Source organism: Magnolia sinica, chromosome 13 (assembly GCF_029962835.1).
Source record: "Magnolia sinica isolate HGM2019 chromosome 13, MsV1, whole genome shotgun sequence".
NCBI lineage: Eukaryota > Viridiplantae > Streptophyta > Magnoliopsida > Magnoliales > Magnoliaceae > Magnolia > Magnolia sinica.
In genome coordinates, this window is record NC_080585.1 from 40,145,160 (window position 1) to 40,217,248 (window position 72,089).

General features: G+C 38.3%; 1 protein-coding gene and 1 long non-coding RNA gene across 3 annotated transcripts; both read left to right on the forward strand.

Annotated features, from left to right (window-relative positions):
• The first annotated feature begins 15,902 nt into the window (after positions 1-15,902).
• LOC131223640 (MLO-like protein 6) lies at positions 15,903-55,140 on the forward strand. 2 transcript variants are annotated; one of them, XM_058219094.1, is made up of 15 exons: positions 15,903-16,149; positions 16,232-16,289; positions 16,718-16,983; positions 19,559-19,675; positions 19,774-19,834; positions 20,946-21,034; positions 25,526-25,600; positions 25,683-25,777; positions 26,308-26,357; positions 26,569-26,609; positions 26,966-27,139; positions 27,482-27,517; positions 27,632-27,699; positions 54,308-54,368; positions 54,474-55,140. In XM_058219094.1, exons 1-15 carry the CDS (start codon positions 16,024-16,026, stop codon positions 54,681-54,683), a joined length of 1,527 nt encoding a protein of 508 aa, XP_058075077.1. In that variant the 5' UTR covers positions 15,903-16,023; the 3' UTR covers positions 54,684-55,140. The 2 variants fall into 2 exon arrangements, with proteins under 2 accessions (XP_058075077.1, XP_058075076.1); XM_058219093.1 differs by lacking the exons at positions 54,308-54,368; positions 54,474-55,140 and adding exons at positions 29,098-29,158; positions 29,264-29,932.
• On the forward strand, positions 45,909-53,200 carry LOC131223642 (uncharacterized). Its single transcript, XR_009160591.1, has 6 exons — positions 45,909-46,022; positions 47,232-47,320; positions 51,724-51,976; positions 52,493-52,542; positions 52,748-52,788; positions 53,181-53,200. It is a non-coding gene; the product is annotated as an uncharacterized LOC131223642 (long non-coding RNA).
• Positions 55,141-72,089: the final 16,949 nt, after the last annotated feature.

Consider the following 72,089-nt stretch of genomic DNA (forward strand, 5'->3'; position numbering starts at 1 on the left):
TCAATATATTGAAGGGTAATTTTTACTTTTTTAAAAAAAATTTATTATTATTTTTTTATTTTTTAAGGTTAGCTTGTTAGTACACACCCATGTCAGTACACGCTCCATGTTATCCACCCCCACTACGGATCGATACGAAGACCTCAAATCGTGTAAATGAACATAAGTTCTTTAAAAACTTGTGGACCTTTTTCGATATATCTAATCCTACCTTGTCTTACTCTCTCGTCCATTAATATCTCCTGCACTCCCATCTGTATGTAAACCGGGCTCCTTGCTAGGCAGATGGTGGCCCACCTCCTCCACCTAGAATCCTTCACCAGAACATGATGGCGACCCTTTATCTTTGAATCAATGGAGTAACATACCCTCCACTACATTACCATTTCCTTCTGCCCCTTCACGAAAATCAAGACTCTTGATTGGTGGAATAACATACCCTCTAAATCACTATCGTCTCCTCCCCCTTCATGCGAATAGAGATTCTCAGTTGGAAGATGGTGGCCCACCTCCTCCACTTCAGATCCTCCACCGGATGATATTGAAAAATGACGATCGATGAATTCCATTGTGCTTTTAAGATATCGAACGGTCTCTGAATTAGGCAATTCTGGTCCCATTTGGAAACTTGACAAGTTACCATTCCATGACCTGCAATAGTCTAAATTGACCGTGAAGTGAAGGGAATTGACCGTAAAATGCATGGAAATGTCCGTGAATCAACACGGAATTGTTTGGGATGACTGTGAAATGCATGGAAATGACCGTGAATTAGAGCAAATTGACCGTGAAATGAATAGAAACGACCGTGAAGTGAAGGGAAATGACTGTGAAATGCATGGAAATGACCGTGAATCAACACGAAAATGTTTGGAATGACTGTGAAATGCATGAAAATGACCGTGAAGTAAAGAGATTGGACTGCGAAATGACCGTGAATCAACACGGAATAGGCAGGAATGACCGTGGTATGCATGGAAATGACCGTGAAGTGAGGCAAATGGACCTTGAAATGCACGGAAATGACCGTGAAGTGAAGGGGCATTACCGTGAAATTCACCGAAATGACCGTGAATGAACATGGAATAGGCGGGAATGACTATGATATGCATGAAAATGACTGTGAAGTGAAGCGAATGGACTGTGAAGTACGCAGAAATGACCGTGAAGTGAAGGGGCATGACCTTGAAATGCGCCGAAATGACCGCGAATCAACACGGAATAGGCGGGAATGACCGTGGTATGCATGGAAATGATCGTGAAGTGAGGCGATTGGACCGTGAAATGCGCAGAAATGTCCGTGAAGTGAAGGGACATGACCATGAAATGTGCTGAAATGATCGTGAATCAACATGGAATATGCGGAAATGACTGTGGTATGCATGGAAATTGTCACGCCCCAAACTCGAAAACCGGGCTCACAAAATTTTCGATCACCGAATCCGGCGCCGACAGCCTCCGTAGAATCCCATTCTTGGCTCTTAGCGCTCATTTGCCAGGTTCCGATCCTGGGATGCTACGAGGAGAATTTTCAACATCAATTTCATTCACAATAAGCATAACCAAAGGCATAACCCACAAACAACAACCAAAAATTCCATCACATTTCCACTATGATTAAAAACTTTACAAGTACAATGAGCATAAAGGGAAATACAATGATGATGAACAAAACTCCAAAATAATCAACCACGTGCATAAGCCTCAGCGCTGCTGCGATCCAACGTCACCTACATGCAACGGTCGTGCATAAGCTTTTAGAAAGCTTAGAGGGTGGTGAAAGTGTGTGCTCAAGGTGGTAATGCAGTATCAGAGTAATGCAAAACATGCTGATGAAAGCCAAGAATACCATTAGTCGTACCAAGGCCATGCGGTGCAAAGAATGATTTCGGTCATACCAAGGTCATGCAATGCGAAATACAACTCAAGCATATAAATCCTCATATAAGTCCACATATCAATACAGCTCAAAATCTGGAATATCACCGGGGTCTAGTACACTCCAAGCCAGATTGCAGCCTCATCGCGCGCAATAAGGTGAGTGAAAAAGACCTCACTATCAGCCTCGGCTCGTTAATAGCGGACCCATTCCTCGAGCTGGTCAAACTCAACCTAGCTTTGCCCCCTCCTCTCGGGCGGGTAAGGCCGCACCCCCTTCCAACCGACCACGACACAGTGGAAAGCGCAACCGTCTGGTAATCGGCACTCGGCGGTTATGCACCCACTCGGTCTAGACGTTGGAGTAACCTCTTGGTACCATAAGGGTTTAGGGACTTTCACTCAGGGATATCTATAGCACCCCATGTAGAATAATATTTTCGGTATCCAATCCTGCCAACCACGATACGTCTGTGGAGTCTACGGCCCTGATGTCGCTAGGGCGTAAAGTAACCATATCACACAATGCGAATGCATGAATCATACTATCCAGTCATACAGCAATCCTGCGCGTATTGTGCGCTCATGTAGGGCAACACCCCCTATTTGGGAGCCCCTAAACAATTTGCCCAAAGGCATATGATATGATCAGTCATTTCTCATATCAAGCATACGTATGATGCATATGATCATGAATTATGGAACTAAACATGTTATAAAGTAATGCACTATCCTTACCACGCAGATGGCCTAGACGGCTTACACACAACAAGTACGGGCCTATCAATGGGCCCTAGGGAGAGTTGTAATGTGGACATTTAACTAACATTATACTTGCAATGTGGACGTCAAACCACCATTGCTCCCAAGGCATAGCCCGTCATAAACATCATTACATAAACTATGTTGGGATCACACATTGCAATGGACCTTAGGTACATCCCATTAGGCCTTCAATATATCAAATGGGCCGTATCACATGGGCCTTACATTCGTCAAATGGGCCGCATTAATGGGCCTCACCAACGGGCCTTAAGTACATTGCAATGGGCCATAACCCATGGGCCTTAAAATACATCACAATGGGCCTAATCACATGGGCCTTATGTATATCAAATGGGCCGCACCAATTAGGCCACATGCACATCCAATGTGCCACAAATAAACTGAGATGGGCCTCATACATATGTCAAGGTGGGGTCTTAATGGGTGGCCACAATTAACTCAAGATGGGTCCCATACATATAACAAGGTGGGGTCCACTTGATCTATAGATTTGACTCAGTCCTTAGCTCATGTCATAAAATGAGCTTCTTAAGATGGTTGGACGAATTGAGTGCAACCCATGCATCATGATGGGGGGGTGTCCACATGAAGGCCCACCACCCAGTATATTATATATAATATAATGTATAATTTATATATAGTATATACAACATTATATATAATATAATATTATATATATATATACACACACACACATGCACACGCACACACACACGCACACTTACACACCCACTGTCCCCTGGACGGTGGGGACAGAACACATATATCACAGTGGGCTCCACCGTCCGCCTGGACGGTGGTAATAAAGCACATATATCACTGTGGGCTCCACGTGGGGCCCACCATAATGTTGATACGCCATCCAACCCGTTGATAAGGTCACGTAGACCTAGATGAAAGGTAAAAACAAATTTCACCCTGATCCAAAACTTTTGTGGACCCAAAAAGGGTTCCAAGGGCAAACGTTTAATCCCACTGTTCCCTACGGTGTGGGCCACCTGAGCTCTAGATCAGGATGATTTTTGGAGTAGGCCCACTTCAGGAAGTGGCCCACGGCAGGGGCCGTGGGTTCCTGCTTTCCGCCCGTCTGCTGGTGCGCAAGCAGCGCCTGCTGCCTTCTGACACAGCAGCAACGCTTGCTGCTGCTGATGTTATTATTATTATTTTTGTTTTCTGAATTTTCTACGGTTTTGCTCATGTGGGGCCCACATTAGGTGAATCTACCCCGTCCAATGGCCCTCCACGGCTCAAAACAAGCAAAACAAGCCCAATATTGGCCCTGTTTCGGTGTATAGAAACAACAGGGGATATTTCAAAGGTAAACCCACTGTTTGCTATGTTATGGCCCGCCTGAAAGTTTGATTGGTCCCATCTTTCGGCTCAATGCCTAAAGCGAGCTTGGGAAAGGAATGGACGGCGTGGATTGAATACATACATCAAGGTGGGGCCTACATAGATCACCCTCCCAAAAGTTTTGAAAACAAAGCTGAATTGTGCTTTCCATTGACGTCCAGCATCCCTGGACGCTGGACGGTCTGGGCAACCCATGTACATAAGGTGGGCCCGGCTAGGTGGGCCACCAAATGGAGTATGGTGTGGGTACAATACACACAAAGTGGGCCCCACTTGTAGATGGTTTGGATAGAATACATGCCTCATGGTGGGGTCCATTCAAGTGGGGCATATAACCATGTTATGATCACATAAGAAAAATATATGAAATAGAGAGGGAGAGAGAGAGAGATAGAGAGTGGGACACGCATGATGGAGGGACCCCGACACTATGGGCCCTCCCTTCAATGATCTACAACATAAATCAAGTGGGCCATTACATGTGGGCCCATTAAATCGAAATCCAACGGTGGAGATCCCTTCTCCACTAAAATAGACGGTCTAGATGATCCTAAGTATGCAAGTAAAATAAACATCATGATGGGGTCCATGGAAAATGGCCCCATTATGGAATGATCATGATGATCCAAGTGGGCCATCGGCCATAACTTAGGGTCCAAAGTGAGATCCAAACCATTGATCGGTTGGCCTCACTTAGCCCATCTTGAAAACATTAAAACTACTCTATTAAAGCACCCCACCGCTTGATCTTCTTGCTCCCTTAGCATCCTTAGCTCCTTAGCTTCGATTCCAACGGAGGAGATGCTGTTTGGATGATTGAGATGAGAGATGAAGGGGTAGGAAATGGGCCACACTTGAAGCTTGGGAGGAATGGGAGAGGCTTGGACGGATGGTGCTCTTGGGTTGCTTGGATTAGATTTAAAAATGAAGGAGAGAGAGAGTTGTAAAGAGAGATGGGTGAGGTGTGATGGAGTGATGGATGGGAGAGAGATGGATGGGTGTGTAAGGCTTCTTTTGACTTTTGTGGCAAATGGTGTAAGAAAAGTATGGGCTTTGTAAGAACTTTTTGACTTTTGTGGTTGCTTGGGAATGGGTGAAAGGTGATGTGTACTTGACATGATGGGATTGATGGGTTGATTGATTGATATGACATCTCGTAGAGATTCTCTCAAAATTCGCACGCGCGGCGTTTTCCTCGCACCGAACGCTGGCCCACATCTCCTAACCACGGTATCGCCTTGGCGCGTGAGTCGCGGCATCGGAACCGCGGCGACGACGCAGTCGCTAAGGTATCAATCTCGGGTTGAGTCGACTCGGGTTGACGGCATATGAATCAGGGTCGCGCACAAATACCGGTTAAGGGTCGAAGGTTACCGAAATTCGACTGGGAAGACCGCGGAAGTCTATGGAACGGTATGGTCTAGGATACGGGGCTTACAGAAATGACCGTAAAGTGAGGCGATTGGACCGTGAAATGCACGGAAATGTCCGTGAAGTGAAGGGGCATGACCGTGAAATGCGCCGAAATGACCATGAATCAACACGGAATAGGCGAGAATGACCGTGATATGCATGGAAATGACCATGAAGTGAGGCGATTGGATGTGAAATGTGCGGAAATGACCGTGAAGTGAAGGGTCATGACCGTAAAATGCATTGAAATGACAGTGAATCAACATGGAATAGGTGGGAATGACTATGGTATGCATGAAAATGACAGTGAAGTGAGACAATTGGACCGTGAAATGCGTGGAAATGACCGTGAAGTGAAGGGGCATGACCGCGAAATGTGTCGAAATGACCATGAATCAACACGGAATAGGCAGGAATGACCATGGTATGCATGAAAATGACCGTGAAGTGAGGCGATTAGATCATGAAATGCACGAAAATGTCCGTGAAGTGAAGGGGCATGACCGTGAAATGCGCCGAAATGACCGTGAATCAACATGGAATAGGCGGGAATGACTGTGATATGCATGGAAATGACGGTGAAGTGAAGTGATTGGACCGTAAAATGCGTGAAAATGACTGTGAAGTGAAGGGGCATGACCGTGAAATGCGCCGAAATGATTGTGAATTAACACGGAATAGGCGGGAATGACCGTGATATGCATGGAAATGACCATGAAGTGAGGCGATTGGACCGTGAAATGTGCGAAAATGACCATGAAGTGAAGGGGCATGACCGTGAAATGCGCTGAAATAACTGTGAGTTAACACGGAATAGATGGGAATGACCGTGATTTCCATGTATATCACGGTCATTCCCGCCTATTCCATGTTGATTCACGGTCATTTCGACGCATTTCACGGTCATGCCCCTTCACTTCACGGTCATTTCTGTGCATTTCATGGTCAATTCGCTTCACTTCACGATCATTTTCATGCTTTTCACGGTCATTCCTGCCTATTCCGTGTTGATTCACAGTCATTTCGACGCATTTCACAGTGAAGTGTAGCGATTAGACCGTGGAATGCGCGGAAATGACCGTGAAGTGAAGGGGCATGACCGTGAAATGCGCTGAAATGACCGTGAATCAACATGGAATAGGCGAGAATGACTATGATATGCATGAAAATGACCATGAAGTGAGGCGATTGGACCGTGAAATGTGTGGAAATGACCATGAAGTGAAGGGGCATGACCATGAAATGCACTGAAATGACCATGAATCAACACAGAATAGACGGGAATGACCGTGATTTCCATGTATATCATGGTCATTCCCACCTATTCCGTGTTGATTCACGGTCATTTCGACGCATTTCACGGTCATGCCCCTTCACTTCACGATCATTTCCGCGCATTTCATGGTCAATTCGCTTCACTTCACGGTCATTTCCATGTATTTCACGGTCATTCTCACCTATTCCGTGTTGATTCACGATCATTTCGACACATTTCATGGTGAAGTGTAGCGGTTGGACCGTGAAATACGCGGAACTGACCGTGAAGTGAAGGGGCATGACCGTGAAATGTGCCGAAATGACCGTGAATCAACACAGAATAGGCGGGAATGACTGTGATATACATAGAAATGACCGTGAAGTGAAGCGAATTGATCGTGAAATGCGTGGAAATGACCGTGAAGTAAATGAAATGAATGAAATTGACCGCGAACTAATTGAAATTGACCGCAAAGTGAATGAAATGGATTTTCGACCATCGACCTGATGGAATCTTGGAAAATAACTAGGTTAGTTGGCTAAAGTAGCTTCTCCTACCCCAAAATCATATAGGGTACATAAGTAACTAATTTTGGTTTAGAAGATATTCTTATTAAATGAATAAAGTAAGAAATGAAAAAAAGAGAGAAATTTTTTTTATATGCTTATATATACATATTTATATAAATATGTATTTGAGAAAATTATAGGTAGAATAAAGTTTTCCATGTAAAAAATAAAAAATAAAAAAATTGCATAGACTTTTACAGACTGCAGTTATGGCTACGACTATAATCCGTAGCTATATCTTCGATACATATCGAATACACTTCGATTAATCAAAAATTGCAGGATTTTTTATGCAAAGTTGTTTGCTAGTTCTGGACCTTTTTCGATTAATCAAAAGACATTCGATATATCGAAGTATATATCGAAAGACCTTCGATACACAGCAAAGGACACATTGAGAAAGCATGGGCTGCAGTTATGTGTACGGTTATAATCCGTAGCCATAGATTTCAGGCTTTTTTTTCCTTGTTGTAATCCCCACTGCCTTTGTGGGTCCTTTTATGAGGTATGTGTTATATCCAAACCGTCCATATATTTGGCGAACTCGTACTAAGTCTTGAGAATAAAAATAAGACAGATTTAGTTATCAAGTGGACCACACTGTAAAAGGCAGCGAAGGATTGAACGTCTACCATTGAAACCCTTTTAGGGGTCTCAGAAGTTTTGGATCATTACGAAATTTGTTTTCCCTCTTCATCCAGGTCTTTGTGACCTTACGAATAGATTGGATGGAAAATAAATGTTATGGTGGGCCCTACAAAAGTTTCAACGGTGAAAATCAATTTTCTGCTGCTCTTTGTGGTGGGGTCCAGTTGCTCTTTGGATATGAAATTTTTTTTTGGATGATGCTCCAAAATGATCTCGAAATATGGATGAACGTTGTGGATATAATAAATACATAACTGTAGGCCCATGTAACGTTGATCTCTTTTGAACAGTTCGTATAACTCGGAGTTCGAGGAGCGTCAGCGCTCGTCTTCGAGCAGCGGCCGATCGGCTTGAAGTAAAAAAGCAGGCGCATTTTCGACCTTTGGGAAGGCGTCCGTACAGCCGGGGCCTATTCTTGCAAGGTGAAATGAGGTGGGGTTGGTCTCGTAAATGGGCCATGAATGGGTCGTACAGTCATAAATTTCTCTAAAAGAAAGAAATGGACGTAATTGATTGATGCTCCAGCAGACTCTGGCACGTGATACGCAGTCACTCAAAATTTATACACGTGTCATATATCAATTCATATCAAACCGGTTAAATTGTGAAACTTCACTGTAGCTAACTCATCATCCAAAATTCAAATTGGTCAAAAAATCCTAACCAGTGGGACACTTGTTTGGGAAATGGGACCATTGGATATTTTCATTTTCAACCGCTCAAAAATACCTACAAATCCTATAGCTTTATTACGTGAAATAATTGTATTTGTTGATTCATATACATCTAAACTTAATAGGGGCTGTTTATTTCTAAGAAATTTCTAAGTGCATGTGTATTTTCTATCATAATCCGTCAGAGTATCAAAATTTTTCTATATTGAGAAATTTCTCAATATAGAATCCATGACCCGAGTCTGCAGCGTACACGTGTTTTCAATTTGACAACTTGAACTTATAGTTCGATAATCCGGACCATTGGTCTATTTTGGGACAGTGTGGATGAACAATGGTCAGAAAGGAACTCTGATTGAACAATCCTAATCTTTCGATATTTTCTTACAGATGGACCATTGAATATGTTGAATTTTAAAAAGGACGAAGATGTATGAGTATGATCTTCTTATCTGAGAGAGTTTTGGTTTGTTCACCACACACTGTGAGTTGAAGGTGATCAACGGTCTGGATTATTGAAACATGGGCTGCACGTGGCGGAACTAAAAACCAGATTATTTAGAAAACCTCAGGTTCCTATAATTCCTCTTTTGGTAAACATTAATTAGGGATGACATGGAACTTTTTGATTTTTCTACAGAATCCTATCGCGTATGAGAGTGGAACAAGTGAGAACCCGGTATCACCCAATATGGTGCCGACCTAATAGTAGGCCCACCTTGATGAATATATTGTATATCCATGCCGTCCATTAATTTTTAATTTTAGTTTATGGGATTAAAATAAACTTATGATTTAAATCATAGTTGGTCCACACCTTATGAAAGAGTGGTAATTGAATGGTCACCATTAAGAACCTCGGATTATCGGATTGATCCAATACCTTTGAGGTCCACAAAAATTTTTAATGTCAAAAACCACTGTTTCACATTCTATGGTCCAGAGACTTGGATCTGCAATATTTTTGTATCATTTCCATAAAATAAAATTTAAAGACTAATGGACGGTATGGATATAAAACATTATGTCAAGGGGGGACCAACATTCAGGGACGTACTGTGCTGGATTAGGCGCGGCGGCACCTAATCCGCCGCTCGGAAAAGGCAGCAAGCGCGTCGATGTAGCGATGAGAATACGAACACGAAACACGACTCGACACGGCGAGTTTTGAGGATTTTCTTCGCGGCAAGCGTGCTAAATACGCACGTGTGATTAGCATCCGACCCACTCATCATTCATGGCCCATCTTGATATGACCTAGAACAAAAATCAATAGTGTTCGTTTATCATGTGAGTGAAATACTTACGTTAGATACGAACCGTTGGTTATATTGTGGGCCACCTGTTGACTAGGTCGGCCTTATTATTTGGCAGTACATGTCTCACTGAGTAGACTCGTCCGAGTCATGAACTCCTGTTTGTCGGACTCATTTGTCCTTTCAATAACGGTATAACGATCCAGACACTTGTGTATGTTTACCACTATTTTGAAATTGGTGGTGACGCATCTCATCACATTTTGTGCTCCTGTAGGGATATCCAGACCATCCAAGTTGTAGGTAATGTTTCCAATGGGGACCGGTCAAGAAATTCTAACCATCCAATTTATGGTCACTAAATGGAGGGTTAAAGGTAAAAGGTTCAGTCGTCCAACAGACCAAGAGAAAGATCGCATTGTTATTATATTCTCATAGTTTTGTAATTGTTGTGTTATGCTCTATACATAATTGGGCAGAGATTTCGACGGTTTAGATTGTCTACAACTATACCATGTGCACGGTTGAGATGCTATCACCGTTGTTTAAATGGTGGTCAACTATCGTAGGAATCTAATAAAAAAAGATAAACGCGTTGGATGTTTGCTTAAAGGAGTTGACTCAATGATGAATGTGTGAAAAAGCAGACGCGTAGAGCGGAGGGGGAGGTTATTAATTGAAATAGTCCCCAATGATATCAGGGTCTACATCGACTCGAACAGAGTCGAGCTGAGGGACTAGCGAGGCACTAGCTGACCTCAGCTCTAACTTGGCTTGACTCAGTCCTTAAGCTTGATTGGCCAGCTCGACTCGGTCCGATCGGGCCAGTTTGAGCCGAGTTTAAGGCAAGTTCAAGCCAATTCACAATTGCAGCATTTTGACAAATACCTGAACTACACCTTCAAAATCTCATTGTATTTAAGACAGCAGCAATGGTTTTATGAGTATTTTATCAAACACCTTCTAAGCAACATAAAAATCAAGAAAAAAGGAAGTTATTGGTTTCATATACATACCTTCCTTGCCACTAGCCACACTTCTTTAAGTCACTTTATTAAACACTTAGTGAGCAACAACAATATCAAAGTAATCGAGTCACCGAACTGGTTCGATCTGAGTTCGATTCGAGCTGGGTTCAATCCAAGTCGAGTCGAGCTGGGGCTAGCTCGAACTCATTTTCGAGTTAAAAAATCAGCTCAACTAGGCTCGAATCGAATCAAGCTTTTTCGAGTCGAGTCGAGCAAGCTAACCGAGCTAGCTCAGTTCATGTACACCTCTAGTCACAAGGTGATTACCTTAGTATCTTCACTATTATTTTTAAGCACTATTTAGCTTCTTTAAAAAATAAATAAATAAATAAAAATCAAAATGTCCATTTGCTAACCATCTCCTGGTACGGTAGTAGCTTTTTCATAAAATTTGAAATGTTCTTTTGAGAATGGAGGCATAAACTTACTAAATCAATAATTGGGATCATCCCTTGTCCAATTTAATTAGTTCACTTTCATAGGACATCTGCAAATCCACATTAAGTCATTTGTATAAAAAAAAAACTATAGTTGTTTGTGGCCTTTAATTACATTAACGCTGATGAGTATTTTCCTCAAACTTCGACATATGACATATTAGAGCTTCAAGATAATCAAGTGGGCCCTACGTAAGGTCTCATATGGATTCAAAAGTTGGGGCCCTTGTGTAAGAAAGCATTTTGGCCTTTCCTTCTTTTTTCCTTCCTTTTTTTTTTTCATAGGAGGGGACCACATGAAGAATTGAAGCCTCTTCGATGATTAGTAGTTGTACGAACGGACACTACACTCCTTAACAGCAATAAAAAATTCTGGCTAACCTCTAGTGAAGCTTTGATAAAGCTCTGGACCTTTAAAAAAAAGGTGGCTTTTTTTAAGTTCTCTGAGCACAATCTCCATCGTAGAAATTATAGCGGTCAAATGTAAATTTTTTTGTATGTTGTGTTTGTTTTTTGTTGATAGGTATCAATGGTGGGAGTTTATGAAAGGGAGGAAAGAGTAATTCCTTTCGTAGTTTTTTTTTTTTTTTTGGTTAGGTATAAATGGTAAGAGTTTGTGAAAGAGGGGAGGGTGCGGAAGAATGTAATTGAAGAATATTATGATGAATGTTGGAATGGATGAATATTATAATGAAAAATGGTGTTCAAGTAATGTGATTCCAAAGCTATTTGAAAGTTCATCAAATGACCCTTCCAACAAGTACAAAATCACCCAAATCGACGAGCGAGTTATGATCGTTTTTGTCGGACCAGTGATCCACAGTGAGTATCAATGACCCACAATAACTTTGGGCCCACTTTTGGACAATCAAATACTGTTCAAATAAAGTGATTCCAAATTCATTTGAAATTTTATCAAATTACCTTTCCAACGAGTACACGATCGCCCAAATCGAACATATAATGAGGGAGTTATGACCGTTTTCATCGGATCGATGATATATAATACATATTGACAATCCACAGTGAGTATCGAAGATCAACAGTTAATATCGATGATCCTCATTGAATATCATTGATCCACAATAAATATATGCAATCCATAGCTAATATCGGCGATCCTCATTGTGGATCGCCGATACGCACTGTAAATCACAGATCTAACAAAAATTGTCATAACGCCCTCGTTACATGTTCAATTTTGATAATTTTATACTCATTGAGAAAGGTAATTTGATAAAATTTTAAATGACTTTGAAATCACTTCATTTAGACACCGTTTGATTTTCTGAAATTGGGCCTAAGTTCATCAGGGATTGTAGATCACTGGCATGCAGTATGAATCACCAATTCGACGAAAACAGTCATAACTCCTTTCTTATATGTCCAATTTAAGTGATCTTGTACTTGTTAGAAATATAATTTGATGAACTTTCAAATGGCTTTAGAATTACCTCATTTGGACACATTTTATTGCCCAAAATAGGCCCAAAGTTATTATAGGTTGTCGATACTCACTTTGGATCGTCGATCCCATGAAAATGGTCATAACTCTCTCATTACATGTTCGACTTGGGTAAACGTGTACTTGTTAGAATGACAATTTAATGAAATTTTAAATATCTTTAGCATTACCTTATTTAGACACCATGTTATTGCCCAAAAGTGAGCGTAAACTTTCTCTATTTTGATATCTCATTCAATGATAAATGTCATGATGAACTTTGAAAAACCGAATGGTGTTTAAATAAGTTGATTCCAATGCCATTTGAAATTTTATCAAATTACATTTCTAATGAATGCATGATCACCAAAATCGGACATGTAATGAGGGAGTTATAACCATTTTCATGGGATCTATGACCCATAGAGAGTTATAACAGCTATAATTGTTCATCAATTTCAACATTTTTCTATTACAACACTCATCCATTACAAAATTCATCCATTTCAACTTTCATCCGTTACAACATTCTTCCAATACAAAATTCATCCATTATAACAATTTTCTATTACAAAATTCATCCCTTCCACAAACTCATACTATATTGATACTGATAAAAAATAATAATTATAAACAAAACTACCATACCCTCCTCCATTTCATAAACTCCTATCATTGATATCCACCAACAAAAATAAAAATGATACACGAAAGTAACTATTATCCTAACTTACACTTACATTTGGACACCGTAGCTTTTACGTCAGAGAGTGTGACAAAAAAAAACTTTAAAAAACAATTAAAAGTTCATTAGAATGGAGGGAATGATGTTGGATGCGCACTAGAAGCTTGCCATAGTGGGTCCTACGAAGGTGGTAACTCCTCCCGTGAAAAAAAAAAATGAAGAAGAAAAGAAGGAAAATGTCAAATGGTCTTTCCCACACAAGGGACCCACCTATTGAACCCATCCCACATCTTATATGGGCCCTACTAGATCGTCATGGAGCAGATCCATGCCGTCTACATGAAAGGCTTTTAATCATATGCAGATGTTTGACGGAAAAACTCGTCATAGATGTACCACATTGAAGGAAATAGTTTGGAATTAACACACAATGTTAATGTAGTTATGGGATGTAGACACTCTTTTTTTTTTTTTAATGACCCTATTGTAGGTTCCTGGCTATCTGATGAAAGTGAATGAATCATATTAGCCAATAGCTGGCTCAAATCATTGATTTAAAGGGGCCTACACCCCTATTTTGAAAAAGGCTCTCTCGACTTATGCAAAGAAGCTACCACTAATATGAGCGACGACTAGTAGAAGGGTATTTTCATTTGGAAAAAGCCAAATAGTGCCTAGAAGGCTAAAATAATAATAAGTTCAGATGTTACGGCCATTACCTTTATGATATCATAATTGAGGGCTATTTTAATTAATAACCCCTACGGGAGAGGATTAAGTGCACCCAACCTAACCTAAGATAGTGCAACCCTTTTTGTGGGCCATCTTTATGTATCTATTCTATATCCACTTTGTGAATCCATTTTTCCATATCATTTTATGGCATGAACCCAAAAATTAAAAAGGTCTAAATCTCATATGGACCACAATATAGAAAACACTCGCGTTTGAACTATTACCATTAAAAACTTTGTAAGGCCCACCTTTTTGTTTCCGTGATGTTTATTAGCCATCCAACCTATTAAGAAGGGAAAATAAACCTAGATGAAGGGAAAAATCAAATATCATCTTGATCCAAAACTTCCGTGGCCTATTAATTGTCAATCACTACTTTTCTAGGGTGTGGTCCACCTAAGACTTGGATCTACTTCATATTTTGAAACATGGCCTAAAATTTATTAGAAAAAAGAATGGACGGTATAGATATAGAATAAATACATCAAGGTGGGCCCCACCGTCTTTGGTGAGGTCGCATGGAGCAAGGGAAAAACTCTGATACTCTGGGCTAGAGTGATAGATGATACTCAGCGGCCGATAAATCCTATATGTGATGGGCTAGTGATTTAGTTTGAGCTGGATAGACATTGTTTACATGTACCAAGAACCAAAAGTTGACTTCTTCTTTTTTTTTTTGTTTTTTTTTTTTTTTTAAATTTCTACCCTTGGATTGGTGTACATTAATTATTGGACGGTCTAAATGTAAGTACCTAACGTGGTTATTTCAGCAAACAAGTGTTCTCCCGTCCAAACAATATGACTTTGGGATGCGACTTCGTTACAGTGCATTCTACAACTTAGGCTATTTAATTGAGTGAACGTATGACACATGTACAATATCTGAGTACCTGCTTATCAAGCATCAACAGCTGCCAGTGTATCAAAAAATAAATAAAATCCCCGTGGGAATATTTTGATTGAGATCGCTTTACCTGCGTCGCGACTGAGGCCGTGTTCAACATACGTCACCCCATGATGCCCACAGTAGTAGATGGATCGATAATCGAAACCGTCCATTACCTTTTTTCTATTTCTGATTGAGAATTTCAATTAAAAAATATATATATAAAAGATCGATTCCAACCATTGAGTTGCATAGTCAAATATGAACCATCGATAGTATTTCTTTCAACGGTCTAAATTCAATTTCACTATCACCGAAAAAGCGCAAACCTTCATAGTAAATATTCTCCAGTGTTCCATCCATGAGAAAAAGGCATAAGATATTCTGTTCCGATCATCTGAAATCTATATATGCAGTGATGTAAGTGTCAGATCAAGCTGAAATTTATGTTTTCACTTCATCCTATTCTATCCAAGTCCGCATGACCTTATTAATAGGTTGGGTGGTAAAAAAACATCACGGTGGCCCTTAGAAAGTTTTCAACGGTGGGTTTCATTATCACTGCATCTTCCTTTTGATGTGGTCCACAGGAGCTGGGTAACTGCTTAATTTCTTACATTGTATCTTAAAATGACCGTATAAAAATTATTAACGGTGTGGATAACATACTTACATCACGGTGGGTCCTTCAGAACCCTGCCCGACGGATTACAGTCCGGGCAGGAGTAGGACGCAATCCGCGTCCCGCGGGGGGGTGGGGGCGGCGTTTTATGAGACAAGCTAACCTTTTCTCCGGGTCAATGACTCGGTTTGAAATGGTCATCTCTGGCAAACTTATCAAGACTGGCTTTGGTTCTCCTTCTTATAAAACCCTCTATCTCTCTCATCTTCCATCAAAAAGCTAGCTTACAGTTTCTTCTTCTCATTCCAACCACTGGTTTTGCCCATTTCCTTCCTTTCCTGACTCGGGTCGATGGCCGGAGATGAGAAAAAAGCACGTAATATGGAGCAGACACCGACGTGGGCTGTGGCCGTGGTCTGTTTCGCTCTAGTGGTCGTTTCGATATTCATTGAGCACATCATACACCTTGTTGAAAAGGTAAGCTAGGAAAATGAATGACAAAATCAAAAGAGAAGCTCAAATTTTACCTTTACAAATACTAACTGAAATTCTTATGCAGTGGCTAAAGAAGCGTCACAAACGCGCCTTGCATGAAGCACTCGAAAAGATCAAAGCCGGTACACCTTCTTCGATCGCTCATCATTGAATTTATATATGTTTTTAAAATATTAAAAAAAAAATTTTTTTTTTGCAAAAATCTATAGTTCTTGAATTTATGATATGTATAGTATTGCAGAGTTCTAAATTTTGTACAGTGAGGCCCATGGTTTAGTGGTCCACAAAAATGGTTACATGGGTCCCATCATGAACAAAAAATACTCCTTGGTTGAGTGATCCTAGCATTACAATTGAGGACTACAATCCAGAAACAGTCTGAATTTGAGGGATTTAAAGAAAAAATTCACCCATGATTTGTGGGTGTTGGGAGAATTTTGGGGTATAGTCCGTCCATGGTGTGGCCTAACAGATCAACGGTTTGGATCATCTTGTAGTTGCTTTTAGTTAGATTCATGGGACACTGATTTGTGATTGTTTCTGTGTGTAGAACTGATGCTGCTAGGGTTTATATCATTGCTACTAACGGTACTACAAGACCCGATTGCAAAGATATGCGTACCTCAGAGTGTCGGTGACTCATGGCATCCATGTAAGAAGAAGGGATACGGGTCAAAAGGCACTGCCAAATCTGGAAAGGATTCGGATGCAATGGACCAGACCAATGGAAGGAAACTCTTGTGGGGCCCACTCTCAAACGACGGTGGTGATGCCCGGCGCATTTTAGCGGCAGCATACACTGACGGATGCCCTCAGGTGAGAGACACTATTCAGTATTCACCCTTAATGTTATTATACTATACGATGAGGAATTGTAGTGTCTTGATGCATCAATTTGGTACATGTGGGGCCCATGGTCCGTTGATCCAGACTGTTGATTTTTTTGGACCCACCCCAGATGGGATAACCCAAAAGTTTTTCGGATTGAAGGATCTTAGCCAACAAATCTCTTTGGCCTTTCTTTTGGACCGTTGACCTCGTGATGAGCATGATAATCCAAATGCTACATGGTGGGGCGCAACTGATGAGGGCTTGGATCCATGCCACGCTGATACGTGTGAGTTGCGAGTACTAGAGAAGTGTGGGACCAAACGAAAAAAAGAATACATGGGTTTTTACCAAAGTCCGGCCCTGGCAAAAAGAATCTGACACTTCACATGTAAGAGATTGCACTTTGGAGTGCACTCCAAAAACAAAACTAGACAGATGATCCTTACAAATGGTTAGAGGAGTTTTGAATCCTAACCGTCCATTTACAGTCATCAAGGGTCCACCAACCAATGGCTACGATCACCCACTGGGTTTGACTTTAGGAGTGCACTCCGTTCATCACCCCCAATTGATCAAAGGTCCTCTACAGCTGTTGCAGAGAAGAACTTGATGCAACTAGCTACATTTGGGGCCCACCTTGGTGCCTGTATTGAATCCAATGGGTTCTAGCTTCCTAAAATAAAAATCCCAAGCGGGCCACTTATGAGAGTTTGGAGTTTTTTTTTTTTTTTTGGTGGGGGGGGGGGGGAAGGGTTTGTATTTTTTTTTAACACTAGGGCATAAAGTCCTTCCATATTCACATTAGGGCATCTCATGTTTTCTTTTTCTTTTTTTTTTGTTAAAAAGAAAAGGAAAAAAAAGCCTTGCATTGCAAATAGCGGTGCAGGCAGGCCCATGTAAGTGATCAATTCTCAACTTTGATATATAAATGAAAATAAATATTTCATGGTGTTTGATTCACTCCGCTACGTGGATAAGAGACGGGAATTAGGTATAGGCTAAAAAATATTATTAGAGAATAAGCCAAGTTATTCTTTTCTTATTTTAATATATATTAAATTATAAATAATTTAAATTAGTTAAAACTTTTACATAAAATAATTCTTATTGATCTAAGTTATTATATACTAATATCAAGTTCTTTGTCATAGAGCGTGGAAGTGATTCTAGGATGATGTTGAAGTGTGTAATGTATTAGGTGGTCTTACAGATTATCATATATTTTTAATATTTTATTATTATAAATTGAAGAATGATGCAGATTTGGTGGACTAGGTAACCACGAGGTAGGTGGATCCGTTATTATGGACCATCATGACGTATGTGTTTTATATTTACCTCATTCATTCATTTTGTTAGCTTATTTTAGGGCACTAGCCCAAAATTAAAGCAGATCATAGGAATTAGTGGTGATTTAATGCTCATCATTAAAAACATTTTATGGCCTACCATAATATTTATTTGACATCTAACCTATTGATAAGGTCTCACGGACCTAGACGAAGGGAAAATACAAATATCAGTTTGATCTGAAACTTGAATATATGGCCTTTAAGAAGTTTTTAATGGCGGGTTTTTAATCACTATTATTCCTATATATGTAGTCCACTTGAGATTTGGATCTGTTTCATTCTTGACCTTATACCCTATAATGAGCTCACAAAACAGATGGAGACAGGATATAAAATACATACATTATGATTTGCCTCACAGTAACGGATCCACCAAATCTGCTTGTAGACAAGGAAACCCAATTCCATATTCAAATACACTTGACTTTAAGCATAAGGATATATTATATTAGGTTCCTGTCTATTCGATCTTACATTATTTTTAGAGTTTGTTTAACTCAAGTCATGACTTAGTCGAGCTATAAGAGACCACACACCAAGTTGTTCTGATGATCACAACCATCCATATTCTGGATGATAGGTTATGCAGGCCACTGTAACAAACTTGCATTGAATAGATGATTCTGAAAAGGAAATTAATGAATCTAGGATATCAAAATGATTTTTTTTTTTTTTTTTTTAATTACTCACATAAAATTCCTAAGCATTGAAGGTGGAACATCTTTGAAGCATGATTATTGGACCATAGCTCACTTAGAGGATCGACGGTTTCAATCATTGTACCATCTTTTTGGTGTGGGCCCTTGGGACAACTCATTCCGGAGATCCCATGGCACGATGAAGGCAAAACATGCAAAAAGAATTCTTAGATCTAACATACTATGAATAAGATAACCACCGTGAATGGGAATTCAATAAAATAAAAGATAATACAAGCATTTTCAAGATGTGTCGGGAACATGCAGAGAAATGCTTAAGAGAGGCGCAATATTTTAAAACATGAACTTGACTTTGACCTGTTTTTGCAGGCGGTACTAGCCAATCAAATCACCACCAATTTCTGCTTGAAAATGTGTTTTCAATAAAATAATTAAAAATAGAAGGAATTAATGAGCAATTTCCTAGTACCATAGTTGGTTAGTTTTTATTTTATAGTACTAGTTGTGGGTCCGAGCCATTTATCAGTCATCCTTTTGTTGATCATGCAGGGTAAAGTTGCATTCGTTTCAACCTATGCAATCCATCAGCTCCACATATTCATCTTCGTGTTGGCGGTTGTTCATGTGCTTTACTGTATTATCACCCTGTTTTTGGGTCGGGCCAAGGTAAACGGTCCAACATTTCTGTATTCTTTTTGTGGAAATTCTATTTTTAGAGTCGACCGCAGAGAAATTTGAACTTTGTGGTTTTGCTTGAATTGCAGATGAGAAAATGGAAAGTGTGGGAACAAGAAACCAAGACCGTGGAATACCAGTTTTCGCATGGTAATTAAAGTTATAAAAATAAAATTACAAAAAATCATCATCAACAGATCATTTGAATGTGCTGTGCCCATATCGCTGTTGAATGTGATGCACAACTAGTTCATTTGATTCTCAACTGAGTTAACTCAGTTGAACTTTGAGTTGGGTCGATTTTCACAAGGGCATTGACAGAATTAAATAGGCAAAGATGCTTATTTAAAACATAGGTTGCATTTTTTGTGTTTATTTAGCTTCTAATCTACTTTCATCTTCGAATGTAACTTTATATATCATGATATATTGTTTTAGAGAATATGTGGGGCCTACTTTGGTGCATGTACAGAATCCAACCTGTCAAGCGCGATGGTCCTAAATGAAAGTGGGTTGGCCCAAAATTCAGATCAATCCAACCATTAAATTTTCATCATGTAAATTTGGAGGTTTTTGGATGGTTATTCATTATTTTATATGGTGTGGCCACCCGATGGTTGGATAAGCTTGATTTTCATAATACCCCATCATCATGGTGTGGTTCACTTGATGGTTAGGTTAGATGGCATGCATACAACATGGTGGGTCCCATATGGGCAGTTAAATAACCGTAAGCCCTATCCTAACTAACTGGGGTTGGTGACACTTAATCATGTTGGCTCTGCCATTCCACTCTAGCTATCAAGGACCATGACGTTTTTTCACCTAGTTAATTGACTTCTACATGCAGATGAATAACCTTATTCACCAACGGTTGTAGAGGATCCAGCCTAGGTGGACCCCATATGATTGGACGTGGTCTTTATCTACCGTATCCACTTGAGAATGGTGAAAGTGATATAAGGTAGTCATCAGGCAAAGTGGAGTAGGAATATACCATGGCATGTATAGATTGGCAATCCATTCATCAAGTGGACTACGCTTGTCCGAGAAAAATGGACAATTAATAAGACACCATGACAGTTGTGACCGTAAATAACATGTGTGACACGTATGCGATGATTCATCTTTTTAATATCTCTTGATATATGTATATGTATTTGTATATGTATATATGTATATATGTGTAGATACACATTATAGATTTTCTTTCTATGAATGGTGGGAAACATGACCCATGCAAAATTCATGTGGTTGACAGATCCGGAGAGGTTTCGATTCGCAAGGGAGACGTCCTTCGGACGACGACACTTGAACTTTTGGAGCAGATCACCGGTTCTTATCTGGATTGTAAGAAATCAAAATATCATTCTCTTTTTATTTTATTTTATTTTTTATTTTTAATATTCCCTCGTGTCCATATAATCATTCTAAAAAAACCATGACTCAGTTCGACTCGTTTGGTCCTAAGTCAAGTTGTGACTTGGCCAACTCACCCACATCATGGTTTCACGACATAGCGACTCAGTCCGACTTGTTTGGAGCCGAGTCAAGTTGTGACTGAGCCAAGTCACCAACTTCATGGTTTTAGGACAAGGCGGCTTAGTCTAACTCATCTGGTCATGAGTCAAGTTGTAACTCAGCCAAATCACCCACGTCATGGTTTTAAGACACGGTCGTTTAGTCTGACTCATCTGGTCCTGAGTCGAGTTTAGACCTGGCCAAGTCACCTACTTCATGGTTTTAAGACATTGAGACTCAGTCTAACGCGTCCGGTCCTGAGTTAACTCCGCTAAGTCCCCCAGTTCATGTTTTTGAGACATGAGACTTGGTCTGACTCGTTCAATCCCGAGTCAAGTTGTGACTCGTTCAATTCAACTCAGAGACTCACCCTAGTTTTAAATACTAAAATGTAAAAATACTAATGAGGATAACCTCTAGCACAAGTGTCAAGTTGGTTGGTACCGCCTTATCAACAGGGAAACCAAGCTAGGACACATCTTTTTCAATGAGAGATGCTCTTGCACCTTTAGAGCACTATAGCTATAGTACTCCTATTTGTACTGGGACACTTAAGATAATCCAATTGACTGATTTAGACTGTCCATTGGGTCGGTCCAACATATATAGGAATGCTCACATGCGTACCTTCTTACCTGAGCACCCATGAACACCTTTGCACAAGTGTAATGGGCACAGAATCTGAACAGTCCATTTGATGTAGCACTCTTTGAAACCTCATCAGCCCAACCTTCAGCCTAATACAAAACTCTAGTGGGCCATGGAAAAAGGAAACAATTACATCCCTTAATTTGGGTTTCTCTTTGACATGACCTACTAGAATATTGGATCAGGTTGAAAATTGGCCCATAAAGTTTCAAGGGATGCCGCATCATGTAGACCATTTAGAATCCGTGCCCATGACACGTGTGCAAAGTGTTCATGGCCCATGTAAGAAGGTGTGCAGGTGAGCACATATATATGTGTGTGTGCACGTGATGGGCGGTCGAGATGGTTCACACAAAAATATGTCTGAAACAACCAGGAGCATCATAACTTATTGTTCCCTAATAGCACTGGAGCATTTCTCATTTTCAATTGTCTTAATCTGACTACCATGCAGCATACTACCAATTAAGAACATGATTGTGATTTTTAAAGAAACCAGGCGGTCCATTTATTTCAATCCACCCAAGTCAACCAGAATAAGATAGCACATAGTGTTTAATTTTTATATTGATTCCCTCGTTAATTGGGACACGCCTTATGTGGGCCACCAATATCTTTTTCTTTTTCTTTTCTTTCAAATTAGGAATTTTACCAAATAATTAAGAGTCGGGATCCTCTGTTATCAGGTCAACAGATAATTCCTATTACCCTAATGGTTTGGCGTCCGAAGCTGTTTTTTATTATTTTTTATTTTTTTAGTGAGTAGTGACGTGGACCAATGAGAATTAGGGTATCAGGAATTCTCTGTTGACCCGATAACAGAGGATCCGGACTCAATAATTAATGCCTCCAATCACCAGTATTCCCTAGCAATGCTTTATGAAAGTTGTGAAGCCCACGTGGTATGTCTCTTACATGTGTGGGTCCAATCTTAGGGTGGACCAATTCATAAAAAAAATAATAAAAAAATGTAGGCTTAGATATTTTGTTCGTGTCATTGTCACGATGTTTATTACGTGGGTCCCCTGCGTATATTGAGTTTTATTAGGGAAATAGTACTACGAGGTCAACCTCATTAGAACTTACCATGAGGTCGAGCTATGTGGGCCCCACTGTGATGTGTGTCTAAATCTACTGCATCAGTCAGATGCTCCATTCTATGGTGGGACACAGGCTTAAAATTCAAGTTAATCCATGACTTTGGTGGGCCACACCACATACAACAGTTGAGAGGGGTTATACTCTCATTAAAACATTCATAAAATCAGTTAATGGGTCCATCTAAATGTGGTTCACAAATGCAGCCCATCCATTGTGTGTGTCCCACTTGTATTAGAGGTCATACCAAGTTTCAGCCACATAAAAAAACTCATGTGGCTCCCCCAAGTGCTTTTAAATGTTTTAGGCATGTCTTCACATGGGTTTAGATGGTATGGCCCACCTGAGTTCCATATATGGATATTTTTGGCATATCCCATAACCTAAATGATAACCATAAAATTCACTGTTTTAATGTTCGACATACGTCACGGTGGGGTCCGCACAACTCGACATCACTGGAAGTTCTCAATTCCCATGAGGTCGACCTCCTATTACCATTTACCCCCTTTATAATTCCATTTCTCGGAAAGCACCTCCCAGTAATTTTTAATTATAAAGGCATTATTTGTAAAATATAAATTTCCTAGGAATTTTGAAAATCCTTGAAATTTTTATAAAATCATTTGAAATGACAAAATAAGGGCGTGGAATCCAATAAACATGAGATTAGGTCTCACACTAGCCAGATTGTCAGGTTAATTTTCCTTTTTTGTGGACAAAAACTCAATGAGTGGCTTAGATTGATTTTTGCATGTGACCACACCACTCGGATGTCCCACGTACTTGCCAGCTCAGCTTGCTTGCAGTGTGTGGGGGTAGAAACTTACATATGGAGGTTGAGTACATCTTCTTTAACTAAGCTTCCTTTGTCTGCCAGCTGTTCTGGCTCCCACCACCATAAACGGTGGATAGGCTAAAATAAATGAGGCTGGTCCACTTGCCAGGTAAGCCACATGGGAGATGGTCCAAAGAAATTGACCAGCAAGCGAAATTCAATATAAATTTGTGGCCGGCAGTTCAGTAGACACACCCCATTTTTGGCGGGAGATGATCAGGTGAGAGGGATCCAGAGGTGGGTGGGACCCCTGACTGTGAGCCCACTCTGGTGTATGTGACTACATCCCGTCCATCTATATTGAAACCTCATTTTAGAATATGATCCAAAAAATGAAGCAGTTCCAAATCCCATATGAGCCATGGTACACGAGACACTAGTGATTGACCATTAAAAACTTATCGTGAGCTACAAATGTTTTGGGTCAAGATGATATTTGTGTGATCTATTTATCTAGGTGTTTGTGACTTTATCAACCAGTTGGATGGCAAATAAACATTTCAGTTGAATTCATAAAGCTTTTATTGATGGGGATTCAATCACAACTATTTCCTGTGGTCCAGTACTCCTAAAATTTGAGTCATCTTCATTTTTGGTATCATGTCCTAAAACGGGCTTTTAAATTGGTTGGACAGCATGGATTTAATACACATACATCACTGTGAGTCCCACAATCAGGGGTCCCCCACGTGTCCATCCGGGTCTCACCTACTCAATTCCCATTTTCGTCCTTGAGCATTTATATGGTTGGGTCCTTTGTGACAGACAGCTTAGAAGTCACGCATCCGTTATAAGTATGTGTGAGTGGGAAGCGCTACCAATCAATCCTGATATTTCGGTCTTTTTAAACTTTCTTACGGTAGCAAATATTTCAACCTTCTTTTTTTATTTTTTTCCAGAATTTTCAATACAAGCTTTATTATAAAGTTATAATAAAAGTTGTATGTTAATTATTAAACTAATGCAAATCCTCATCTTTTATTCGAGCTTATGATATACAATAAGAGCAAAAATCACTCCCAAGTTCACTGGCCGCCATACAACCTAAACATTAAACTACAATTAGATCCGATTAATTTGGTCGATTAAATTCCATAGATCCAGCCGATTTGGTATGCCCAAATCTCCAACAAGTTCGATTATATTTTATTACAAAGGTTGTGATCAAAATCAACAAGTTGCACAATAAACACATGATGTACCAAATTTCATGTCACCCATGTGTGGAACTTTGACTATTAAGTTTTCTTTTTCTTTTTTAACTTTACATTTTTCTCATACAAGTTTAACCTAATTAATTAATGAATTAATATTATTTTATTTATGATGGTATTTATTTTATACTCTATTTAATGAATCCCTCACATATGATATCTTTTCCCAACCTTCTAACACAAGGGGGCTCTCACTAAGTTGGGCCTATCTTTCAAATCCCATTAGGTCCTTGGACTAAAAGATCCTTTTCTTTAGTTGAGTGTGGACCATCATTCTATTTCTCTTCTTAAGCATCTATCTTAATCTACGAAATCAAGCGTCGATGCAGAAAGCGACAAATCAACGGTCCACATTTATCCAAATGGAAAACCCAAACGTACAAGTATGGGGTGGTTTTGGGTGCACGTACGCCTATATCATACCTGGACCGATCCATTGACACCCGTAAAATTGTAAAATATGTGGTGATTTTAGTTTTCTTTTTCTTGAATAGAATTTCTAATTCGGTTTCATGTTTACAGGTTTGTTTCTTCAGACAATTCGTGAGGTCTGTTCCAAAAGTGGACTACTTAACCCTGAGACATGGATTTATAATGGTAATTTAAGATTTTCACAGGACCCATCTGATAAAAATGCCCATATAACCTTTTACTTATTATAATTCCATCCAATTTTCAGGCCCACTTGGCTCCGCAGAGCTCGACTAAATTCGATTTTCAGAAATACATCAAAAGATCACTTGAAGAAGATTTCAAAGTCGTCGTTGGGATTAGGTGAGCATATCTTACTAATATAATCTCTCTCTCTCTCTCTCTCTCTCTCTACAATCAAGGGTGGGCCTCATATGGGTCTTGGTCATAACGTGGCCTGCTTGACGGTGGGTCACGCCATAGCCTACGTTTTGCAGAAAATTTTTAAGGCCCAGTCCTATAAAGGAATAAACTCATATTGCATTATAATTAGTGGGTTTCGGTCTGAAATTAAAGGCGGCCAGAGCCTACTTTATGGCCTGATTTACAAAGTGGACCATTCAAAACCCGTTCCGGCTGTTTCGGACTCACCATTGGGTCTAGGAACACTTCATGGGCCACCAAGCAAATATCACAGTAACTTCAATGTGAAAGCTTGCACTCTTATTTCTAACCATCTATTTGCAATTCATTGATAGAATTATAAATAACCCATGAAGAGGCCCACCAAATGGATAGTGGAAATACTTGATAAGATCTATCTTTCTGTAGATGATCTTGACCGTCCATTGATTTGTTAAAACTAGTCAATAAGATGTTTGCCATGTTTGCAGCCCTATATTATGGTTCTTCGCTGTGCTCTTCCTGATGAGCAACGCACACGGTGAGCAATCTCAACTATTATTTAGCTGGTCCTTACATTTCTCTTTTAAAACCGGTGGGGCAGTCAATGGGCTGGGCCTTAGTTCATATTGGCCCATAGTTCAAACGATTCAATTTTTTTGTGGCCCATTTATAGCCCAACTACTAGGTTTTTTATTTTTATTTTTTATAAGAATAATCTGAACAAAATTGTGGTGTTTGGTTGTGGACAGGAGGATATGCTTATCTATGGCTACCTTTCATTCCTTTGATCGTAAGCACCTTCATCATAGCTCTATCGTAGATGGTTTCTACCACACGAGTGGCACATGTGTAGTATCGAGGCCGTTCAGCAGGTCGCCCCTTGTTGAATGTTTCCCAAGCCAAAAATAAAAAATAAAAAATCAGGCCAGTCCACTGGTAAGGTGGACTACGTGTACAAGAAATGGCCCATGCTACACACTCAATGTACACATGTAGGCCCAACGGCGGCAACCCGCGCGCATGGGTAGGAAGCAGTCACCGGCGGGCCATTCTGATCAATGGCATGGCACATGCAGGCACTTGCATTTGGTTTTTGATTTTGATCATTGATCATTTGGATTGACAATTTGATATTATGGGCCACAGATCATTCTACTGGTGGGGACAAAGCTTCAGGTGATAATCACAAGGATGGGGCTGCAGATTCAAGACCGTGGTGATGTCGTTAAGGGCGTCCCTGTTGTCCAACCCGCCGACAAACACTTCTGGTTCCATCGGCCTCGGCTCGTACTCTTCCTCATCAATTTTATTCTTTTTCAGGTGCCCACTTCGCTAATGTCCACTAATGACGTGTTTGGATGCACTATTGAATTGAATTGCGACAACTACTTCGATGAGCTAAAATAACTACATTGTATTAATATTAAATCGCGATCAGGCTACATTGAAGTTGGCCTGGAAAGAAGCAGTTTGATTACTTATAAAAATGCTTCTAAGTGGGCCTTGTGTTCCGAACATTGGGTGTGGTCCACTCATCAAGTGCCCCAAGTGGCAAGAAAATGGATGAATAAAAGGATGGGCCCACAATCCACATTGAGTGTAAACATATGGCCCACGGAATTTTATTTATATTTTTAACACTGTATGATTTGAATGTTGCAGAATGCATTTCAACTCGCCTTCTTCGCGTGGACTTGGGTACGAATCTCGCCTCTTTTTAATTCAAACAAGACACTTCGGATTTTCTTTCTATTTCTTTTTTCTTTTCTTTTTTATTATTTTTTCTAACATGTTTGGATTGCTCATTTGCAGTATACATTCGGACTCCGATCTTGCTTCCATGAGCATTTGGAAGACGTGATTATCAGAATATCAATGGGGTGAGTTGAATAACTAGATAGTGTAGTGATATCATCATGCTTAAAAGACTTGGCGACTTGGACTGAATCATCTGGTCTTGAGTCTAACTCGTTACTCCGCCGTGGCCGAATAGGCTTGAGTTGCCGGAGGTGGGGGCGACTTGTCTGGTCTTGAGTCAACATGTGACTTGGCCAAGGCCGAATAGGCCCGAGTTGCAGGAGTTGGCGGTGACTGGTGTTGAACTGGATTAGGTTGGAATGGGTCTGAGTCAACTCAGACGAGTCGAATGGGACTCGTCCGAGTCTTAAAATCATCCCATCATCTTGTAATGTCTGGGATCTACTCTAAACTATCAGCATGTGTTGCCCAATGTGGCCTACATGCAGAGGTGGTTGGATGATCAGAACCGTTCATCCATTGGGTCTGTTTTAGATGGGTTATGGCGCGATGATCATTAGCTGAAATGATGATATTGACCACTGATTTGATTTATTGAGTTGAATGTGACCCATTGAAAATTTTTCTTTGCAATGACATCGACGGTAAGAATTAGAGTGGCCTATCTCGGGTACACTTGAAAGATGGACGGTACACACGGCATGTGTATGATGATCTGAACTGTGCATTAGTCATATCTCTCCATAGGACTACTGACCAAAATCGCAGCAATCAGATTATCCTAACCATGTATAAAATGGTGCGTAAATGTTCATCAGATTTCAATGATTGTTGTACACAACTTTTTAAATGGTAAGGATTGTCTAATTGTTCTGATTTTTGGCGCATGAACCATTCATGGTTGTCCCTGATGAATGAATGGTCTGGATCATCTCGTACATGTGTGTTTCTTTATGAATTAATTATTCATTATACACATATTTACACCCCACGACACACATAATATATAATTATCCCGTAATACGGTAAGCCGCACGACATGTTGCCCCACTACTTGTGATTGGATACAAAAGCCAAACCGATCCACTCATCAAGTGGGTCACTGATGCAAGACAGCTAACTACTTGCTCTAAAAGCTCAAATTGATAGATCATGACTAATTAATCACTTTATCTCATGGTCCAGGCCTCACATGGGTTAGGACCTCTTTCTAATCCCTCATGATCCCTACTTCACACGAGCCACTCGCTTCACACTAGTGAGACTCACCTCACACGGCCGGCCACCCCGAGTGTACCCCTACATCCCACAGGCAATCTACTCAAACCCGGTGTAAAAATGCCTTGCATTAGGTACATACATTGGGTGAGATGTCAATTTCAATAGTGTGGCCAAGCCGATGAGTGGACAACCATCCATTTTTCCAACTAAGCCAAGATCTTTCTAGTGGGCGAACATAGTATTTAGAAAAAAAACATGTCATCTTGTTCTAACAACCAACATGCGTTTTGTTGCACCAGGGTCCTCATACAAATATTGTGCAGCTATGTGACACTCCCTCTCTATGCGTTGGTAACACAGGTAATTACATTTTCCATCACTTGCAGTATATCCATCCATCATCAGAAATTCCATTGCAATTTCTGGTGGGCCATCATAATCTAACATGATAATATATATCCACAGATGGGTTCAAACATGAAGCCCACCATATTCAATGAAACAGTAGCTACAGCTCTAAGGAAATGGCACCACACAGCTAGAAAGCACGTAAAGGCGAACCACAACCGGTCCGGGACTGTCACACCAACGTCTCCAAGGACACCAAGGACCCCCACCCACGGCTTCTCACCTGTCCATCTCTTACGCAATCACCGGAGCGAGGTCGACAGCCGATTCTATCACTCCGATAATGAACGTTCAGATGCCGAAGGATCACCCTCCCCATCGCACCACACGTTTGAGGGCTCATCTTACCATCAACATGGACATTGGAGCCAGGCCGAACCGGAGAGAGAAATGGAAGACTTTCCTAAACAGCCAACAGCGACGGGTCAACATGAAATCAATGTACATTCTGGTGATTTCTCCTTTGCCAAGTGACGGCGATGATGATTTTTATGGAGCTTGGACTACAGCTTTCTTTCTATGGAAATTCACACCATCGCCACCACCTTTCGTTGATTCCATGCAACAGCAATTGCATCAACGGCCACAGCATGGATGTGAAATGGGCCCATGCAATGGTGCAACACATTGGATGACATTTTATGTAATATAATATGATTGTGATGCACTGAGCCATCGTTTATATTGGATGAAAGATGGAATGATATTTTTAAGATGTTGTATACATTGTCTGGACAACATGGGTCAATCTGTGAGTTTTAAGGTTTTGAATTAGGAGTGGCAATGGGTTGGGTTAGGGTTGGGTCCTCGCGCTGGCCCTAGATCGTGAATTGCCAACTTGTTCCAGTCGACTCAGACCAGCTGGTCAAGCCCAATCAGATTCAATACCGCAGTCATCACTCAAAATATGCATGACTTGCCGTGACTCGGGCGAGTTGTGACTCGACTCGAGATTGCATACGTTAGTTCAAGTCACCGAGTCAAAAAACAATGCCCTGTAGGACTAGGCCTAAATGAGTAGGAATGGCCCTACCGATCTCCTCGGGTATTGAAAAGACTTAAATGATCAATGGTTGAAAATAGTCCAGTCACTATAAGAAATATGGAATTTAGGTGCATGCTTACTAGCGGCCAACATAAACAGCTAGTTTATATATGAGTTAGTGGCCATTGGTAAAAGTATTTACTGGCGGTCACAAAGTCAGCTGTCACCAAAATCCCTCGGTAAACGATCCCAACAAAATCATCTTTTTCATTTCCGCCTATCCCAAAAATATCACCTCTCTCTTCATTTCTAGGGTTTTTCTGAGTCTTCTCTACCCACTAGAGATTTCTTTATTTGTTTTCTATGAGATACAATCTTTTTCGATTCTCTTCTATCGATGAGAGATTTGAAATAGATGGCTCACATTTCACCTTTGAAAAGCATTTTTGTCTGAAAAATTTTGACTTCTTCCCAATAGAAAAGTCTTATATCTTACTAGAAAACATGCCCTTTCGAAAACTCCTTACAAAACCCTCTCTATCTCATTCACTCACTTCCCTCCTAACAGAAACCTTAACCCTACGATCAGTCAATCCCCCTCTTAGTGTTTGTTGGATTTTCATTAGACAGATTTTGTGTGCATTAACCAAATGGACCATTCGATTTGTAATATTTCTTTGCATGCATGTTGAGATGCATTTCTAATGTATGGAGGTTTTGATTTGTGAATTTTGATTGGGACTCTTCCTTTGGGGTTTGTGATTTGGGCATGCTGAATTTTTATTTTTATTTTTTAAACTTTGATTTGGGTGTTTCATTTGGGGTTCTTGATTTGAATATTTGATTTAGGAATTCATGATATAGGATTTGATTCAGGGTTATGATTTAGGAGTTTTAATTTGGAATTTTTTATTGGAAATTTTAATTTGGGAATCGAGTTAGGGATTTCAATATGGACATTTTATTTGGTGCATTTGATTTGGGCCTTATTGAATTAGGACTACTGATTATCTTTCTTAACCATTACCCATAGTCTTTAATAATCTCCAAAGATCGGTTTGGTATTGAGCAAATTTTGGTTGGGTTAGGCCAGGTTAGGAATAATCACATGTATTCAGGTCTAGTTGGTTCGGCTTTGATCAGTCAGATGAATTTACTATTTTTAGTAAGTTATTATTTTAGAAATGCTTATTATTTTATGATGATATGAAGTTATGGCTTATATAAGTCATATTAAAGGCATCATTATGATCGATTTTATTCTATTTTATTTTTAGGTTTTTCACCTTGTGAATTGGAGGTTTCTGTTAGAGGAAGAAGAAGGCAATCTCTTCCCACCCCTTTCCACCACACACCCGCTACACCATTTCTCCAATTTCATCCCATTTATTTTAAAAAAATCAATTTCTTCCATTTTCATCCTTCAATTTGAAAATGCTAGTCTAAAATTTATGTCAATGTATGTAAAATATCCATAGATATGGATTTCTAACTTGTTTCTACCAAAGCTATATCAAATAACTGAATATAAGGAAGCAAAACTAATTTATCACCAAATGAGTTCCAACTCGTTTTTACTCTTTGATTTGATTTCTCTCAAAACAATTCAAATTGATCGTTACCTAAATCCTCCTATGGATAATTCTTCCAAAACATTTTAGGAAAAGAGGTTTTTTTTTCTTTTTTAGATTTTATGATTTTTTTTATTATTATTCTCTCCTTCATTTAATTGTTGGCATCTCAACAATATATGTATCTTCAAGGCTCTCTCAAAGATAGTTTTTTGTTGTTCTTATCCTTTAGAAAAAAAGTACTCGCTTACTTTTCAATTATCTCTTTCCATTCCATCATGTCCATTAAAATTGTTGCATTCTGATATATATGGTTATCTCTTTATTATTCAATAAAGGGTTTTAAGTATTGTATTTTGTTTGTTGATGATATTCTAAATATTTTTGGATTCATCATATAAATCTTAAATCAAAGCTTTAGATTATTTTGTGAAATTTAAAATTTTTATTAAATTTTTTCTTTCAAAACTAATCCATTACAAATAGATGGATGGAGAGAATATATTAGTAACTGTTTTCAACTTTTTCTCTCTCAACATAGGACCTTTTACCACATGTCATGTCCCTAAATAATAGAGTATCTGAATGGAAGGATTAACAAATAGTTGATACTGATCTCACACTTTTAGCTCAGGCCGGTATGCCTTTTATCTTTCGAGTTTAAGCTTTCAATGCCTTAAACGACTTGATTAATAGACTTTTTGACAAAGTGTTAGACTATATATCTCCTAATGAAATTTATTTCACAAAACTCCAAACTATTCTACTCTTCAGTATTTGGATGTGCATGTACTTACATCCTTATAATAAAAATAAATTAGAATTTAGATCCAAACAAAGTGATTTTTTTGAGGACATTCTCTTCATCGTCAAAGATTTAGGTTTTTGGATAAAGACACTGAGAGGGTCATTCTATCTCGCCATGTTATTTATATTTCCCTACACGCCCTCCCCTGATTTTCATTCTGAGGAATCGGCTTCACCTATAGCCATTTATCCATTATAACCATCTCCCTTGGAACAACTACCTAATCTTAATGCTATACCCAACCTGTCATTTTCCCCATCTCCCACTGATTTACCTGCACAACCTCCATTGCCCCATAGTCCCAATTCACTCTCTATTCCTTTACCTAAACAGCTTACACCATCTCATATATCATCTTTTCCTTTACATGAACAACCCACCTTGTCCCACCCACAATAACCTTTAGTTCAATAGTGAAACACATTATCATTCAGATGGTCTTAGCACTTGCTATAAATCAACATTAGAAAATGCAGCAACTTGATGTTCAAAATCCCCTTTTCCATGAAATTTTAAATAATAAAAAAAAGTGTATATGCGAAAATACTACAAGAAAACGCAGCTTTATTGGCACAATTTTTACCAGCGGCCATCTATAATTGTCGGTGATAATGAGAATCACCGGCAGCCATCCAAAAATGCCCCTGATTTTGGTATGTGGGCACCAGTAAAATGTTGGTTATTAAAATATAAAAAAACATCAAGAGGGTTTTTCATTTCCCTCTCTCTATTCCAATTTTGTCGCTCTCCCTTCCTCATCTCTCTCTCTCGTCTCGTGCGCTTCTCCCATATTGGATTTGGAACTTTTAATCTTCTATCTTGCCTCCAAATCTCATTGTCTCTCTTATTTCTCTTCCTTTCTTCTCATTCTCGGGTTCTTAAATCAGATCTAAGGCTACAGATCGAGTAGACTCGACAACCTGCGAACGTGGTCATCAACGATGAGCAATCAACGACCCTAATCAACGGCCAAAGAAAATTGATGTTCGGCATCTGATCCGAAGATCATTCCAACGGATCGAGGATCACGCTTGTAGATTAAGGCCTCCTAGCTCGTTCTCTTCAAAGCAGTCCTTTCATCGATCTCTCTCAAACAGTATTGAAGAGAATAGAAGAAATCAGAGGAGGCACTCAAGGGTACTCTCTCTTTCTCGCTCATTTCCTCTTTTCATGGCTAGAAATTGGATAACAGCCATGGCAGCGGTAGCCATATCCGCCGCTGTCCATGGCCACCTACATGTTTGAAGAAATGCTTCAACCAAGATTCTGTATTGTATTATGTACTCTTTCAAAATATGGATTAATTCCACAGTCGGAACCACTTGGTAGATCATGGATGATAGATCGGGATGGCCCAGATCTTTCTCTCAAATAAAATAATTGAAGAGTCATTTGGTATCATGGATCTGAATTCTGACTTAAGAATCTAAACATGGAATTTTCAAACATGTATTTTGTACTCTTTTAATTGCATTTAATAAAAATCCTGTTACAATCATACATGATTATTGGTCATTGATGACTTTGATCACATACAAATCCGTATGTGAGAAGTAGAATGTTTTTAATCTAGATGTTTCATATATCAATATGCTTGTCACACAATTTTAAGTCCTAACTGAGGAATGCAACCAGCTTTACCAGGTCACATTAATCAGTATTCAAGCTTGATATCAGTCTCAAGTGCTAAAACTCTAAGCTGGTGGGGTGGGGTAGTGAGAATGATCAGAGGTGAAGGCAAGGAAGTACATCAGTTACTGTAAGTGCTTATACTTAAAGCACATATTAGTTTGTCAAATTTCGAAGTCCAGTTACGATCGAAAGCTCGACTAAAGACAAGCTATCAACTCGCTCAAGTACCTAGAAAGAAGATTAAACATCTCAATGCGACATCATTCATGATTTGAAGTTCATAACGCTTCGTATGAGTCAACCTACAGGTGGTATAAACCTAGTTGGACCATAGGTTAGGTGTATTTCAATCATGCATATTTTGAATTACATTTTATGTTAAATATACACTAATTAGGTCAGCTCGACGTCCGGTTCAGCCAACCTCATTACTTGGACCAACCAGGCAAAATTCGGACAAAATTCAAATCTCATAAGATCTTCTTTTACGGTAGGTTCAGCTAGCCGAACTTAACTTCGGCCAACCTAAGGAAGTTTGGTCAAATTTTCAGCAATGGAACGATTTCAGAATCTAGGCTAGTTAGGCCAGCCGAACTTGAGCGTAGGCCAGCCGAACTAAGCTTAGGCTAGTCGAACCTAGGCTTAGGCTAGCCGAAGTTTATGAAAGATTTTATCCCGCGATCTCCAGATTCTGACTGGAACATTATCTTTGGAGTTCGGTTAGCCGAACTAAATCTTGGGTCAGCCAAATTACACAGATCCTTGTCTATAAATAAAGACTTTTTCTTACATTCTAAATCACGAAAATTCATATTATTTTATTGTGTTATAGAGAAAGATTCTTCCAGCCCCTTTAAATTATTTATGTTATAATTCATATTTTATTATTAGCTTATTTCATTCTCCTTTTTAAAGTTAGATTAAATTGTTTTGATGAGAGTAATTCATACTCTACTTTGAAAAGAATGAGAATCGAATCTGCAACAATAAGATTTTATTCATTTCATTGAAAATCTATTAGATCCCTTTGCATCTCTTTTTGGATTGAACTCATACATCAGCTTCATCAATATCCCAGGAAGAAGATCACTGAACTTAAGCTACAACTACGATTTCGACTCGCCAAATCGAAGATGAGTACTGTTTGTTTTTAATTATTTTAGTTTGAATTTTTATGAGATAGCCTGAAAATCTCAACGGGTTTATTTATGGTGACCCCGTAAAATTACGAAGCAAGTTTGATTGTGATAGGCCGTGAAAATCACAATAACTGTATAAGGTTGTTAAGGTGACTCTGAAAAACCTTGAAATAGTGAAAGCCAAAATTGCGATGGTAATAATTTTGAGAGTGGAGTAGGCTGTATTGAGACAACGAACAGCTATAACTCTTTTTTGTATTGTAGTGATTGAATTTATCTATTTGTGTTATTATGCGTTTCTTACTCTTTGCCATTAATTTGATACTTTGATTTTAAAGACATCCTAAAATAAGGTTGTCCTACCTAAATCTTTTAGGTGTAAGGTTGTCTTACGAACTATTTGGTATCAAGGATTCAATACTTTGTAATATTGTATTTAATTAATTCATTATTCCTCATTGTATTGAATTATTTGGTATTGTCTTATTCCCCCCCCCCCCCCCCAACTAGGACATCTATAGCTCGTCCTTTCAATTACTCTTGTCATATTATCAAGAATTATAGACAAAAAGTCTGAAGGTATGCATATTATTCAGAGTACACGAAAGTCCACTATGTTAGCGATAAAGTAGCTAAAGTTGGTAAACTTTCAGAATCTAAACATATGGTTTTTGACCTATTCAAATGCTTAGATGACAAAAAATAGTTAAAATTTTTTATTTGGTCAATATGTCTGTAATTTTTATCTAGCCACTATGGAAGTGAAAATTCAATACAATACGCTTCTTGATCATACTAATTTTAAATACCTTAAAAAATGGTTGAGCTACTTCAAGTTCACTCTCAATTATTTATTATCATCATTGTCATCATGTAAGTTTTATCCTAACTAAGGGAGTAGGTTATGAGATTCATTTTCTGTCATTCCACTTCATCAAGACTCTTCCAAATTATTATATGACTAATTTAAGAATTCATAGAATTGAGTTTATACATCATCACAACTTTTCTACTGATGCTGCTACTGATACTACTAGTACTATATGTATTTCTTATGACCTATTCTATTTTTATCTTGCTTAGTACAAAATAGTGCAGTCTCTAATATATATTTTTAATGTTTATCTTTAAATGTAAGCTAACACATGGTAATAAAAAGAAGGTGGAATGATGAATGTGAGACTTTTCATTGGCATATGAAAATCATCTCTCTTAGCGAGCTTCTAATGTGGAAATTGTGACTTCATTCCTAGAACTAGTTCCTACTGTATTTTGACAATCTTCCTCAGAAACATTTCTTACTATGAAAGTCGGTTGATTAGGTCTTGGAAGAGATGCAGTTTCACTGGTTAGCATTACAACTACGGAAGCCATGGTTGATCGATTTACTGCAATTTCTTGAACACACAAAAGTCTCACATGGATGCACCTTAGAACTTCACTTGTATTGAATGCCTCAGTTAGCGATGGATCCATCAAATCCCGATGTTTGTTTTTATTTCATAATTGTTATGCCTAAAATACTTTCCCATTTAAGTAATCTATAAATAAATTTTTTTGTTTTAAAAAGATAAAATATTCTTTTACCAATTGAACCAAAATAAAGATGACAAGGATGAAAATGAACTTAATAAAACAGTGTTGCTTATATTGGGGCCCATCATTCAGTATATGAATCATTGAGATTTGGGGCCCTACTATAGAAAATACCTCTAGTTTCTATTTCCACATTTATTTATTTCTTTACATAAGGCTTTTTTAATTCAAAAATATTTTTTTTACTTGTTAAGTAATAAGAATTCAAGTTTAAAAATATAATTGTTAATTGGTCTTGCTTATTTATATTTTATTGCTTCATTTATAGTTGGTTAGATGATTAATATGCTTGCGATTAAGAATAGAAATAAACAACCTACAATACACACACACACACATGTTATCCTTGGAGGATTTATTTTTTAGGGAGACATGTTATTCTTGTAGCCTATGATATAGTGCCTCAATATTGCTTGTATGTTACTAGTATGTATTAGATAATACTAAGTTAATTATTTCAATTCTACTTGTGAAAATTTAGAAATTTATTTCTTCAGTTTAAACACATTCTGTTATTAGTTAGGTAGATGATGAATATTTGTTGTGATTGATTATGCAATTGTTTAAGTATAGGATAATCAGTTGTCCATTTGAGGATTTATATATAGCCAAGCATAGATATATATAGTATGCTTTTAGATGCATAGAAATTCTCAAATTGTCCCACATATGTCAATTCAAGATTAGATAAATTAAAATGCTTTCAGTTCTCTTATTTAAATGCACATACTTGTTCTGGATTGTATCTGTCAATTTCTCTTTAGTTATGTTTCTTACATTTATTTGTAATGTCAAATATCCTCATAATATGTGAATAATTGGCGTGGGAATCAAATGAAAGATCAACGTATCTAAAGAGACATGGGGAGATGTGTCAGAACTTCAGCGTGGGCATTTTAGGTCCGATTTCTACCTTCTACTTCATTTTCCTTACCTCCATTCCTTACAAATGAATACTTGTTGGGTTAAAAATGAGACATGACCATAAAATTTTAAGCTTTAATTCATATAAGTGGGCTATTAAAAGTAATGAAATATGCCCCATGTAACTTTTGGATTGGAGTTTGACCTTGATGCTTATAGTGACTGGGCCCCTCCTTTCATTGACTTGTATGAGAAGGAAAGTATTCTTACCTGGCCGTTGAAAGTTATAAGATATGCTATCCAAATCACAGGAAATTGTTGAAATGTAATTAATTTATTTTTATTATTTTGTCTTGCAGGTTACAAGCAGAGACAGATGATGGCTAGATGGAGGGATTTCTTTTATTGTATTCAGAACATTTTCAACATATATATTAGTGTAAATATTATACATTTTCCATTGTAAAGTAATACAATTTATTTAGTATTTATTTTTAACCGTGTTGTGTAACATTTTTTTAGGTTCTAAATATTTAAAAACAATATACGTTCCAATTAAATATAAACAATCAAATGAATTAAGAAAAAAATTAACTCGCAATCAGCACCTTTACCGGCGGTCAACAGTTTTTACTGTTGTATATTTAAAGGTTTTCCAAGCATTTTCTATAGCATATATCATTGTTTCATGACATTTGATAGATCTGTTGAGAGCTTTTTACTGATGCTTGATAGATCTGAACCAACGTATACCGACGCCTTGATATGTCTAAACGACGCTTCGGTGGACCTTTTTTGGCATTTCTGCATATATTCCCTAGTGTTTTGACAACATTTTTTGCGCGCATAAATATACTTTTACTACACTTCGGCGGGCCTTTTCCGACGTTTCTATATATAATTTCCTGGCATTTTGCCAACCTTTTAGCGGCGCATAAATATATGTTTACCAGCACTTTGATATGTTTAAAAGATGCTTAGACAAGCCTTTACTAGCGTTTCTGCAAATCTTTCCCGGTGTTTCAGCAACATTTCGTGGCATTTAAATATATTTTTACCGGCACTTTTTACAGCATTTACCGACGCTTTTACTGTTTTTACCAACAGTCAGCAAAAGCGCCAGTAAAAGTCTCTGTTATAGCAGTGGCCATCAAAAGCGCCAGTAAAGAAGCACGACCTCCGGTAAAAGATACAACGACGCCCCCTTTAGTAGCACGTGTATGACTGCCAATAAAAGCATTACCAGTGTTTTTTTTTATTTTTTATTTTTTATTACTTTTAAGAGCGTTTTTAGCTGCTAGTAAAGTTCCATTTTCATGTAGTTCAACTATAAAATTTTAAAGATCTCAATTGTTACATAAATCCCTTTACGGCTTAAAATAGGTACCCTATGCTTAGTTCCAATGATTTTCTAAGATCTTGGCTTTATCGGCTCCAAGGCTGATAATTTTCTCTTCACTTATCATAAGGATAAGATGTCAGTTATATTATTGATTTATTTGAATGATATTCTTATTACCAACAATAACGAGGTTCATCTTAATCCTCTCATTATTGACCTGAGGAAATTATTCACCATGAAGGTCTCAAGCTGCTTGCATTATTTTCTTAGACTCGAAGCTACTTTTTGTAAAGCTAGTTATATCTTTAGACAAACAAGATATGTCATGAAACTTCTCAAATGCATTAAAATGGAAGATGCCAAACTATTTGAGTGTCCCACTCTAAGTGGCAAGAAAATGGGCCCTTCTAATGGTGATTTTCTTAAAGATTCCACTGAATATTAAAGTGTAGTAAGTGTGTTGCAAAATCTTACTCTCATTAGGCTTAATTTAGCCTATACTATAAATCAGGTATGCCAATATATGCACTATCCATCCACTATTTATTGGACTGTAATAAAACATATTCTAAGATATGTTAAAGGTACCATTGATTATGTTCTCTTATTTCAATTTGGATCCTTCAAGTTTGAAACTCATTGCGACACTGATTATGTCGAGAGTCCTTATAGAAAGATGTTCTACTAGAGGATATGCATTTATTTTGAATATATTTTTATTTCTTGGAGTGCCAAAAAGTAATTGACCATCTTTCGATCCAAAACTGAGTCTTAGTATTGTCAACTAGCCCACATTAATGTGAAATATATCCTGGTTAAGATTTTATTTAAAGACTTACAGATTTTTCTCTCCACTGCCTCCTTCATTTAGTGTGACAAAATTAACTCAATTCACTTACTTCTAATCTATATTTCACGTGAGGAAGCATTTAGAGATAGATTATCACTATCTTTGGAAGAAAGTTATGCATAAGAAACTTGTCATTCAGTACATCAACATAGTTGATTAAGTTGCTGACATTTTCACAAAAGGTCGTACAAGAGTTTAATAGCAATAATAATTCAACATCTATCTAAAGCACCATTTTAGCAATCTCCAGCTCGTTATAAGATAGCTCATCGTTAATCTTTAGAAAGTTTAACTTGATTTGCTTCTTTATAGATCTTAACTGAAGATTCATTTTTTGTTTTGTAATCCTTACAATAAGAGAGTCAATTGTACAAATATTTAAAAAAAAAACTTAATATACATCAAAGCTTCATTATTTGGATTTTGAGTTTAGTTATCTTATTTCAAACATTTTAGGATCCATATTAACCCGACCATCTGATGACTCATCAAGAGCTGTGATGAACATCATAGTTCTAAAACTCAGTAAATCCATTGAAGCTCGGCCAAGTCAACCTTTAAATATGCAATTAACACGGTATAAAATGAGAAGGATCCACATCACTAAAACTATCTGATTACTCATTAAGAAATGTGGGGCATTATAGTTCTAAAACTTGGTAAGTTAACTCGAAAAGTAGTCGAGCAGCTTTTAAATTTTTAATTTACACAATACAAGATAACAAAATAGCATCAATCAAACTATCTGATGACTCATCAAGAGATGTGATGGACACCATAGTTATAAAATTCATTAAGTTGACTCAAAACTCGGCTGAGTCAACCTCTAAATATGCAGTTAATACTATATAAGATAAGAAGGATTCACATCTCTCACTCCATCTGATAACTCATTAATATATGTGATGGACATCACAGTTTTAAATCTAAGTGGGCCAACTTGAAACTCGATTGAGTCAACTTCTAAATATTCAATTAATGCAATACAAGATAACAAGGATCCACGTCAATCAGATGATGCTAGAAAGGACGTGATGAGTTCGATCACTATCTTCCTCAAGGATAACTACTCCGAATCCAAGGAGCTCTCCAAATTCCTTATAGAGTTTCCTCTAATCTATGAAGGATAAAATAGAAATCGTTGATGCAGAAATCTGATCAATCTTACCTTACCTCCTACTAGCCAAAGTACCTGTGATTTAATGGAAAATAAAAGAAGTATTGGGGGCGCCGGTTAAAGCCGGGGACCCTCCATTGACTAAGTTATGATATGGACTTGCAGGAGTAATAGAAGAATCAGGTGTTGTATGTGTACCTTTCATTATGAGCAGAGTCTTATTCATAGACTTTTGGGGGCAGTGTCGTATATGGCAATGCCTCTCTATGGTGGATGCGTATTGTGGAAGAGATCTTCCTTCGGACATGTTGTGATTGATTTCTTTATATCCTACAAATATCTCAAAAGATAATCATATCTTTATATATTATAAGTGTATCTCTATCCCTGAGGCTCAAGTCAATATCCGAGACCAACCTCCAAAGTTGGTTCCCAAGGCTGAGGTCGGTACCCGAAGTCGAGGTCTTTATTAAAGGCCAACCTTCGAGGCCGAGGTTAGTACCCGAGGCTGAGGTCAGGGTGGTTTTTCAGCCCTCAAGCAATCCACAATCTTCGAGTCTGTTCATCTGGTCAGTCCATTTTTACCCATAATAGTATCCCCCTAGTTTCGAACGTTCTTCAGGAGCTCGGTAAGTAAGTTTGTGTGAACTAACACTGTGTGATGACTTGCACCGAAGAGTTCAGGAGGTCGAGAGGTTAGACGAAGTATGGATAAGATCGACAAGTCGATTATTCAATGGTAGATCGTATACAGTATAATTAATTGAAGGACTTTTCTTTCTTTCAACTGAGAGAAGTCCCAGTCGTTCCCATAATAGTAAGTTGAGCACTCAGTAGAATGACTTTCTTCCCTTATACTAAGGGAAGTGCTCATAGTCGATCGTAAGGTCGGATAACAAGGAATTGATAGAAATTCTCCTCCCATAACCTTGGGAGGTTCTTTTATAATAGAATTCACAGTAGAGGACTTTCTTCCCTTGCACTAAGGGAAGCCCTCATAGTCAGTCGTGTAGTATGAGTAGCATTGCCAATTAGTGGTCTGACCTCTTCTCTAAGGGTCGGACAATTAGTTGGGGAATATTTTTTTCTTGTACTAAATAAAGTCCTTAGTAAATTGTATAGTTTGAATCGTTGAAAAATCATTTAAAAGAATTTTCTTCCCCTAACGTAGGGAAGTTCTTTTATTATAGAAGCCTATAAAACAGTAGAAAACATAATAATAGAATCATGAGTACATTTTTTCCTTTTAAAAAGGGAGGTCACTCTTAGTCTTGTAGGTCAGTCAGTCGAAGCGTTCCTCAGTATCTGATGTCGAGGTACGCTGGCCTTGGCCTTGGTCTTGGTCTTGATCATCCTCTTTCTTTCTTTTGGCATTAATAGTAAAGAGCTCTCATTCTTCCCTTCACTTCATATCCTTAGCCAAATTGTTTCTTTCTTGAGTAGCTCTTCGTGAACTAATAAATTCCTCGATATTGAAATATTTTTTAGATTGGTTATGTAGGTCGGTGAGGGTAATCGGAGGGTTCTTATCAATAAAAAAGAAGTACTTTCCTAATTTAAGGCCAACCACCATAGCTGCCAAAGCTAGTTAGTCGGAATAACCATCGACCTGGACAGTTTCAGCGTTGAAATGGATGATGTAGTCTTTTAGCAGCTCGTCCTCCCTCTAAGTGATTGTAAGGAGGTAGGTCGATGGCTTTCTCTTATCTTTCCCACCGATGAACTGAGTGATGAAAGCTTTGCTGAGTTGGGTGAAGGAGTTGATGGATCTCAGCTTCAGCTGCCTATACCATTTTCACGCAGTCCTCGACAAATTCAGGGAGAAGGCTCAGCACATAACCAAGATCGAGACGCCATGAAGCTCCATACATGCTGTGAACGATTCCAAATGCTCGATCGGGTTGTCAAACCTGAAGTATGGGGCGCTTTGCTGCATTCGAAATTTCGGTGGGAATCGAGCTCCCATAATGTTGTTGGTAAATAGTGACTCGGTCTCCTCTAGCATAGCTTCGATGGAGGTCGGTATTTGAGCACGGTAAGCTCTGCGGATATCGTCGACCTAACCTCGCAGTTCCTTAAGTTCTGCTTTCCAGGGTCCTTCGTTCTTAGCTACCGCCTCAAGAGCCTTTCCACGCCTCTTCTTCTTTAACGTGTGACGTAAGTTAGAGTCGGCGGGCGTGGCAATTGTTGAGATGTGGGAGGGTACATGGCTTGCCGACTGTACAGGATATTGCTTGGTTCTCTGCAAGTCGATTAGTGCTTGAGGTGGTGCAAAGACCTCGGTGGCTGCCCATGCATTTATATCCTGATCGAAAAATAGGTTCTGTCTCTCTAAAATCTACATTATCTGGTTAATGTTACCGGTCAATGCTTCAACTTGATGTTTTAGAAAGACGAGCTGACCTCCTCGATTTCGGGACCGCTATGTAGGGCCTGCAGGTGTAGAATCAGCCTAGAGTTGAGAAGGTAAATCTCCTTAGTTTGCGAATAATGGTACAACTCCTCGATGTTTTCTATGGCATGGCCTACCTAATAATGAAATGGGACCTTCCATATTCACACTAGGGCAATCTTGTTAGCTGGATTAGAAGCCATACACAAATCACCCAATATCGTGAAAATCTCATTTATGTATTTAGTTAATGGGGGGGGGATGTCCTTCCATATTCACACTAGGGCAAGCTTGTTAGATGGATTAAATGCCATACACAAACCACCCAATATCGTGAAATTCTCATTTATGTAGTTAATGAATTCTTAGAGATAATCCAATTACCTATGTTATGTCATTAGCAAAACTTTCATGAGACTTTATCACATACAGGGGTTGTACCATTATTTTTGGTACAAAGGCTTTTAAGTCACAAGAAGTAATAAGAGTGGAGATAACGAAATAATTATTTCAATGCATCTCATGGTTTTAAATAATAAAAAAAAAATTAAGAGAGAGAGAGAGAGAGAACCTTGCATTGCAAATAGCGGTGCAAGCACATGTAAGTGATCAATTCTCAACTTTGATATATACATGAAAATAAATATTTCATGGTGTTTGATTCACTCTGCTACATAGATAAGAGACGAGAATTAGGTATAGGCTAAAAAATATTATTAGAGAATAAGCCAAGTTATTCTTTTCTTATTTTAATATATATTAAATTATAAATAATTTAAATTAGTAGAAACTTTCACATAAATAATTCTTATTGATCTAAGTTATTATATACTAATATCAAGTTCTTTGTCATAGAGCGTGGAAGTGATTCTAGGATGATGTTGAAGTGTGTAATGTATCAGGTGGTCTTACAGATTATCATATATTTTTAATATTTTATTATTATAAATTGAATAATGATGCAGATTTGGTGGACTAGGTAACCACGAGGTAGGTGGATCCGTTATTATGTACCATCCTGATGTATGTGTTTTATATATACCTCATTCATCCATTTTGCCAGCTTATTTTAGAGCGCGAGCCCAAAAGTAAAGCAGATCATAGGAAATAGTGGTGATTTAATGCTCATTATTAAAAACTTCTTATGGCCTATCATAATATTTATTTGACATCTAACCTGTTGATAAGGTCACACGGACCTAGATGAAGGGACAATACAAATAACAGTTTGATCTGAAACTTGCGTAGCCTTTAAGAAGTATTTAAGGGTGGGTTTTTAATCACTATTATTCCTATTGATGGTGCACTTGAGATTTGGATCTGTTTCATCCTTGACCTTATACCCTATAATGAGCTCACAAAACAGATGGACAGCAGGATATAAAATACATACATTATGATTTGCCTCACAGTAACGGATCCACCAAATCTGCTTGTAGACAAGGAAACCCGATTCCATATTCAAATACACTTGACTTTAAGCACAAGGATATATTATATTAGGTTCATGTCTATTCGATCTTACATTATTTTTAGAGTTTGTTTAACTCATGTCATGACTTAGTCGAGCTAACGGAGACGACACGCCAAGTTGCTCTGATAATCACAACCATCCATATTCCGGATGATCGGTTATGTGGGCCACCGTAACAAACTTGCATTGAGTAGATGATTCTGAAAAGGAAATGAATCTAGGATATCAAAAAGATTTTTTTTTTTTTTTTTAAATTACTCGCATAAAATTCCTAAGCATTGAAGGTGGAACATCTTTGAAGCATGATTATTGGACCATAGCTCACTTAGAGGATGGACGGTTTCAATCATTGTACCATCTTTTTTGTGTAGGCCCTTGGGGCAACTCATTCCGGAGATCCCATGGCACGATGTAGGCAAAACATGCAAAAAGAATTCTTAGATCTAACATACTATGAATAAGATAACCACCTTCAATAAAATAAAAGATAATACAAGCATTTGCAAGATGTGTCGGGAACATGCAGAGAAATGCTTAAGAGAGGCGCAATATTTTAAAACATGAACTTGACTTTGACCCGTTGTTGCAGGCGGTACTAGCCAATCAAATCACCACCAATTTCTGCTTGAAAATGTGTTTTAAATAAAATAATTAAAAGTAGAAGGAATTAATGAGCAATTTCCTAGTACCATAGTTGATTAGTTTTTATTTTATAGTACAAGTTGTGAGTCCGAACCATTTATCGGTCATCCTGTTGTTGATCTTGCAGGGTAAAGTTGCATTCGTTTCAACCTATGCAATCCATCAGCTCCACATATCCATCTTCGTGTTGGCAGTTGTTCATGTGCTTTACTGTATTATCACCCTGTTTTTGGGTCAGGGGCCAAGGTAAACTGTCCAACATTTCTGTATTCTTTTTGTGGAAATTCTATTTTAGAGTCGACCACAGAGAGATTTGAACTTTGTGGTTTTGCTTGAATTGCAGATGAGAAAATGGAAAGTGTGGGAACAAGAAACCAAGACCGTGGAATACCAGTTTTCGCATGGTAATTAAAGTTTTTTTTTTTTTTTCTTTAAATCATCATCAACAGATCATTTGAATGTGCTGTGCCCATATCATTGTTGAATGTGATGCACAACTAGTTCATTTGAATCTTGACTGAGTTAACTCAGTTGAACTTTGAGTCAGGTCGATTTTCACAAGGGCATTGACAGAATTAAATAGGCAAAGATGCTTATTTAAAACGTAGGTTGCATTTTTTGTGTTTATTTAGCTTCCAATCTACTTTCATCTTTGAATGTAACTTTATATATCATGATATATTGTTTTAGAGAACATGTGGGGCCTACTTGTGCATGTACAGAATCCAACCTGTCAAGCGCGATTGTCCCAAATGAAAGTGGGTTCCCCAAAATTCAGATCAATCCAACCATTAAATTTTTATCACGTAAATTTGGAGGTTTTTGGGTGGTTATTCATTATTTATATGGTGTGGCCACCCGATGGTTGGATAAGCTTGATTTTCATAATACCCCATCATCATGGTGTGGTTCACTTGATGGTTAGGTAAGATGGCATGCATACAACATGCTGGGTACTATATGGGCAGTTGAATAAACGTTACTCCTACATGTAAGCCTTATCCTAACTAACTAGGGTTGGTGACACTAATCATGTTGGCTCTACCATTCCACTCCACCTATATCAAAACCATGACTTTTTATACTTAGTTAAATTCCTTATAAATGCAGATGAATAACCTTATTCTCCATCGGTTGTAGAAGATCCAGCCTCTATTATTCAAACCTTTAGGTGGACCCCATATGATTGGACGTGGTCTTAATCTACCTTATCTACTTGAGAATGGTGAAAGTGATGGTGAAAGTGATATGAGGTGGTCATCAGGCAAAGTGGAATAGGAATATACCATGGCATATATGGATTAGGCAATCCATTCATCAAGTGGACCACGCTTGTATGAGAAAAATGGACAATTAATAAGACACCATGACAGTTGTGACCATAAATAACATGTGTGACACGTATCCAATGATTCATCTTTTTAATATTTCTTGATATATGTATATGCATGTGTATGTGCATGTGTGTGTGTATGTCTCTCTCTCTCTCTCTCTCTCTCTCTCTCTCTCTCTCTCTCTCTATATATATATATATATATACACACACACACTATAGATTTTCTTTCTATGAATGGTGGCAAACATGACACATGCAAAATTCATGTGGTTGACAGATCTGGAGAGGTTTCGATTCGCAAGGGAGACGTCCTTCGGACGACGACACTTGAACTTTTGGAGTAGATCACCCGTTCTCATATGGATTGTAAGAAACCAAAATATCATTCTCTTTTTATTTTATTTTATATTTTATTTTTAACATTCCCTCGTGGCCATTTCATCGTTCTAAAACACCAGACGCAGTTTGACTCGTTTGGTCCTGAGTCAAGTTGTGACTTGGCCAACTCACCCACTTCATGGTTTTATGACATAGTGACACAGTCCGACTTGTTTGGAGCTGAGTCAAGTTGTGACTGAGCCAAGTTACCAACATCATAGTTTTAAGACAAGGCGGCTTAGTCTGACTCATCTGGTCATGAGTCAAGTTGTGACTCAGCCAAATCACCCACTTCATGGTTTTAAGACACGGTCGCTTAGTTTGACTCATCTGGTCATGAGTTGAGTTTGGGCGTGGCCAAGTCACCTACTTCATGGTCTTAAGACATTGAGACACAGTCTAACTCGTCCGGTCCTGAGTTAACTCAGCCAAGTCACCCACTTCATGTTTTTGAGACATGAGACTTGGTCTGAGTCGTTTGATCCCATGTCAAGTTGTGATTCGTTCAATTCAACTCAGAGACTCACCCTAGTTTTAAATACTAAAATGTAAAAATACAAATGAGGATAGCCTCTAGCACAAGGGTCAAGTTGGTTAGTGGGATTTCACCACCCATGGATACTCCAACCCATGACGGGCTGTTGAAACTCCTGAGAGTCTACCGCAAGTTGGTTGGTACTGCCTTGTTAACAGGGAAACCAAGCTAGGACACGTCTTTTCAACGAGAATTGCTCCTGCACCTTTAGAGCACTATAGCTATAGTACTCCTATTTGTATTGGGACACTTAAGATAATCCAATCGACTGATCTAAACTGTCAGTTGGGTCGGTCCAACATATAGAGGAATGCTCACATGCGTACCTTCTTATGTGAGCACCCATGAACACCTTTGCACAGGTGTAATGGGCACGGAATCTGAACAGTCCACATGATGCAGCACTCCTTGAAACCTCATCAGCCCGACTTTCAGCCTAATACAAAACTCTAGTGGGCCATGGAAAAAGGAAACAATTTCCTCCCTTAATTTGCCTTTCTCTTTGATATGACCTACTAGAATATTGGATCAGGTTGAAAATTTGCCCATAAAGTTTCAAGGGATGCCGCATCCTGTAAGAAGGTGCGCAGGTGAGCATATATATATATATGTGTGTGTGTGTGTGTGGAGGCGATGGGTAGTCAAGATCACACAAAAAATATGTCTGAAACAATCAGGAGCATCATAACTTATTGTTCCCTAATAGCACTGGAGCATTTCTCATTTTCAATTGTCTTAATCTAACTACCATGCAGCCTACTACCAATTAAGAACGTGATTGTGATTTTTCAAGAAACCAAGTGGCCCATTTATTTCATTCCACCCAAGTCAACCAGAATAAGATAGCACATAGTGTTTAATTTTTATATCCATGTATCAAAGGTCAAGCTGATTCCAGCGTTAATTGGGAACACCTCATGTGGGCCACCAACAGCTTTTTCCTTTTCTTTTCTTTAAAATTAGGCATTTTACTGAGGACGACTTGAATTTTACCGAATAATGCCTCCAATGACCAATATTCCCGCGCAATGCTTTATGAAAGTTGTGAGGCTCACGCAATAGGTCTCTCACATGTGGGTCCATTCCCAAGGTTGGCTAAATCATTTAAAAAAAAAAAAAAAACAATCTAGACTTAGATATTTTGTTCGTGCTATCATCATGGTGTATATCACGTGAGTCCCTTGCATATTGAGTTTTATTAGGGAAATGGTACCATGAGGTTAACCTCATGGGAACTTACCATGAGGTCGAGCTATGTGGGCCCCACTGTGATGTGTGTCTAAATCTACCCCATCAGTCAGATGCTCCATTCTATGGTGGGACACGGGCTTAAAAATCAAGTTAATCCATGACTTTTGTGGGCCACACCACATACAACAGTTGAGAGGGGTTATCCTCCCATTAAAACATTCATAATTAGTTATTGGGTCCATCTAAATGTGGTTCACAAATGCAGCCCATCCATTGTGTGTGTCCCACTTGTATTAGAGGTCATGCCAAGTTTCAGCCACATAAAAAAACTCATGTGACTCCACCAAATGCTTTTATATGTTTTAGGCATATCTTCACATGGTGTTAGATGGTATGGCCCCCCACCTGAGTTCCATATATGGATGATTTTTGGCATATTCCATAACCTAAATGATACCCATCAAATTCACGGTTTTGATGTTCGACACCCATCACGTTGGGGTCCACACAACTCGACATCATGGGAAGTTCCCAATTCCAATGAGGTCGACCTCTTATTACCATTTCCCCTTTTATAATTCCATTTCTCGGAAAGCACCTCCCTCTAATTTTTAATTATAAAGGCATTATTTGTAAAATATAAATTTTTTAGGAATTTTGAAAATCCTTTAAATTTTTATAAAATCATTTGAAATGACAAAATAACGGCGAGGAATCCAATGACCATGAGATTAGGTCTCACACTAGCCAGATTGTCAGATTAATTTTCCTTTTTTGTGGACAAAAACTCAATGAGCGGCTTAGATTGATTTTTGCACGTGACCACACCACTCGGTACTTGCCAGCTCAGCTTGCTTGCAGTGTGTGGGGGTAGAAACTTACATACGGAGGTTGAGTACTTCTCCTTTAACTAAGCTTCCTTTGTCTGCCAGCTGTTCTGGCTCCCTCCACCATAAACGGTGGATAGGCTAAAATAAATGAAGCTGGTCCACTTGCCAGGTAGGAGATGGTTCAAAGAAATTGACCAGAGAGCGAAATTCAATATAAATTTGTAGCCCGGCAGTTAAGTGGACACACCCCATTTTTGGCAGGAGATGATCAGGTGAGAGGGATCTGGCGGTGGGTGGGACCCCTGACTGTAGGCCCACTGTGGTGTATGTGACTACATCCACACTGCCCATCTATATTGAAACCTCATTTTAGACTATGATCCAAAAAATGAAGCAGTTCCAAAACCCATATGAGCCCTGGTACAGACAGTAGTGATTGACCATTAAAAACTTCTGGTGGGCTACAAAAGTTTTGGGTAAAGATGATATTTGTGTGGTCTATTTATCAACAAGTTGGATGGCAAATAAATATTTCCGTGGAATCCATGAAGTTTTTAAGTGGGGATTCAATCACAACCATTTCCTGTGGTCCGATACTCCTAGAATTTGCGTCATCTTCATTTTTGGTATCATGTCTTAAAATGAGCTTTTAAATTTTTGGGCAGCGTGGATTTAATACACATACATCACTGTGAGTCCCACAATCAGGGTCCCACCCACGTGTCCATGTGGGTCTCACCTACTCCATTCCCATTTTCGTCCTCGAGCATCTATATGGTTCGGTCCTTTGTGACAGACAGCTTAGAATTCACACATCCGTGATAAGTACGTGTGAGTGGGAAGCGCTGCCAATCAATCTTGATATTTTAATATTTTTTAACCTTCTCAACGTAGCAAATATTTCAACTTTAAAAAAAAAAATAAAAAATTCAATACAAGCTTTATTATAAAGTTATAAAAAATGTTGTATATTAATTATTAAACTAATGCAAATCCTCATCTTTTATTCGAGCTTATGATATATAATGAGAGCAAAAAACACTCCCGAGTTCACCGGCTGCCATACAACCTAAACCTCAAACTACAAATAGATCCGATTGATTTGGTCATTTAAATTCCATAGATCCAGCCTATTTAGTATGCCCAAATCTGGAACAAGTGTCGATTATATTTTATTACAAAGGTTGTGATTAAAATCAACAAGTTGCACAATAAACACATGATGTACCGAAAGTCATGTCACCCATGCGTGGAATTTTGACTATTAAGTTTTTTTCTTTTTTCTTTTTTCTTTTTTTTACTTTCTATTTCTCTCATATAAGTTTGACCTAATTAATTAAATAATTAATATTATTTTATTTATAATGGTATTTATTTTATGCTTTATTCAATGAATACCTAATATATGATACCTTTTCCCAACCTTTCTAACACAAAGGGGCTCTCTCTAAGTTAGGCCTTTCTTTCAAATCCTATAGGTCCTTGGACTAGCAGATCCTTTTCTTTAGCTGAATGTGGACTATTATTCTATTTCTCTTCTTAAGCATCTATCTTAATCCACAAAATCAAGTGTCAAGATTGTCTTGTTGATTATTATTTTATTTTATTTTTGGGCTGAGGAAGGTGAAAAATCACCGATCCACATTTGTCCAAATGGAAAACCGGAACGTACAAGTATGGGATGGGGTTTGGGTGTGGCTACACATATAGCATACCTAGAGCCGATCCATTGACACCCGTAGAATAATAAAATATGGCGACTTTGGTTTTTTTTTTTTTTTTTTTTTTTTTAAAATTTCTTGAATAGAATTTCTAATTCGGTTTCATATTTACAGGTTTGTTTCTTCAGACAATTCGTGAGGTCTGTTCCAAAAGTGGACTACTTAACCCTGAGACATGGCTTTATAATGGGAATTTAAGATTTTTACACGGCCCATCTGATAAAAAGGCCCACATAACCTTTTGCTGATTATAATATCCATCCAATTTTCAGGCCCACTTGGCTCCGCAGAGCTCGACTAAATTCGATTTTCAGAAATACATCAAAAGATCACTTGAAGAAGATTTCAAAGTTGTCGTCGGGATTAGGTGAGCATATCTTACTAATATAATCTCTCTCTCTACAATCAAGGGTGGGCCTCATATGGGTCTTGGTCGTAATGTAGCCTGCTTGACGGTGGGTCACGCCATGGCCTACGTTTTGCAGAATTTTTTTAAGGCCCAGTCCAATCAAGGAATAAACTCATATCGCGTTATAATTAGTGGGTTTTGTTCTGAAATTAAAAGTGGCCAGAGCCTATTTCATGGCCTGATTTATACAGTGGGCCATTCAAAACCCCCGCTCGCGGCTATTTTGGACTGACCATTGGGTCTAGGAACACTTCAAGGGCCACCAAACAAATATCACATTAACTTGAATGTGAAAGCTTGCATTCTTATTTCTAACCATCTATTTGCAATTCATTGATAGAATTATAAATAACCCATGAAGAGGTCCACCAAATGGATAATTGAAATACTTGATAAGACCTATCTTTCTGTAGATGATCTTGACCGTCCATTGATCTGTTAAAATAGTCAATAAGATGTTTGCCATGTTTGCAGCCCTATATTATGGTTCTTCGCTGTGCTCTTCCTGATGAGCAACGCACACGGTGAGCAATCTCAACTATTATTTAGCTGGTCCTTACATTTCTCTTTTAAAACCGGTGGGGGCAGCAATGGGCTGGGCCTTAGTTCATCTTGGCCCATAGTTCAAACGATTCAATTTTTTTGTGGGCCCATTTACAGCCCAACTACTAGGCTTTTTTTTATTTTGAGAATAATCTGAACAAAATTGTGGTGTTTGGTTGTGGACAGGAGGATATGCTTATCTATGGCTGCCTTTCATTCCTTTGATCGTAAGCACCTTCATCATAGCTCTATCGTAGATGTTTTCTACCACACGAGTGGCACGTGTAGTATCGAGGCCGTTCAGCAGGTCACCCCTTGGTGAATGTTTCCCAAGCCAAAAAATTAAAAATAAAAAATCAGGCCAGTCCACTGGTAAGGTGGACCACGTGTACAAGAAATGGCCCATGCTACACACTCAATGTACACATGTAGGCCCAACGGTGGCAACCCGCATGGGTAGGAAGCAGTCACCGGCGGGCCATTCTGATCAATGGCATGGCACTTGCATTTGGTTTTTGATTTTGATCATTGATCATTTGGATTGACAATTTGATATTATGGGCCTGAAGTGATTTTTATCATTGATCATTTGGCTTCCCTGATGTTGTATGGGCCACAGATCATTCTACTGGTGGGAACAGAGCTTGTAATGTCTGGGATCTACTCTAAACTATCAGCATGTGTTGCCCAATGTGGCCTACATGCAGAGATGGTTGGATGATCAGAACCGTTCATCCATTGGGTCTATTTTAGATGGGTTATGATGCAATGATCATCAATTGAAATGATGATATTGACGACTGATTTGATTTATTGAGTTCAATGTGACCCATTGAATTTTTTCTTTGCAATGACATCAACGGTAAGAATTAGAGTGGCCTATCTCGGGTACACTTGAAAGATGGACGGTACACACGGCATGTGTATCATGATCTAAACTGTTCATTAGTCATATCTCTCCATAGGACTACTGGCCAAAATCGCAGCAATCAGATTATCCTAACCATGTATAAAATGGTGCGTAAATGTTCATCGGATTTCAATGATTGTTGTACACAACTTTTTAAATGGTAAGGATTGTCTAATTGTTCTGATTTTTGGCGCACCAACCATTCATGGTTGTCCCTGATGAATGAATGGCCTGGATCATCTTGTACATGTGTGTTTCTTTATGAATTAGTTATTCATTATACACATATTCACACCCCACGACACACATAATATATAATTATCACATAAAACCCATAGTATGGTAAGCCGCACGAAATGTTGCCCCACTACTTGTGATTGGATACAAAAGCCAAACTGATCCACTCATCAAGTGGGGCACTGATGCAAGACAATTAATCACTTGTTCTAAAAGCTCAAATTGACAGATCATGATGAATTAATCCCTTTATCTCATGGTCCAGGCCTCACATGGGTTAGGACCTCTGTCTAATCCGTCATGAGCCCTACTTCACACGAGTCACTCGCTTCACACAAGTGAGACTCGCCTCACACAGCCGCCCACCCCGAGTGTACCCCTACATCCCACAAGCAATCTACTCAAACCCGGTGTAAAAATGCCCTGCATTAGGTACATACATTGGGTGAGATGTCAATTTCAATGGTGTGGCCAAGCCGATGAGTGGACAACCATCCATTTTTCCAACTAAGCCAACATCTTTCTAGTGGGCCATCATAGTATTTAGAAAAAAAAATGTAATCTTGTTCTAACAACCAACATGCGTTTTGTTGCACCAGGGTCCTCATACAAATATTGTGCAGCTATGTGACACTCCCTCTCTATGCATTGGTAACACAGGTAATTACATTTTCCATCACTTGCATTATATCCATCCATCATCAGAAATTCCATTGCAATTTCTGGTGGGCCATCATAATCTAACATGATAATATATATCCACAGATGGGCTCAAAGATGAAGCCCACCATATTCAATGAAACAGTAGGTACAGCTCTAAGGAAATGGCACCACACTGCTAGAAAGCACGTAAAGGCGAACCACAACCGGTCCAGGACTGTCACACCAATGTCTCCGAGGACACCAAGGACCCCCACCCATGGCTTCTCGCCTGTCCATCTCTTATGCAATCACCGGAGCGAGGTCGACAGCTGATTCTATCACTCCGATAACGAACGTTCAGATGCCGAAGGGTCACCCTCCCCATCGCACCACATGTTTGAGAGCTCATCTTACCACCAACATGGACAATGGAGCCGAGCCGAACTAGAGAGAGAAACAGAAGGGTTTCCTACATAGCCAACGGCGACGGGTTGACATGAAATCAATGTAAATTCTGCTGAATTCTCCTTTGCCAAGTGACGACGACGACGATTTTTATGGAGCTTGGACTACAGCTTTCTTTCTATGGAAATTCACACCATCGTCGCCACCTTTCGTTGATTCCATGCAACAGCAATTGCATCAATGGCCACAGCATGGATGTGGAATGGGCCCATGCAATGGTGCAACACATTGGATGACATTTTATGTAATATAATATGATTGTGATGCACTGAGCCATGGTTTATATTGTATGAAAGATGGAATGATATTTTTAAGATGTTGTATACATTGTCTGGACAACATGGGTCAATCTGTGAGTTTTTAGGTTTTTGAATTAGGAGTGGCAATGGGTTGGGTTAGGGTTGGGTCCTCGCGTTGGCCCTAGATTGTGAATTGCCAACTTGTTCCAGTCGACTCAGACCAGCTGGTCAAGCCCAATCAGATTCAATACCGCTGTCATCACTCAAAATATGCATGACTTGCTGTGACTCGGGCGAGTTGTGACTCGACTCGAGATTGAATAAGTTAGTTCAAGTCACCGAGTCAAAAAACAATGTCCTGTAGGACTAGGCCTGAATGAGTAGGAATGGACCTACCGATCTCCTCGGGTATTGAAAAGACTTAAATGATCAATGGTTGAAAATAGTCCAGTCACTATAAGAAATATGGAATTTACGTGCATGTTTACTAGCGGCCAACATAAACAGCTAGTTTATATATGAGTTAGTGGCCATTGGTAAAAGTATTTACTGGCGGTCACAAAGTCAGCTGTCACCAAAATCCATCGGTAAATGGTCCCAACAAAATCATCTTTTTCATTTCCGCCTGTCCCAAAAATATCCCCTCTCTCTCTCTTCATTTCTAGGGTTTTTCTGATTCTTCTCTACCCACTAGAGATTTCTTTGTTTGTTTTCTATGAGATACAATCTTTTTCGATTCTCTTCTATCGATGAGAGATTTGAAATAGATGGCTCACATTTCACCTTTGAAAAGCATTTTTATCTGAAAAATATTGACTTCTTCCCAATAGAAAAGTCTTATATCTTACTAGTAAACATGCCTTTTGAAAACTCCTTACAAAACCCTCTCTATCTCATTCACTCACTTCCCTCCTAACAGAAACCTTAACTCTACTATCAGTCGATCCCTCTCTTAGTGTTTGTTGGATTTTCATTAGACAGATTTTGTGTGCATTAACCAAATGGACCATTCGATTTGTAATATTTCTTTGCATGTTGAGATGCATTTCTAATGTATGGAGGTTTTGATTTGTGAATTTTGATTGGGACTCTTCCTCTGGGGTTTGTGATTTGGGCATGTTGAATTTTTATTTTTATTTTTTAAACTTTAATTTGGGTGTTTCATTTGGGGTTCTTGATTTGGGTATTTGATTTAGGAATACATGATATACGATTTGAATCGGGGTTATGATTTAGGAGTTTTAATTTGAAAATTTTTTTTGGGAATTTTAATTTGGGATTCGAGTTAGGGATTTCGATATGGACATTTTATTTGGTGCATTTGATTTGGGCCTTATTGAATTAGGACTACTGATTATCTTTCTTAACCATCACCTCTAGTCTTTAATAATCTCCAAAGATCGGTTTGGTATTGTGCAAATTTGGGTTGGGTTAGGCCAGGTTAGGAATGATCACATGTATTCAGGTCTAGTTGGATCGACTTTGATCGGTCAGATGAATTTACTATTTTTAGTAAGTTATTATTTTAGAAATGCTTATTATTTTAGGATGATATGAAGTTATGGCTTATATAAGTCATATTAAAGGCATCATTATGATCAATTTTATTCTATTTTATTTTTAGGTTTTTCACCTTGTGAATTGGAGGTTTCTGTTAGAGGAAGAAGAGGGCAATCTCTTTCCACCCCTTTCCACCACGCACCCGCTATGCCATTTCTCCAATTTCATTCCCCTTTTAAAAAAAAATTCAATTTCTTCCATTTTCATCCTTCAATTTGAAAATGTTAGTTTAAAATTTATGTCAATGTATACAAAATATCCATAGATATGGATTTCTAACTTGTTTCTACCAAAGCTATATCAAAGAACTGAATATAAAGAAGCAAAACTAATTTATCACCAAATGGGTTCCGACTCGTTTTTACTCTTTGATTTGATTTCTCTCAAAACAATTCAAATGGATCATTGCCTGAATCCTCCTATGGACAATTTTTCCAAAACATTTTAGGAAAAGAGGTTTTTTTTTTTTTTTTTTTGGATTTTATGTTTTTTTTTTTTTTTTTTTATTCTCTCCCTCATTTAATTGTTCCACATCTCAACATATATATATATATATATATATATATATATATATATATATATATATATATATATATATATATATATATATATATATCTTCAATGTGACAATCAAAGATAGGTTTTTGTTGTTCTTATCCTTTAGGAAAAAAGTACTCACTTACTTTTCAATTATCTCTTTCCATTCCATCATGTCCATTAAAATTGTTGCATTCTGATATATGGTCATCTCTTTATTATTCAATAAAGGATTCTAAGTATTGTATTTTATTTGTTGATGATTATTCTAAATATTTTTGGATTCATCATATAAATCTTAAATCAAAACTTTAGATTATTTTGTGAGATTTAAAATTTTTATTAAATTTTTTTCTTTCAAAACTAATCCATTACAAATAGATGGATGGAGAGAATATATTAGCAACTATTTTCAACTTTTTCTCTCTTAACATTGGACCTTTTACCACATGTCATGTCCCTAAATAATAGAGTAGCTGAATGGAAGCATTAACATATAGTTGATACTAATCTCACACTTTTAGCTCAGGCTGGTATGCCTTTTATCTTTCGAGTTGAAGCTTTCAATGACTCAAACGACTTGATTAATAGACTTCTTGACAAAGTGTTAGACTATATATCTCCACATGAAATTTATTTCACAAAACTCCAAAGTATTCTACTCTTCAGTGTTTGGATGCGCATGTACTTACATCCTTATAATAAAAATAAATTAGAATTTAGATCCAAACAAAGTGGTTTTTTTGGGGGCATTCTCTTCACCGTCAAGGATTTAGGTTTTTCGATAAAGACACTAGGATGTCATTCTATCTCGCAATGTTATTTGTATTTCCCTACACGCCCTCCCCCGATTTTCATTCTGAGGAATCGGCTTCACCTATAGCCATTTATCCATTATAACCATCTCCCTTGGAACAACTACCTAATCTTAATGTTATACCCAACCTGTCATTTTCCCCATCTCCCACTGATTTACCTACACAACCTCCATTGCTCCATAGTCCCAATTCACTCTCTATTCCTTTACCTAAAAAGCTTACACCATCTCATATATCATCTTTTCCTTTACATGAACAACCCACCTTGTCCCACCCACAATAACCTTTAGTTCAATAGTGAAACACATTATCATTCGAATGGTCTTAGCTCTTGCTATAAATCAACATTAGAAAATGCAACAACTTGATGTTTGAAATCCCTTTCTCTATGGCATTTTAAATTAAAAAAAGTGTATATGCGAAAACACTACAAGAAAACGCGGCTTTATTGGCACAATTTTTACCAGCGGCCATCTATAATTGTCGGTGATAATGAGAATCACAGGCGACTGTCCAAAAACGCCCCTGATTTTGGTATGTGGGCACCAGTAAAATGTTGGTTATTAAAATATAAAAAAAACATCAAGAGGGTTTTTCATTTCCCTCTCTCTATTCCAATTTTGTCGCTCTCCCTTCCTCATCTCTCTCTCTCTCTCGTCTCGTGTGCTTCTCCCATCTTAGATTTGGAGCTTTTAATCTCCTATCTTGCCTCCAAATCTCATTATCTCTCTTATTTCTCTTCCTTTTTTCTCATTCTCGGGTTCTTAAATCAGATCTAAGGCTACAGATCGCGTAGGCTCGACAACCTGCGGACGTGGTCATCAACGATGAGCAATCAACGACCCTAATCAACGGCCAAAGAAAATTGATGTCTAGCATCTGATCCGAAGATCATTCCAACAGATCGAGGATCACGCTTATAGATTAAGGCCTCCTAGCTCATTCTCTTCAAAGAAGTCCTTTCATCGATCTCTCTCAAATAGTATTGAAGAGAATAGAAGAAATCAGGGGAGGCACTCAAAGGTACTCTTTCTTTCTCGCTCATTTCCTCTTTTGATGGCCAGAAATTGGACAACAGCCATGGCAGCGGTAGCCATATCCGCCATTGTCCATGGCCACCTACCTGTTTGAAGAAATGCTTCAACCAAGATTCTATATTGTATTACGTACTCTTTCAAAATATGGATTAATTTTACAGTCGAAACCACTTGGTAGATCATGGACGATAGATTGGGATGGCCTAAATCTTTCTCTCAAATAAAATAATTGAAGGGTCATTTGGTATCATGGATCGAATTCTGACTTAAGAATCTAAACCTTGAATTTTCAAACATGTATTTTGTACTCTTTTAGTTGCATTTAATAAAAATCTTGTTACAATCATACATGATTATTGGTCATTGATCACTTTGATCACATGCAAATCCATATGTGAGAAGCAGAATGTTTTTTTATCTAGATGCTGCATGTATCAATATGCTTGTCGCACAATTCCGCGTGCTAACTGAGGAATGCAACCAGCTTTAGTAGGTCACATTAATCATTGTTCTCTATACTGATCATGGTGTAAGCTTGATATCAGTCTCAAGTACTAAAACTCTTAGCTGGTGGGGTGGGGTGGCGAGAATGATCAGAGGTGAAGGCAAGAAAGTACATCAGTTACCGTAAGTGCTTATACTAAGAGCACATATTAGTTTGTTAAATTTTGTAGTCTAGTTACGATCGAAAGTTCGACTGAAGACAAGTTATCAACTCGATCAAGTACCTAAAAAGAAGATTCAACATCTCAATGCAAGATCATCCATGATTCGAAGTTCATAACACTTCGTATGAGTCAACCTACAGGTGGTATAAACCTAGTTGGACCATAGGTTAGGTGTATTTCACTCATGCATATTTTGAATCACATTTTATGTTAAATATATACTAGTTAGGCTAGCCTGACATCCGGTTCAGCCAGCTTAATTACTTGGACCAACCATGCAAAATTCGGACAAAATTCAGAATTCAGGCTAGTTAGGCCAGCTGAACTTAAGCTTAGGCCAGCCGAACTAAGCTTAGGCTAGTCGAACCTGGGCTTAAGCTAGCCAAAGCTTTTGAAAGATTTTATCCCGCGATCTCTAGATTCTGACTAGAACGTTATCTTTGGAGTTCGGTCAGCTGAACTAAATCTTGGGTCAGCCAAATTACACAGATCCTTAGGTATAAATAGAGGCTTTCTCTTACATTCTTAATCATGAAAATTCATATTCTTTTATTATGTTATAAAGAAAAATCCTTCAAGCCCCTTTAAACTATTTATATTATAATTCATATTTTATTATTAGCTTATTTTATTCTCCTTTTTAAAGTTAGATTAAATTGTTTTGATAAGAGTAATTCATACTCTGCTTTGAAAAGAATGAGAATCGAATTTGCAGCAATAAAGTTTTATTCATTTCATTGAAAATCTATTAGATCCTTTTGCATCTTTTTTTGGGTTGAACTCATACATCAGCTTCATCAATATCCCAGGAAGAAGATCGCTAAAGTCAAGCTACAGCTACGACTTCAACTCGCCAAATCGAAGATAAGTACGGTTTGTTTTTAATTATTTTAGTTTGAATTTTTCTGAGATAACCCGAAAATCTCAACAGGTTTGTTTGTGGTGATCCCGTAAAATCACAAAGCAAGTTTGATTGTGATAGGCCATGAACATCGCAATAACTGTATAAGGTTATTAAGGTGACTCTGGAAAACCTTGAAATAGTGAAAGCCAAAATTGCGAGGGTAGTAATTTTGAGAGTAGAGTAGGCTGCATTGAGGCAACGAACTACTATAACTCTTTTATGTATTGCAGTGATTGAATTTATTTATTTATGCTATGATACTTTTCTTACTCTTTGCCATTAATTTGATACTTTGATTTCAAAGACATCATGAAATAAGGTTGTTCTACTTAAATCTTTTAGGTGTAAGGTTGTCCTACGAACTATTTGGTATCAAGGATTCAATACTTTGTAATATTGTATTTAATTAATTCATTATTCCGCATTATATCGAATTATTTAGCATTGTCCTATTCACCCCCTCCCCCCCCTCCCCCCCTCACACACACACACACAAACAACTAGGACATCTATAGCTTATCATTTCAGTTACTCTTGTGATGTTATCAATAATTATAGACAAGAAGTCTGAAGGTACTCATATTGTTCAAAGTACACGAAAGTCCACTATATCAGCGATAAAGTAGCCAAAGTTGGTAAACTTTCAGAATCTAAACATATGGTTTTTGACCAATTCAAATGCTTAAATGACAAAAAATAGTCAATTTTTTTTATTTGGTCAATATGTCTGCAATTTTTATCTAGCCACTATGGAAGTAGAAATTCAATACAATACGCTTCTTGATCATACTAATTTTAAATACCTTAAAAAATGGTTGAGCTACTTCAAGTTCACTCTCAATTATTTATTATCATCATTGTCATCATGTAAGCTTTATCCTAACTAAGAGAGTAGGTTATAAGATTCATTTTTTGCCATTCCACTTCATCAAGACTCTTCCAAATTATTATGTGGCTAATTTAAGAATTTATAGAATTGAGTTTATACATCATCGCAACTTCTCTAATGATGCTGCTACTGATACTACTAGTACTATATGTATTTCTTATGACCTATTCTATTTTTATCTTGCTTAGTACAAAGTAGTGCAGTCTCTGATATACATTGTTAATGTTTATCTTTGAATGTAAGCTTACACATGGTAACAAAAAGAAGGTGGAATGATGGATGTGAGACTTTTCATTGGCACATGAAAATTATCTCTCTTAGCGAGCTTCAAATGTGAAAATTGTGACTTCATTCCTAGAACTGGTTCCTACTGTATTTTGACAATCTTCCTCAGAAACATTTCTTACTATGAAAGTCGGTTGATTAGGTCTTGGAAGAGATGCAGTTTCACTAGTGAGCATTACAACTACGGAAGCCATGGTTGATCGATTTACTGCGATTTCTTGAACACACAAAAGTCTCACATGGATGCACCTTAGAACTTCGCTTGTATTGAATGCCTCAGTTAGCGATGGATCCATCAAATTCAGATGCTTGTTTTTATTCCATAACTGTCATGCCTAAAATACTATCCCATTTAAGTAATCTATAAATAAATATTTTTTAAAAAAAGATAAAATAATTTCTTCCACCAATTGAACCAAAATAAAGATGACAAGGATGAAAATGAACCTAATAAAACAGTGTTACTTATATTGGGGCCCATCATTCAGTGTATGAATCATTGAGATTTGGGGCCCTACTATAGAAAATACCTCCAGTTTCTATTTCTATATTTATTTATTGCTTTAAATATAGGCTTTTTTAGTTCAAAAATATTTTTTTTAGTTGTTAAGTAATAAGAACTTAAGTTTAAAAATATAGTTGTTAATTTTCTCTTACTTATTTATATTTTATTGCTTCATTTATAGTTGGTTAAATGATTAATATACTTGCGATTAAGAATAGAAATAAACAACTTACAATATATATATATATATATATATATATATATATATATATATATACACACACACACACATGTTATCCTTGGAGGATTTATTTTTTAGGAGGATATGTTACTCTTGTAGCCTATGATATGGTGCCTCAATATTGATTATATGTTACTAGTATGTAGTAGATAATACTAGGTTAATTATTTCAATTCTACTTGTGAAAATTTAGAAATTTATTTCTTTAGTTTAAACACATTCTTTTATTAGTTAGGTAGATGATGAATATTTGTTGCAATTGATTATGCAATTGTTTAAGTATAGGACAATCAGTTATCCATTTGAAGATTTATATATGACCAAGCATAGATATATATAGTATGCTTTTGGATGCATAGAAATTCTCAAATTGTCCCACATATGTTAATTCAAGATTAGATAAATTAAAATGCTTTCAGTTCTCTTATTTAAATGCACATACTTGTTCTAGGTTGTATCTGTCAATTTCTCTCTGGTTATGTTTCTTACATTTATTTGTTATGTCAAATATCCTCACAATATACGGATAATTGGTGTGGGAATCAAATGAAAGATCAACGTATCTAAAGAGACGTGGGGAGATGTGTCAGAACTTCAGCATTGGCATTTCAGGTCCGATCACTACCCTCTCTACTTCATTTTCCTTACCTCCATTCCTTACAAATGGATACTTGTTGGGTTAAAATGAGACACGGCTATAAAATTTTAAGCTCCAATTCATACAAGTGGGCCATTAAAAGTCATGAAATATGTCCCATGTAACTTTTGGATTAGAGTTTGACCTTGATGCTTATAGTGACTGGGCCCCTCCTTTCATTGACTTGTATGGGAAGGAACGCATTCTTACTTGGCCATTGAAAGTCATAAGATATGCTATCCAAATCACAAAAAATTGTTGAAATGTAATTAATTTATTTTTATTATTTTGTCTTGCAGGTTACAGGCAGAGACAGATGATGGCTAGATTGTCACGCCCCGAACTCGGAAACCGGGCTCACAAAATTTTCAATCGCCGAATCCGGCGCCGACAACCTCCATAGAACCTCATTCTCGGCTCCCGACACCCATTTACTAGGTTCTGACCCTGAGATGCTACAAGGAGGATTTCTAATATCAATTTAATTCATAATGAGAATAACCATAAGCATAACCCAAGAACAATAACCACAAGAACACCATCACAAAATCCACTACGATAAAAAACTTTTAAGTACAATGCGTCTGAAAGAAAATACAAGATAATGCAAATAATGGAAACTCTAAAAGCTCGACTGCACGCTCCCGCTGCTACTATGTTATGACTGCGTCCTGGAGTCACCTGCACGCATTAATCGTGCATAAGCTTATAGAAAGCTTAGAAGGTGGTATAAGTGTGTGCGCAATATAAGCGTGCTTAGAATGTAAGGTTAGAGTAATGTGAAATCATGGTGATAAGTACATGAATGTAACAGCCGTACCAAAGCTATGCGGTGCAAGATATAAATGTTATCGGCCATAACACGGTCATGCGATGCGAGATGCAACTCAAGCATGCCAATCCTCATCATATATCAGTATAGTTCTCATTCTGGATAATCATTGGGGCTTAGTACACTCCAAGTGGCACTGCCACTCTCCTAGCCGCACAGTCCAAGTGAGCGTAAGAAATCTCACTATCGGCCTGGCCAATAGTCTGCCAATACCTATCTGGCATGTCGATAGTGGACTCATTCACGAGCTGGTCAAACTCAGCCTAGTATTGCCCCTACCTTCGGGCGAGTAAGGCCACACTCCTTTCCAACCGACCACGACACAGTGGGAGACGCGGCCTCCTGGTATTCGGCCTTCGTGCGCTCATATATCCACTCGGTCTCGATGTTAGAGTCATCCTCTGGTACCATTGGGTTTAGAAATTTTCACTCAAGGACATCTATGGCGCCCCGATGCTTAGTATCAATATTTTCGGTATCCAATCTAGCCACCCACGATGTGTCTGTAGAGGCTATGGCCCCGATGTCACTAGGGCATACAATGAGCACAATCACACGAATGCAAGTGTATGAATCATACCATCAGACATGCAATAATCCTACGCGTACCGCGCACTCATGTAGGGTAACTCTGCCTATCAGGGAGTCCATAAACCATCTACCCGAAGGCATGTACAATGATCAGTCAATCCTCACATCAGACATATATATGATGCGTATGATCATGAATCATGAATCTATACTAAGCATGTTATGTTGTGATGGGCTCTGATCAAAACGAAGATGGGCCTAGACGGCCTACACATTATAGGTATGGGCCTATTAATGGGCCCTAGGGAGAGAGTGACAATGCGGACATTTAACCGACATCATCCTTACAATGTGGACATCAAACCATCATTGCTCCCAAGGTATAACCCGCTATAAAATCAACACACATACCATGGTGGAATCACACTACAATGGGCCTTATGTACGTCCTATTGGGCCTTGACCCATGGGCCTCCAGTACATCAAATGGGCCTCATACATGGGTCTCGTATATATATATATATATATATATATATATATATATATATATATATAAAGGTGGGCCTCAACGATGGGCCACAAATGCATCAAGATGGGCCTAGTCACATGGGCCTGGCATACATCACAATGGGCCTCATAATATGGGCCTTATACAAATCAAGGTGGGCCTCAATGGACGGCCCACAAACACACCAAGATGGGCCTTATCACATGGCCTTAAAATATCCTCCAAAATGGTTGGACAGTTAGGATTAAACATATGCATCGTGGTAAGTCCCATAGGGATGGAAGGCATAGATAAATCACATACTTCATGGTGGAGGTCCACACTGATGAAAGGTGTGGACACAATTCATACACAAGTGGGTCCCAAGTAGGACCCACCATAATGTTTATTTCCCACCCAACCTGGGGCTTACTGAAATGTTTATTTTCCACCCAATCTATTGATAGGGTCATGCAGGCCTGGGGGCCCACCATAATATTTATTTGCACCCAACCTGTTTATAAGGTCACGTGGACATTGGGGCCCACTGTACTGTTTATTTGCATCCAATCTGTCCATAATGTCACGTAGACATGGGGCCCACTGTACTGTTTATTTGCATCCAATCTGTCCATAAGGTCACGTGGACCAGGGGGCCCACTGTAATGTTTATTTGCTATACAACCTGTTGATAGGGTCACGTGGACAGGGAGTCCACCCTGATGTGGTTCACAAATCCAGCCCACCCATTATGTGCGTCTCACTTGGCTAAGGGTTTCGACTAGGTTTCAGCTGCATTCAAATTTCAGGTAGGCCCCACCAAGTGATTTTATATATTTTAGGCATGTCTTCACATGATTTTAGATGGTGTGGCCCACCTGAGTTCCGTATACGGCTGATTTTTGGGGTAGCCTCCTGGTCCGAGGGGACCCATCAAATGCATGGAGTTGATGTTCGAAATGCATCACGGTGGGGCCCACAGCTGGGGCCGTGAGGCCCAGCCCATCCGTCCGTCCGCTCGCCCGCCTGCGCAAGACGCTGCTGCGTCCTCATCACCAGCAGCAGCAACGGCTGCCCTTTTTTTTTAAATCTATTTTTCTACAGATTTTCCTAGGTGGGGCCCACATTGGGCCCACTCCAACCATTAGATTTCACGGTCCAAGACTGACTAGATGAGTCCAATATACGACCTGTTTTTGGCGAATAAAAGGATTAATGTGGGTTTTAATGGTAATACCGCTATTTCCTATGGTATGGCCTGCCAGAAAATGGGATCAACTTCATTTTTCGGCTTAATGCCTAAAATGAGCCGGAGAATGGAATGGACGGCTTGGATTATATATATACATCAAGGTGGGACATGCATGCATGGCCCATCCCAAGCCCAGTACACCCCAAGTCAGTTTACACTTCACTGTTAGCCATCCACCCCTCACGTCAATCCATGCTTCATGGTGGAGCGGTGTCCAACGTCCCTGGATGCTGGGCAGCGTTGATACAAACATGTGCACCATGGTGGGTCCCACATGTACACGGCCCACCATGCATGTATATATGATATATATATATATATATATATATATATATATATATATATATATATAATAAACATAATATATAGCATGTGGGACTTCCCACCATCCCAAAATGAACGGTGGATTTCACCTGAAATGTGGTGGGCCACACCATTGATGAATGGAGTGGGTTTAACATGATTTGGTGGGGCCCACTTCATTCTAAGGAAAGGAAAGAGAGAGAGAGAGAGAGAGAGAGAGAGAGAGAGAGAGAGAGAGAGATGGTGATGGAGGGGGGCCCGGCCACTATGGGCCCCTCATGAACACAATACATACATCATAATGGGTCCCACCAATGAGTGGGCCCAAAAGTTAAAATCAACGGTGGATCACCCACCTCTAGGCCTCCTCCTTGCTCCCTTAGCCTTCTATGCTCCTTGCCTTCACTTTTGATGGTGGTAGATGATGGATCAACGGTTGAGATGGGAGATGAGAGAGAAGGGAAAGTGGGCCACACTTGGCATTTGGGAGGGAGAAGCTTAGACGTATGGAATTGTTGCTTGGGAGAATGTTTGAGTAAATGAGGGAAAGAGACTATTAAGAGTGATGGATGGAGTGGTGGGTGTAAGAAAAAGTGATGGGAAAGTAAGATTGTGTTTGAAATTTGTGAAAAGAGGTATGGTGGGGGATGAGAGAATATTGACTTACAGAAAAGGAAGGATGCGTTGTTGTACTTTGGGTAAGGCTTGTACTTAACATTAATTGATGGGACATATCGTAGAGATTCCCTCGATATTCGCAACGCGTGGCGTTTCTTCAGAATAAACGAAGGCCGACATCTCCTGGCTTGGGTATCGGTTCGGTGCGCAAGTCGCGGCGACGGCGCGGTTGCTATGATACAAGTTATGGTTCGAACTGACTTAGGTATGCGGGACCCAGTTTAGGATCACGCGCAAATGTTGGATACGGGTCAAGGATTGCCGGAACTCGACCGAAAGGACCGTGGAAGCTAACGAAACGTACGAACTAGGACACGGGCCTTACATAGATGGAGGGATTTCTTTTATATGTATTCATAACATTTTCAACATATTATTGTAAATATTATACATTTTCCATTGTAAAGTAATACAATTTATTTAGTATTCATTTTTAACTGTGTTGTGTAATATTTTTTAGGTTCTAATTAAATATAAACAATCAAATGAATTAAGAAAAAAATTAACTCGCAATCAGCACCTTTACCGGCGGTCAACAGTTTTTACTGTTGCATATTTAAAGGTTTTCCAGCATTTTCCATAGCATATATCGTTGTTTCATGACATTTGATAGATCTGTCGAGAGCTTTTTACTGATGCTTGATAGATTTGTACTAACATATACCGGTGCCTTAATATATCTAAACGACGCTTCGGTGGACCTTTTACAGCATTTTTGCATATATTCTCCAGTGTTTTGGCAACCTTTTTGCGTCGAATAAATATACTTTTACCTATACTTCGGCGGGCCTTTTCCGGCGTTTCTACATATATTTCTCAGCATTTTGCCAACCTTTTAACGGCACTTCAATATACCTTTACCAGCGTTTCTACAAATCTTTCCCGATGGTTCAGCAACATTTCGTGGCACTTAAATATATTTTTATTGGCGCTTTTACTGTTTTTACCGGTAGTCAGCAAAAGCTCCAGTAAAAGTCTCTGTTATAGCGGTGGCCATCAAAAGCGCCAGTAAAGAAGCACGACCTCCGGTAAAAGATACAACGACGCCCCCTTTAGCAGCATGTATATGACTGCCAATAAAAGCATTACCGGCATTTTTTTAACTTTTAGGAGCATTTTTTGCTGCCGATAAAGTTCCATTTTCTTGTAGTGCAACTATAAAATTTTAAAGATCTCAATTGTTATATAAATCCCTTTATGGCTTAAAACAGGTACCCTATGCTTAGTTTCAATAATTTTCTAAGATCTTGACTTTATCGGCTCCTCAGCTCCAAGGCTGATAATTTTCTCTTCACTTATCATAAGGATAGGACGTCAGTTATATTATTGATTTATTTGGATGATATTCTTATTATCAACAGTAACGAGGTTCATCTTAATCCTCTCATTATTGACCTGAGGAAATTATTCACCATGAAGGACTCAAGCTCCTTGCATTATTTTCTTAAATTCGAGGCTACTTTTTGTAAAGCTAGTTATATCTTTAGACAAACAAGATATGTCACGAACCTTCTCAAATGCATTAAAATGGAAGATGCCAAACTATTTGAGTGTCCCACTTTAAGTGGCAAGAAAATGGGCCCTTTTAATGGTGATTTTCTTGAAGATTCCTCTGAATATTAAAGTGTAGTAAGTGCGTTGCAATATCTTACTCTCATTAGGCTTAATTTAGCCTATACTGTAAATCAGGTATGTCAATATATGCACTACCCATCCACTATTTATTGGACTGCAATAAAACATATTCTAAGATATCGTAAAGGCACCATTGATTATGTTCTCTTATTTCAATTTGGATCCTTCAAGTTTGAAACTCATTACGACACTGATTATGTCGAGAGTCCTTATAGAAAGATGTTCTACTAGAGAATATGCATTTATTTTGAGTATATTTTCATTTCTTGGAATGGAAAAAAGTAATTGACCATCTTTCGATCCAAAACTGAGTCCTAGTATCGTCAACTAGCCCACATTAATATGGAAATATATCCTGGTTAAGATTTTATTTAAAGACTTACAGATTTTTCTCTCCACTACCTCCTTCATTTAGTGTGACAACATTAGCTCAATTCACTTACCTCTAATTTATATTTCACGTGAGGACAAAGCATTTAGAGACAGATTATCACTATCTTTGGAAGAAAGTTATGCATAAGAAACTTGACATTCAGTACATTAACATAGTTGATTAAGTTGCTGACATTTTCACAAAAGGCTGTGCAAGAGTGTAATAACAATAATAATTCAACATCTATCTAAAGCACCATTTTAGCCATCTCTAGCTCGTCATAAGATAGGCCATCCTTAATCTTTATAAAGTTTAACTTGATTTACTTCTTTATAAATCTTAGCTGAAGATTCATTTTTTGTTTTGTAATCCTTACAATAAGAGAGTCAGTTGTACAAATATTTGAAATAAAACTTAATATACGTCAAAGATTCATTATTTTGATTTTGAATTTAGTTATCTTATTTCAAACATTTTAGGATCCATATTAACCCGACTATCTGATTACTCATCAAGAGCTATGATGAACACCATAGTTCTAAAACTCAATAAATTCATTGAAGCTCGGCCAAGTCAACCTCTAAATATGCAATTAACACGGTAAAAATGAGAAGGATCCACATCACTAAAACTATCTGATGACTCATTAAGAAATGTGGGGTGTCATAGTTCTAAAACTCGGTAAGTTAACTCGAAAAGTAGTCGAGCTACCTTTAAATTTTCAATTAACACAATACAAGATAACAAAACAACATCAATCAAACCATCAGATGACTCATCAAGAGATGTGATGGATACCATAGTTCTAAAATTCATTAGGTTGACCCAAAATTCGGCTGAGTCAACCTCTAAATATGCAGTTAATACTATACAACATAAGAAGGATTCGCATCTCTCACTCAATCTAATGACTCATAAATATATGTGATGGACACCATAGTTTTAAATCTAAGTGGGCTAACTTGAAACTCGGTTGAGTCAACTTCTAAATATTCAATTAATGCAATAAAAGATAATAAGGATCCACGTCAATCAGATGATGCTAAGAAGGACGTGATGAGTTTGATCACCGTCTTCCTCAAGGATAACTACTCCGAATCTAAGGAGCTCTCTGAATTCCTTATAGACTTTCCTCTAATTTACAAAGGATAAAATAGAAATTGTTGATGCAGAAATCTGATCAATCTTGCCTTACCTCCTACTAGCCAAAGTATCTGTGATTTAATAGAAAATAAAGAAGCATTGGGGGAGCTGGTTAAAGCCAAGGACCCTCTAATGACTAAGTCATGATATGGACTTGCAGGAGTAATAGAAGAATCAGGTGTTGTATGTGTACCTTTCACTATGGGCAGAGTCTTATTCATAGGCTTTTGGGGGCAGTGTCGTATATGGCAATGCCTCTCTATGGTGGATGCGTATTATGGAAGAGATCTTCTTCCGGACGTGTTGTGATTGATTTCTTCATATCCTGCAAATATCTCGAAAGATAATCATATCTTTATATATTATAAGTGTATCTCTATCCCCGAGGCTGAAGTCAATATCCGAGACCAACCTCCAAAGTTGGTTCCTGAGGTTGAGGTCGGTACCCGAAGTCAAGGTCTTTATTAAAGGCTGACCTCCAAGGTCGAGGTTGGTACCCGAGGGCGAGGTCAGGGTGGTTTTTCAGCCCTCAAGCAATCCATAATCTTTGAGTCTGTTTATCTGGTCAGTCCATTTTTACCCATAATAGTATCCCCCTACTTCCGAACGTTCTTCAGGAGCTCAGGAAGTAAGTTAGTGTGAACTAACACTGTGTGATGACTTGCACCGGAGAGTCGGGAGGTTGAGAGGTTAGATGAAGTATGGATAAGATTGATAAGTCAATTGTTCAATAGTAGATCGCATACAATATAATTAATTGAAGGGACTTTTCTTCCTTTCAACTAAAAGAAGTCTCAGTCGTTCCCATAATAGTAAGCCGAGCACTCAGTAGAAGGAATTTCTTCTCTTATACTAAGGGAAATGCTCATAGTCGATCGTAAGGTCGGATAACAAGGAATTGAAAGAAATTCTCCTCCCATTACTTAGGGAGGTTCTTTCATAATAGAATTCACAGTGGAGGACTTTCTTCCCTTGCACTAAGGGAAGCCCTCATAGTCAGTCGTTCAATATGAGTAGCATTGCCAATTAGTGGTCCGACTTCTTCTCTAAGGGTCGGACGATTAGTTGAGGACTATTTTTTCCTTGTACTAAATAAAGTCCTCAGTAAATTCTATAGTTTGAATCGTCAAGAAATCATCTAAAAGAATTTTCTTCCCCTAACCTAGGAAAGTTCTTTTATTATAGAAGCCCATAAAGCAGTAGAAAACATAATAGTAGAATCATGAGTACATTTTTTCCTTTTAAAAAGGGAGGTCACTCTTAGTCTTGTAGGTCAGTCAGTTGAAGCGCTCCTCAGTATCTGATGTCGAGGTACGCTGGCCTTGGCCTTGGTCTTGGTCTTGGTCATCCTCTTTCTTTCTTTTAGCGTTAATGGTAAAGAGCTCTCATTCTTCCTTTCGCTTCATATCCTTAGCCAAATTGTTTCTTTCTTGAGTAGCTCTTTGTGAACTAATAAACTCTTCGATATTGAAATATTTTTTAACTCGGTTAAGTAAGTCGGTGAGGTAATCGAAGGGTTCTTACCAATAAAGAAGAGGTACTTTCCTCATTTAAGGCCAACCACCATGGCTGTCAAAGCTATCTGGTCGGAATAACCATCGACCTGGACAGTTTCAGCATTGAAACGGATGACGAGTCTTTTAGCAGCTCATCTTCCCTCTAAGTGATCGTAAGGAAGTGGGTCGATGGATTTCTCTTATCTTTTCCACCAATGAACTGA

What these genes read in the sequence shown, in the direction of transcription:
- LOC131223640 (XM_058219093.1), top strand. Translation starts at nt 16,024, where the DNA reads ATGGCCGGAGATGAGAAAAAAGCACGTAATATGGAGCAGACACCGACG. An exon ending in CCTGATGAGCAACGCACACG is followed by an intron (nt 26,358 to 26,568) that starts GTGAGCAATCTC and finishes GGTTGTGGACAG; the next exon opens with GAGGATATGCTTATCTATGG. An exon ending in ATTATCAGAATATCAATGGG is followed by an intron (nt 27,700 to 29,097) that starts GTGAGTTGAATA and finishes TTGTTGCACCAG; the next exon opens with GGTCCTCATACAAATATTGT.